Source organism: Euleptes europaea, chromosome 21, assembly GCF_029931775.1.
Source record: "Euleptes europaea isolate rEulEur1 chromosome 21, rEulEur1.hap1, whole genome shotgun sequence".
Taxonomy (NCBI): Eukaryota; Metazoa; Chordata; class Lepidosauria; order Squamata; family Sphaerodactylidae; genus Euleptes; species Euleptes europaea.
In genome coordinates this window covers 9,681,727-9,733,540 of record NC_079332.1, presented here as the reverse complement: position 1 = coordinate 9,733,540, position 51,814 = coordinate 9,681,727, and the positions used below count along the sequence as shown (strand labels likewise).

The following is a 51,814-nucleotide window of genomic DNA, read 5'->3' as shown; positions in this document are numbered from 1 at the left end:
CAATGGCTCTTTTCCAGTAATAGGATCGAACAACCCTCACCTCAAAACTGTGACTTGGTGAATGCAATAAAGCTGAAGAAACTGATCCTCCCATTTCAAGACAGAGCTCTTCCGCCAGGCCTACAATTGAGGACAGCTGCTTATATCACTTATAACATCTTTACTGGCCTCCCCCGCCCCCCTTGAATGGGAATAATATAAACTGAAGGGTTGCCACCTGTATGGTGGCTACAGTTTACTTAGAATTTAGTGTGCCATTATGTTAGGGTTTTACAGTTTGATTGTTTGGTTTTATATATATATATATTGCTGGGGAGGGCAGGTTATAAGTGATAGATAGAGCGGGTTATAAGACAGACAGATTGCTGGGGAGGGCGGGTTATAAAGATAGACAGACAGCTAGATAGATAGGGCGGGAGACAGATGATAGACAGACAGATTGCTGGGGAGGGCGGGTTATATAGACAGACAGGGCGGGAGACGGACAGACAGATGATAGACAGTCAGATTGCTGGAGAGGGTGGGTTATAAAGATAGACAGATAGAGAGGGTGGGAAACAGGCAGACAGACAGACGATAGATTGCTGGGGAGGGTGGGTTATAAAGATAGACAGACAGACAGACAGACAGATAGACAGGGCGACAGACAGACAGATGATAGACAATTGCTGGGGAGGGTGGGTTATAAAGATAGACAGACAGACAGATAGAGAGGGCGGGAAACAGACAGACGATAGACAGATTGCTGGGGAGGGTGGGTTATAAAGATAGACAGAGACAGACAGACAGACAGACAGACAGATAGACAGGGCAACAGAAAGACAGATGATAGACAATTGCTGGGGAGGGTGGGTTATATAGACAGACAGATGATAGACAGACAGATTGCTGGGGAGGGCGGGTTATATAGACAGACAGATAGATAGAGAGGGCGGGAGACAGACAGACAGATTGCTAGGGAGGGTGGGTTATAAAGACAGACAGACAGATAGAGAGGGCAGGAAACAGACAGACAGATGATAGACAGATTGCTGGGGAGGGTGGGTTATATAGACAGACAGGCAGACAGACAGATAGATAGAGAGGGCGAGAGACAGACAGACAGATGATAGACAGACTGATTGCTGGGGAGGGCGGGTTATAAAGACAGACAGACAGAGAGAGCAGGAGACAGACAGACGACAGACAGACAGATTGCTGGAGAGGGCGGGTTATAAGTCTAGCTCACTGGTTCCCAACCGGGGGTCCGTGGACCCCCGGGGGTCCGCGAGAACGAAATTAAGGTCCGCGAAACAAAGTTATAAACCCAGAATAAATTAATATTTTCAATTAAAAGTTCTCTATTATAAAATATATATATTCAAATATTATTCTAAGCTTAATGTTTAACTAACAGTTATGATTCAAGTTTATTTTCAAATTCTCTGCATTTTTGTTTTGAGCCTTGGGGTCCCCGCACCGAACAAAAAAGTCCTAGTGGTCCCTGGTCAAAAAAAGGCTGGGAACCACTGGGCTAGACAGACAGATCTGGAGTTTTAATCTGTTACCAGAATGTCACTTTTACCCAGGATTGTTCTATGGCTTTTCCCCAGCCTCTGTGGCCAAATGCAATCCCCTGACCCCTGAACCGGACCCCTCCCTCCTTTAAGGTCCCATCTGCCAGCTGGGAGAGGGGGAGAGAGAGGGGGAGGAGCCCACTTTCCGGGGAGCCGCCCCCCCCGCAACAGCCTCGCCTCGCCTCCCGAGGAGACCCGTGAGAGACTCCCCGCGCGCACCGGCCTGAGGGAGGGAGGGCCGCGCGCCTCCTCGCTCCTCCCCCCCCTCCCAACCGCCCTTCCACCTGCCACATCCGGCCCAACCGCCACTAGAGGCCGCCCGCCTCGCCTGGGCCCGGAAGTCGAGCGGGGGCTCGGGCGGAGGCGGCTCTTTCTCGGAGGGGAAACCGGGACGGCCGGGGGCCGCCCGACCCTTCCCCACCCCCCCACCCGGGGCAGCATGAGCGACCCGACGCTATCCCGAGGAGGCCCCGACAGCCCCGGAGACGGTAATGGGGGCGTGAGGAGAAAACCCCCCCTGTCTGTCTGTCTATCTATCTACCTACCTACCTACCTAACATACCCGTCTGGCTGACAGTCAGTCCGTCCATTTATCTATCCATCTATCTATCCATCTATCTATCCATCTATCTATCCATCTATATCCATTATCTATCCATCTATCCATCTATATCCATTATCTATCCATCTATCATCTATATCCATATCTATCATCCATCTATCATCTATCATCCATCTATTATCTATCATCCGTCTATCATCTATCATCTGTCTATCTATCATCCGTCTATCATCTGTCTATCATCTATCATCCGTCTATCATCTATCTATCATCCGTCTATCATCTATCATCTGTCTATCATCTATCTATCAATCTCTTTCTGAAATGGGGGGGAGAGATAAAGGCCCATAATTTGTGGGTTGGAGGGAGGTTTTAAAAAGGGGAGGGGGCTCTTTTGCTGGTTTACATCTGCAGTCTCAGAAGTCCTCCTGAAGACCCTTTTTTTTGCACATTTTAATTGGCTCTCCTTAACAAGTTTTATCAGCCTTTTATCTTATGCCAGTATCAGTTAATTTTCACTTTCATTATTTGCTGATCTGTTTGAACCTAGCTGACCTCCCTCGCTATCCAGTATGTATGACTGGTAATTCTGTTGATTTATGATAGGACACGCACCTAGCATTTCTAACATCAGCTCCTCTCCTTTTCCCTTACATTGAAATGTATAAGAAGAAGAAGAGTTGGTTTTTATATGCCGACTTTCTCTACCACTTAAGGTAGAATCAGACTGGCTCACAATCACCTTCCCTTCCCCTCCCCACAACAGACACCCTGGGAGGTAGGTGGGGGCTGAGAGAGCTCTAAGGCAGCTGTGACTAGCCCAAAGTCACCCAGCTGGCTTCATGTGTAGGAGTGGGGAAACCAACCCCGTTCACCAGATTGGCCTCCGCCGCTCATGTGGAGGAGAGGGGAATCAAACCCGGTTCTCCAGGTCAGAGTCCACCACTCCAAACCACGGCTCTTAACCACTACACCATGATGGCTCTCCCAAAATTGACACCAAGCCTGGACTCCCCCACCTGCCCATCAGATTTCCCATTATGATATTTGCATCACATATTTATCTTACAAAATAAGCTGGGATCCAGGGAAGTCCATAATGAAATCAATGTTGTTAGCCTCTAAGGTGATAACTGGCTTTTTGTTTAATTTTAATTTGTAGTGCTTCGGTGACTTTCACAGTGCAATCCTCAACATAGCTACACCTTTCTAAACCCACTGACTTCAATGTAATTGGAAGGGTGCAACTTACCTGAAGAAGTCAGCTGTGACTCACGAAATCTCATACCTTACCAGAAATTTTGTTAGTCTTTAAGGTGCCACTGTACTCTTGCTCTTTTCTACTGCTACAGATAGACTCACATGGTCCGAATGGGTGTATTTTAATTTCTTAATTTCCGTATTCTTTTAATGATTTTGGTGTTGTATGTTTTAACTTGTTATACTGTTTTAGATTGTTACTGCCTATGGCCTTATACAATAAACTTGATCTGACTAACATGGCTGCCCGTTGTGATTTACCTTAGGTTTGCACTGTGATTTTCCCATTAAAATGTGGGCTCCTTTGATTCCCTCTCCTGTCTGTTTTGCAGAAGTATTTGTGCTCGATGCACATAATGGATCTCCAATAGTTACTTTCCTGCAAGAACTGCCTAGTTACCAGTCAATGCTGAGGAGGAGAGCTTCAGCGGGAACGCGCGACTACCACAGCTTAGCTCGGTCAACTTCTGAAGAGTCTAGAAGCCTTATAGAAAGGATCGGAAGTCAAGAGCCTGCAAAGCCGCTGAGAGAATATGCGTTAAGTATTGCAGAGAAAAGGCAGTTGAGGTGAGGGCAAAATTCTTCCTTTTCTATGTTATGAAGCAGTTGTGCTGTTTGTGTCCATTTCTGCTTAAAAGGATCAATGAAACCTTGAGTGGCCCAGAATGCTTTTGGGTTGCTTTATTATTTAGTGCTTCTAGGAACCATAGGTAATTGCTTTTATCCACTCCGGTAATTGTTGCTACTCTGGATATTCTCTGCTTTTTCAAAAAGATATTGTTTTAGAAATGGTGTTTCATAGCTTAGCTTTGGTTGGCCGTCTTGGACTCCTGAAACCTTTTGTGTCAACCCGGGGGCGTGGTGGAGTTGCTGCTTCTGAAAGAAAACCCTGGTTATGGTTGTCCTTTGTTTACATTCTTTTGCAAGAGATATTCAGGAGGCAAACATAAGATACCTATCAGGATGGGACCACTGGAAACAGACAAGCAGGAAATCGTGGAGGAAGTTTTTAGAGGAAACCAAAGAGTTGTCGTCTTACCTGGAGCTCTGGAGACATGACATTCGCAGCATTGAGGGTACCGTTGTTGTTTTTGTGCTCGGTACTTTTGCTTGCTTTTTATTTGGAACCTCTGTTCCTGTGTTTCCCCTTCTGTGTACATATGTGCAGATTGGGAGCACATTTTGAATGGGGGAGTCTCTTCAAAAGCCCCTATTCTTCTTTAGCACTTGATTGTAAAACCAGAAAGCACAGGAAGGCATTCCCCCCCCCCCAAAGCGGGAACAATATGGCATGTGAGAATCATACACTGATACCTATCTAGAAGAAGAAGAGTTGGTTTTTATATGCCGACTTTCTCTACCGCTTAAGGAAGAATCAAACTGGCTTACAATCAGCTTCCCCTCCCCATAACAGACAACATGTGAGGTAGGTGGGGCTGAGAGAGCTCGAAGAGAACTGTGACTAGCCCAAGGTCACCCCGCTGGCTTCATGTGTAGGAGTGGGGAAACCAGCTTGGTTCACCAGATTAGCCTCCGCCACTCACGTGGAGGAGTGGGGAATCGAACCCGGTTCTCCAGATCAGAGTCCGCCACTCCAAACCACCGCTCTTAACCACTACCCCACGCTGGCTGTCTAGTACATCCTCTTTTTTTCCTAGTACATCTCCTCCTTCTTATTGGCTTTAAAGAGACAACCAGCAGAGGTATAAACGAGTTGGTTTGGAGAACTTCAGAATCAAGGGTGTTTGGGGAAGGGGTGGGTGTCCTTAACATGCGGTAGACAAATCCAGGTCTCCTACCCAACCAGTTATAGCCTGGCATCGGTCATCCTTGTAATATGCGCTTTCTGTATTTTGTGTCCGGGAGGGAGAACCAGACATCTCTTTAATCTCTGCCTCGACCATGTCAGTTCTCTGAAGATAAGATAAGCTTGCAGTAAGCTGGGGCATCCAGGGAGCCAATAGGCCACCTATCCTCAGTCTTGCTTAATGCCTGGGCTTCAGTACAGGTGTCAGCTGTATCAGAGCAGTGCTGGAACCATTTGTTTTAGCTTTCTTCAGGTACTTGAAGGGCTGTCTAATAGAGGAAGTTGCTCAGTTGTTTTCTGTTGCCCCAGAAGGTCGGACCAGAACCAACGGGTTGAAATTAAATCAAAAGAGTTTCCGTCTAGACATTAGGAAGAACTTTCTAACAGTTAGAGCGGTTCCTCAGTGGAACGGGCTTCCTCGGGAGGTGGTGAGCTCTCCTTCCCTGGAGGTTTTTAAGCAGAGGCTAGATGGCCATCTGTCAGCAATGCTGATTCTATGACAGGCAGCTCATGGGAGGGAGGGCATCTTGGCCATCCTCTGGGCATGGAGTAGGGGTCACTGGGGGTTTGGGGGGGTAGTTGTGAATTTCATGCATTGTGCAGGGGGTTGGACTAGATGACCCTGGTGGTCCCTTCCAACTCTATGATTCTAGAAGAGCTGCTTACGTGTTTTGCCCCATTTCCTCAAGATCCTGGACAGCGCAGTCCCTCTCTCTCACATTAACCATGCTGAATCCCCAGGTGTGAGAGGGTCTAATGTATCTAGAGCTTGCCATTTTCAGAGTGCCATTAATGTACCATGATCTTTGTTAATGTTGTTGTTTTCCTTGACAATGGTTGATTGTAAAAGTATCTTTTTAAAAAAATCTACGCAGGGAAATTTGGCACTGGAATCCAATCTTATTTCTCCTTTCTGCGGTTCCTGGTGCTGTTGAACTTCGTCATCTTCCTCCTGATGTTCAGCTTTGTCACGCTTCCTAGCACTGTTTCTAAACATGGTGTCTTCAATGGCAGCGACGTTCAACCTCTGAAGAGCACAGGTAAGATGATGAGGGGAGCCCCCCTGGACCAGACTAGTGGTCCGTCTAGTCCAGTGGTTCCCAAAGTGGGCATTACCACCCCCTGTGGGGGCGGTGGGGTTGCCTAGGGGGGCACTAAGAGGCAAAGGGGGGGCGCTAGAGGCGGGCCCCCTTCAACTGTGTTGTTCGCTAATTTACCATAGATCAAGCTATGGCCCCATGCTGGCAAATTTGGTGAAAACTATCGGTTTTAATTTGATTTTGAATAAGATATGCAATTAATTGTTACTGTTATGAATTTTTATTGTCATTATCTTCTTTAGTGCATCGTGCAAACCCCTATTTTGAACAATGCTTTTTATAAAATAGGGGGTGCTGGGGTTGAGTTTGTGGAACCAAGGGGGCGGTGGCCTGAAAAGTTTGGAAACCACTGGTCTAGACCGAGGGCCCTCAGCCTTTTTGAGCCTTTTGAAAGCCATCTGTTTGTGGCCATTGCTATATCCTGTGGCAATGAGTTCTGTGGGTAAGTGATGTGTTGTGTGAAGAGTTACTTCCTTTTGTTTTCTTTGGCCAGTGAGGGATTTAAAAACTTCCCCCAGTGCCCCTCTTTTTGTAGTAGGATAAGGGTTTTTTTTTTCTTTTGTGGAAGAACAAGCTAAGCTTGATGTCATTAATCAGCAAAGAATTAAGTTCTTTATTTCTTCCATTTTAATGATATGTTTTAAAAATTTGTTGTCTACAGAGCAACCATGCACAGAATATACAGTTAGTGGGACCAAAGGACTGATTTATTTCTACACTTACATTATAGATCTTCTTTCTGGCACAGTAAGTAGTTGCTCTTACTTATTAAAAGAACAAGTTAAAAACAAAAGAGGAGGACGTCAGTAAGTGGGAAAACAGCTTTCTGAATTGCTGGTGGGCACTCCAGAAGGGGAATATCCCAGTTGGGTGACACGCCCCACAGGGGGGCAATTTGATTTTTAAGGGGGGCAATTCGAGAATGAGTTAACAGTGAATTTTTTGCATTTCTTATGGTTCTAAGGTCCTCATATACAGTATATAAATATATATTGTGACATACACATTTTAAAAATTATAATCAGAATGTACACGGCGGTCAGCTGGTGACAATGTCACGGGGGGCATCAGGATTTTAGGTTGGGCATGGCCAAAAAAAGGTTGGGAACCACTGGGCTAGTCACAGCTCTCAGCCCCACCTACCTCACAGGATGTCTGTTGTGGGGAGGGAAAGGGAAGGTGATTGTAAGCCAGTTTCATTCTTCCTTAAGCGGTAGAGAAAGTCGGCATATAAAAACCAGCTCTTCTTCGTTTTCTTGTTTGAGCGTGGAGTTGTGCACAGTGATCTTGATCTTCCTTTGTTGCTCTAATTTCTTGCAGGGCTTCCTGGAGATGACGAGCCTCTTTTACGGCTATTACACAGTAGATACTGTATATTTTGGCACTGTGAGATACAGCCTGCCGCTGGCGTATTTGCTGACCACTCTGGCTTACCTTTCTCTGAGCCTCCTCTGGATCGTTAAAAGGTAACCAGTGTTTCTGGGATGCGGTATGTGTGCGCCGACCCGCCTGCTTTCTCACGGCACTGCCAACATTAAAAAGTTGCTCAGAGGATCACGGAGATAAGGGCTACAATAAAGCCTACTAAAAAGGCTTTGCATATTTTGAAAAGCTCAATAGAAATGAATGGGATTATCAATAATAAAACCGCTGTTGACAGTGTGAGTTTTATTACCGGCACTCTTCCAAACAGCTTAAAAACTAATTAGCTGGCCTGATTGCCGCGCTGCGCTCAGAGCTTTTTCTTCCAAAGGAAGAGCAGGCATCTGGCACGGCAGAGATGCATGGGGTTCCTTGCTGTTTGGAGCTTAAGACATCTGCCAGATAATCCCCTAACAGTTTGTTGGGCCTGTTGAGCTGACGCTTCAGGCCCAGGATTCTGCTTTGGGCTCTCAGACTTCCCTTTCGCTGCAGGGAGAAATGAGTTTGAAGCTTGATTTTGAGTGATGTTATCAGCTAAAAAATGCCAAAGCCCCAGGGCAGGGCAGCTTTTCTCCAGAATTATTAAAAGAAAATAAGGACTGGTGGGCACCATTTCTAACTTCGCTGTTCATATATTTTGATGAAACCGGTAGAATCCCCAAGGACTGGAGCACCGCTATAGTGGAACCATTCTTTAAGAAGGGCAATAGGGATGATCCCTCAAATTATAGACCAATCAGCTTAATAAACATCATAAGCAAGGTATACACAAAGCATTTACTGGAGAAATTAGCAGATTGGCTTGATAAAAAAGAATATATTGGCAGCAGACCAAGCGGGATTTAGAGCAGGTGGGTCTACATTAGATCACTGCCTGTTACAGCATCTTATTGAAGAAAACGTCTCAGGGTATGATGTGTTTGCAGAGAGGTTTTTTGTTGTTGAAGGTGCAAATGCAAACTCTGTCCAAAGCTACAGTTTCCCTGTCTGCCATCCAGAGCGATGCAGGGTAGCGACAAATTCCTCATTGAGGTGCTGACTGCATTTTAGCTCTAAGGCTGTGCTTTGTAGAAAGTCCCATTGAGTTCCACAGAACTTAATTCTGAGTAAAAACGCATAGGACACACACACACCGCTTTTGCTGCTGGGATGTATAAATAAATTGAAGGGCGTGGTCATTTTAATTGATGTTTTGCTAATTTACATATTGTATAGATTTTAAGCGTGTCGTAATGTTGTAAACCCACTCTGAACCCCACCTGTCGGGCTAGAGAAACCTAAAAATCTATATTATAATTATCATCATCATCATAATCTCCTGCATGTTCTTATTTAAAAATGGAGAGATCACTAGCCACGAATCTAACTTCTTACCTTAAAAAAAAAAACACATTCCCTCTACTAGGTCTGTCGAAGGGTTTAAGCAAAGCTTGGTCCGTAACGAAGATCAGTTTCAGAGCTACTGCAACAAGATATTTGCTGGCTGGGACTTTTGTATCACCGATGTGAATGCTGCACAGCTGAAGCATAGCAGTTTGCACTACGAACTCAAAGTGAGTGTGTTTGTGGGTATGTGTGCGTCCCTCCCCCACCCCCCTTCATAGCATGCCTTGCTGTGCTCGAGATAGAAATCTGATTAAAAAGGGGTTGGGGCTAATCAGAGCAGTGTCTCCAAGCTGGAGGAAAAACAGAGATGGGTCTGCAGGTGTTGCCTTTTGAAGGGCAACCCCTGCAGTCTTTGGCTGGAGAAACCATTGTGCAAAGTGTTCTATAAAGGAGACCTTTTGCTTCACTGTGGCTTCCTGCAGTCGCTGTTATCAAGTGGCGAGCGTCCCTGCTTTCTTCCCTCGATTGCTCAGAACTTGGCAACTGTTTTCTTATCACTAGACTGCACAGTGGTGTCCATGGTTTCTCTCATGTCTGGGAGAATACTGAAAGATGCTGATATTGTGCCCATAATGAGGAATGCAGTGCCCTCTCTGTCTCTCTCACTGTGTCTTCAGCAGCTGCAGAAAAAAGACACTTTACTTACGTGCGCTAGTGTAGAGCCAGCATGGTGTAGTGGTTAAGAGTGGTGGACTCTAATCTGGAGAACCAGGTTTGATTCCCCACTCCTACACACGAAGCCTGCTGGGTGACCTTGGGCTAGTCACAGCTCTCTCAGCCTCACCTACCTCACAGGGTGTCTGTTGTGGGGAGGGGAAGGGAAGGCAATTGTAAGCCACTTTGAGACTCCTTAAAGTTAGATAAAAGCGGGCTATAAAAACCAACTCCTTCTCCTTCCGTGCCCGTGCCAATAAGGACTCTGAATCCTCATTGGCCTGCAAAAGTTTATCCTCGCTCCCTGCGAACTTCATGGTGTAAACTGGAATCCAGCACCGGGAAGGTGCTCCCCCTCCATCCCTGAATGAATCGGGGAAGGGCCGTGGGTCAGTGGTAGAGCCTCTGCTTGGCATACAGAAGCGTCCCAGGTTCAATCCCTGGCATCTCCAGTTAAAGGGACTAGGCAAGCAGGTGATGTGAAAGACCCCTGCCTGAGACCCTGGAGAGCCGCTGCCCATCTGAGTAGACAATACTGATTTTGATGGACCGAGGGTCTGATTCAGTATAAGGCAGCTTCACGTGTTCATGTGAATTTTTCATCCTGACGCTTCAAACCTTGGTTTAAGATGGGAGTGCCCATCTTTGACTGTGGTTTGAATCTAACTCAAGGGGCAGATCTATGAACATGATCTGGGGCTGCTCCTTTCACTTACTGCTTTTTTCCCCTGTTTTACAGACTGACTTGGAGGAAGAGAGGTTAAGGCAGAGAGTGGCGGAAAGAACCACCCGAGAGAAGATCCGCATCTATTGTCTGAGGATATTCTTAAATCTCATAGTTCTTGTTGTCTTGTCAGCCTGCTTTTATTCTATCTATCGAGCAACTGTCTACTCACAAGAAAATATTTCCCACGTAAGTGGCAGGCAAATTTTACAAACCACTCCAAGTAGACAACTGGGCAAGCAGTTTGAAAGGACCAGGCAAGTAGGTGATGTGAAAGACCTCTGCCTGAGTCCCTGGAGAGCCGCTGCCAGTCAGTGTAGACAGTGCTGACCTTGATGGACCGGGGGCCTCATTCAGTAGAAGGCAGCTTCATGTGTTCATGTATGTGTTCAAGCAACAGTTGCCAAATCCGGCCTACTGGTGAGACAACTAATAGGATACCCCTCTCTGTGCAGGACAAGAAAATCAACTTGGTGGATAATCTCTGGGTGCAGTACTTGCCTTCTGTAGTGATCACCGTGTCCAACTTCGTCGCCCCATTAATTTTTTCTGTTCTCATCAAGCTTGAAGACTATTCTCCGGCTTTTGAAATCCGGTTGACACTGATGAGGTTAGTACCTACATTGTTGCCCTTCTGAGCTGGTATTTTGATTCCTCCACCAAATAGCGTGAAGGAGCCTTTATTGATATGATTCATTTTGGAAACTTGAACACCTTGCCTTCCTGTGAATGCATCTCAACTCTCAAGGTGGCTGATGCTTCAAAAACAGTGGGGTTGCTTGGCCCGCTCTCCTCGTGAGAGAGCCAGGGTAGTGTAGTAGTTAAGAGCGGTGGTTTGGAGCAGTGGACTCTGATCGGGAGAACCAGATTCGATTCCCCACTCTTCCATGTGAGCGGCGGAGGCTAATCTGGTGAACTGGGTTGGTTTCCCCACTCCTACACATGAACCAGCTGGGTGACCTTGGGCTAGTCACAGCTCTCTCAGCCCCACCTACCTCCCAAGGTGTCTGTTGTGGGGAAGGGAAGGTGATTGTAAGCTGGTTTGATTCTACCTTAAGTGGTAGAGAAAGTCAGCATATAAAAACCAACTCTTCTTCTTCTTTGTGTGATCAGGTGTTGCAAACAGTATTAAAACAAGGAATATTCACTGGTGTGCTGTCTGTGTCTCCCTCCCTCCTCAATCTGGAAGGTGTGTCTTTGTGCGGTTGGCCAACATTGGCGTTCTCTTGTTCTCCCTGTGGACTCGGATCACTTCCTGTGCTGACCAAAAGTGCGAAACCTGCGGCTACAACTACGAGCTCTACCCCGTAAGTAGATCTTGTGTGTGGACTTAAATCGCTACGAGGCCTGTGGGGGGAAAATTCTCCCTTTCAGTCGTTTGTCCTTGAATGTCTCTCCAGGAGCAGAGGAGGGCAGAAAGACGAGCTGCCTTGTGAGATAAGCACCTGCATTGTTGCCCTTCTGAGCTGATATTTTGATTCCTCCACCGAATAGCGTAAAGGAGTCTTTATTGATACGTTTCATTTTGGAAACTTGCGCACCTTGCCTTCCTGTGAAGATCTTGCTTGTGTTCTTATCAAAATTGTGGGCTTCCGTTCTGTCTCACAGAGACTCAAGTGGCTCACGGTAGCAGTAAAGAAACATAATTGCTGCAATTCATACAATACAGCCCCAGATTTTAAAGCGAGTGTCCATAGTGTAAACCAAACAAGGAAAACGACAGCACAGTTTTTGTAAAGATCTCAGAACCTAAGCAGGCTAGCCCCCGGTTAGTACTCCCTGGGCAGGGGAGAAGCTCTGCTGTTTTTGTGGACCTCTTTGCTTCTTTCGGCTGCTGGATTGATTCTGCCGTCTTGCATTTCAGTGCTGGGAATCTCAGGTCGGGCAGGAGATGTATAAGCTAATGATCTTCGACTTCATAATCATTTTTGCCGTTACAGTCTTTGTCGACTTCCCGAGAAAGTGAGTATGCAAGTTGGACGAAAAAACACCTCCGGTCTTTAGAGCTGAAACAGAATTCTAGATCGTTTGTAGAGATTTTAATGCAATAGCATCATCCATGCATGCTCGGGCAATGCTTTCAGTTCAGTGTGGTTTTGATTTAGTGGTAGTGTGTGTGTGTGTGTGTGTGTGTGTGTGTGTGGCGGGGAAGAATAATAGAATCACCGAGTTGGAAGGGGCCAGACGGGCCATCTAATCCAACCCCCCTGCTCAATGCAGGATCAGCCTAGAGCATCCCTGACAAGTGTCCGTCCAGCCGCTCCTTGAAGACTGCCAGCACCTCCCTGGGCAACCGATTCCAAAAAGATAAAAAAGCAAATTGACAGGGGCGAGCTGTAAATGCATTTCTAACACAATTCCATTTCCATAACCGTGTGTTTTGGGATGGGAAAGACTCCCATTATCTTTTTGTTGCTGGATTTTCCAATCACGGGCCTTGTTTTCCCCTTGTTCTTAGGTTGATAGTCACACACTGTTCCTTGAAGGCCTGCCGGTGGTGCGGCCTGCAAGAGTTTGACATTCCTGACAGCGTCTTGGAAATCGTCTACGGGCAGACCCTCTGCTGGATCGGGACTTTCTATTGTCCGCTTCTCCCTGCGATTGCGACCGTGAAATATTTCATCATCTTTTACATCAAAAAGGTATCCATGCAGTTAAGAACTGGCTGCACTGTTTGACAGTGGGAAATCAAAATCTTTTCATCCTGATCTGAATACTTATGGACAGCTTAAAAAAACAGTCACACAATTGCAGTGTTTTTCTTTTCTCCTCTCCCCCTCATCTGGGTGAAACCTACATGAAAGTCTGTTTTGGGATTTCTTCTGTAGCCAGACTGCTGTGTCAGTTTGGGAGAACAGGCTTCAGATCATTGATTGGAAAAGCAAGTTTTTAAATGGTCAAAGCCCTGACCTGGATAGGTCAGGCTAGCCTGATCTCGTCAGATCTTAGAATCTGAGCAGGGTCGGCCCTGGCAAATATTTGGATGGGAGACCTCCAAGGAATACCAAGGAAGTATTTATTCACACAACGCATAGTTAAATTGTGGAAGTTGGTGATGGCTGCCAACTTGGAAGGCTTTAAGAGGGGAGTGGACATGTTCATGGAGGAGAGGGCTATCCATGGCCACTAGTCAAAATGGATACTAGTCATGATGCATACCTGTTCTCTCCAGGATCAGAGGAGCGTGCCCGTTATATTAGGTGCTGTGGAACACAGGCAGGACAATGCTGCTGCACTCGTCTTGTTTGGGGGCTTCCTAGAGGCACCTGGTTGGCCACTGTATAAACAGACTGCTGGACTTGATGGGCCTTGGTCTGATCCAGCAGGACCTTTCTTATGTTCTTATGAGACATTAGTTACACCGGGGGGAGGGCTTGGGCCTTCCTTCCAGTTGCAAGTGGCAAGTAAAGCTTTGGGGCTCACTGGCAGGATACTGCAGTAGATGGGGGGGATTTTTTTTTCCTTTTCCCATTTTTTGAAGGAAATTGAGTTTTTCTTAAGAATGATCCTGAGTCTGATTAAGGACTAAACAAAGTGAGTTTATTCAGAAATCACAAACTTGGTAAACGACTGAGAGACAGGCTTATTTCTAACTAGGGTCCATAACTAACAGGGTAACATGTAGCCTGTTACTCCTCTCTTTCACTGTAAGTAGAAGGAAGAGTAGGGGTGCATTATGGGAACAAACAAGAACACAGGAAGAGAAGGAAGAAGGATCACAACCTTTCTATCTATCTAACTCTCACACTTTCTTCCCCCTGCTGATCTTCCTTTCTTTAATCAATCTTTGTGCATTAGACATGGTATTTCCAACATTTTTCAAGAAGCTCCTATGCAGGCTAGTTACTGATCAAGGGATGGGATGGAGGAAAAAGAATCCATTGTTTGTCTTGGGCCCCCGGATCAACACAGTGGCACGCAGGCAGAGAGATGTTTCTTTTCCCTCTCCTCCAGATCAGTCTGATGCACACCTGTAAGCCTTCTGCACGACCTTTCAGAGCATCAAGCTCCAACTTTTTTTTCCTGGTGGTGCTCTTGATTGGCTTAATCCTGGCTTACATTCCGTTGGGACTCAGCATGACGCAGTAAGTAGCCGTGTTGTGTGCTTATGTCAGTTCACTTGTCCAAGCGTGCGCCTTTCTATTACTTTGGGAAATAATTGACGGTTCACCGCTCTTCCTTTCACTGACCAAATCAATATCTGCTTGGGTGTCAAAAGCGCAGTCTCCTTAGGTTTGTGTTGGTGTGTAAAGCCAGTAACGTTTATTTTATGGGCTACTTCCCTCTCCCTTCCCCCACAAACCAGCATCCGCTCTTCGAAAGCTTGTGGGCCTTTTATGTATTTTACTCGTTCGTGGGACATCTTCGCTCACACCATCGATGGATTCCCGGACGTGTTGAGGAAGGTCCTGAGCAGCATTGCCTCCGAAGCATTTGCAGTCCCTTTCTTCATGGTCCTCTGGTGAGTCCTAGCAAAGGTGGTCCCTTCCAGCATTTTTCATTGGTTTCACGGTCAGTACTCTGTTCTTCTGCAGGCTCCAGCTCTGGAGAAATTGGTAGGGCAAACACCGTAGCAGCCTTTAGGAGGGCCCTAACTCGGGACAGCTCTAGAAAGGACATAGCCTGTACTTGCTTAATCCTGCCCTTATCACAATTACACGTTTTGCTCAAACGTTCATGTTTTCTCGGGTACGGGGGAGAGACTGCGAGATTGGGGGGAGGATTGCAGGCAGCATGCAAACCTCAAGAGCCTTCCTTGCAACAAGGGAATCTTGTGTGTTTCCCGTGTCTCAGTAGGACTACTTTAAGTTTCCACTAGGGGAGGGGCTGTGGCTCAGTGGTAGAGCTTCTGCTTGGCATGCAGAAGGTCCCAGGTTCAGTCCCCAGCGTCTCCAGTTAAAGGGACTAGGCAAGTAGGTGATGGGAAAGACCTCCGCCTGAAACCCTGGAGAGCTGCTGCCTGTCGGAGTACACAATACTGACTTTGATGGACCAAGGGTCATAAAAATTTTATTGAGGTCTTTGACCAGTATATGACCAAGGGTCTGATTCAGTATAAGGCAGATTCATGTGTTCACTTAGTAATTGCTGAAGGACTCTGCTAAGCCAGAGATTGGACATGGGGCTTTCTGCACACCACACGCCTTCTCTACCAGTAAGCCATGGCCCAAGCAGCTTCCCTTTAGGATTACTTCTTGTTGCTTTCCAAGTAGCGTTTTCCAAACTTGAGTGTGCATTCGTGTTAAGGTGTCCTGTTCTCCCCCCCCCCCCTTTTTCATTGTTTACAGCCTCATCATGTTCTATTTCATAGCCTTGGCTGGAGCTCACAAACAAGTTGTTAATCAGCTCAGGGAACAATTAGTTATGGTAAGTTCATATCACATCCTTGTCCCCTGCGGTCTAGTAGATGTAACTGTCAAATCCATCCAAACACATGACATGGTGCATGCCCCGCTTTTGCCCATTCAGCGTTTGTTACGAGCACAAATGGGATATCAGCGTTGCTGATAAAGCTATGATAGATGTCAAATGAATACTTGTGGGGTGGGGGGAGAGCGACCTCCAACTTGGATTGTGATCCAGTGCAATGAACTGGTTTGGAACAGCTGGTATTTTTTGAGATCTCCTGCTCTGAGTAACATTCAGTATAACTATTCAAGATCCTAACAACCGTACAGTAGGAAAATGTAATAATGTGGCCGTTATTCCCGGTTCCCCACAGTCTTTAAAATGTGGCATTATGGGGGGGGGGGGGCTAAAGTCTTCTCTTTAACCTGGGTGGCTGGAAATAAACTGAGAATTTGGGCTGTGGAGGTTCTCCCAGTGACTAATGGCAAGAGAGGAAGTGGAAGGAGACTGGTTGCTCCTGATCACATGACTGCCTCACTGGGAGGGTGTTGCCTAGTGGCTGTTATTTTATTTAGAGCCTTTCTGTGCTCCCTTTCCACCCAAATAAGGTCCCCAGGTGGAATATGGCACAGTGTCAGAATCTCCAGATTGAGGAAATGCAAATATTAGCGGTTGGTCAACATTGTGTGTGTGTGTGTTAAGTGCCGTCAAGTCGCTTCCGACTCATGGCGACCCTATGAATCAATGCCCTCCAAAATGTCCTAGCGTTGAGAGCCTTACTCAGATCTTGCTCAACATTAGTAGATGGTAAAGCAACTGCTGCACTGTTTGCTCTGCTTTTCCAGAAGGGATAATCTCTGGATGGGCATTGCAAGAGAAGCTTTGTATCTTCCCCGGCTGCTCATTAATTGTGTTTTTATTCCACTGGCCACCTTAGGAGAGCCGGGACAAACTCTTCCTCATCAGGAAGCTGACTGAAGCCCAGAGGCTTAGCTGAGGGGCCTGCGGATGCCGGTTATACCCTGAATGACATCCAGGAGGACTCGGGTAGCGACCCCACAATAGCAGGGACCTGCAGTGCCTCAAGCCAGGAGTTTGGGACCTCGTTGCAGGCTGGGGATGCAGCAGCTGAACCTCTGGCCGGCATGAGTCTTTTTCAACTTTGGTGCACGTTCCTGCAAAAGCATGTGTGTTCCCCACTGCTTACAGCCCCCTCGTGTCCTCGGCCGGAACGAGTCGTTGACCGACTAGGGAAATGATTTGTGGCGTCCGGCTGTCAGGCAAGCGTCCCCTTGTTTCCTCTTTTTTGTCGGAGTTCTCTTTGTACAGAACGCATCACCTCTAACCTGCACAAACTCTCGACGATGGTAGGGCTGTTTGTGCTGTTGTTCGTTCACTTTCACGGGTCACATTTAAGCCTCTGTTTTCCGGGGACTTTTATGAAAAGCATGCTTTTTGCAGGCAATTTTGTTCACAGACTGCCTTTGATGCTTACCTTCTCCATCGCGGCTGTGCTTCCAATCCAGACTGACTCGGATGCTGCTGGACAGGCCAGGAAGCAGTTTGCAGTGTGCAGCCGTTTCATCGACAGCCAGCTGGGCCTGCCGGTGCATGCCGCTCTCCCAAGCCCCGTGCCTTGCTGCTACAGAGGCTTCGAGCTATCACTGGAAGCACCTGAGCATGGGAAGGAACCGTGTTGCACCCTCCTCACAAAAGTGCCTCACAGAATAAGCCAAAGGAGGGGTGGGCAGCTACCTCCCCCCCAATCCTCCTTGAGCTTTGCCGGCTGCAGACTGTACATGTTTGCCCTCTGCATAAACTCTGAAGAAACGACTGATTGCTCTTGCATTTGCTTGGACTTTGCACGGTGGGTAGTTTACACTCCCCTGTAATAACTGATGATCCCCCTCCCCAAATATACATAACTGTGTTTCAGATTATGGCCTTAGGAGAGCTGTGACAAACTCTCCTTCGCTGTGACAAGCTCTCCTTCCTCAGAAGGCTGCCCGGAGCTCAGCTGAGAAGGCTTTTCCCTCCGGCTCAGCGTCACGGGCCTAACCGCCTCTCAGTATCTCTTTCACTGGATTATACGCCTAAGCCACACGAAACGGGAAACCACTGCCGGAGGACTGCTTCAGCCTGAAAGCTGGCAGAAGCTTTTATGTCACTGGATTTGAAACAAAGGATTTAGGGACAGCGGGGCAGGGAAGAGGAGTTGGAATCGTCGGGGCTGGCTTTCCTGAATAATTTCAATACATACTAAGCTTCTAAAGTCCAACTGTTACTTGTGCGTCTTCCAATATTGTTCGCCATCCTCAGGACAAGCTGGCTTTGCAAAAACTCAAGTGAATGAGGGTCTAGCTCCCAGGGCCGGATTTTTTGTGAAGTCAGCCGAGCTTGATTTGGGCCCTTCTCAGGAATCCGCTTTACCTCAGTCCGCTTCCATTCAGGGGTTTGACACTGGGGTGCCCTTGCTGCTTTAGGGGCATACTTGGAAATGTTTCTGTACAAATGCTAACTTTAGATTACTTTGCATAAACTTTGTTCAAGCACTACATCTGTCCTGCATAACTGGAATTCTGTAGAGAAGAACTTGAAATGGTGTGCCGTGTTTTTTTTTTTTTTTTTTAACCCTTGCACAATGTCTGGTACATGGTTATCTTCAAAGTTTCAGATCTGAAATTGTTTTCAGTATTTTTTAAATGTTTATTTTTAAAAAGTCAAGGGGTTAAATATGTATTGATGCTAATAATAAAGACAATGTGAATATTTTATGGAAACAAATATTTTTATTTACCTATGGCGACATTCTTCACCTCTACCAAATACCACACAAGAATCAAGATCATGCTTTTGAAACACAGGAGATAATCAGGAATAAGGTACAATGCAATTAAAGTTCAGCATGTTTGAGAAACACTGATTTTAAAGCCAGGATGCTGTGTATGTGTACTGGAAGGGAGTCAATCTGGTCCTTCGCTGAGCCTCATTCAAGTGGTCAAACTCGTCAAATGTTGAAACTTTTCTATAGGCCTCCAAAGACTACAACTTTTAAAAAACCAAAACTGAGCTCTGGCATTTCAACAAGAACCTGTAGGCTTAACTGGCAAATGGGACAGGAGTGTGGCTCGGTGGTAGAGCATCTGCTTGGCATGCAGAAGGTCCCACGTTCCGTCCCTGGCACCTCCAGATTTAAAAGAATCCGGGTCAGGTAGTAGGTGACGAGGAAGACGCTGCCCGAGAGACCCTGAAGAGCCTCTGCCGGTCTGAGTAGACAGTTCTGACATTGACGGACCCCTTGGTCGGATTCAGTACAAGGCAGCTTCATGCGGTTATGCCTAATACTGGCCACGCCTTTTTTGGCATCTGCTGAAACGTGCTGCGCTCCGTAGAAGTTTGCTAGAGTAAAAATGTCACAAGAGTCCTGTTTGCACTGGGTAGATTTCCTTGGAATGTGTAATAAACAGAAGAGAAGGCATATTCGAAGTTCTGGAGGCTGCTATTTTGACTTCCCATGAACGTGACGAAACAAATAACACTGGCCAATTTTGAATGTTTTCTCAGCCCTCTATGAGGACTAAGCTCAACCTTAGGATTTGGTGGGCCTCAGAGGCACCTACCTGATCCTGGCCGTGGCCGTAACCTTTTCGGCATCAGATTAAGTCTAATGCCAGCTGAGTGTAGAATAAGATGGTAGCTGCGATGAGGGTCTCAATGGAAAGAGGCGAGCTGCCGTGTATGCGGCTGGAAGTGAAGCCCTTGAATGATCCCCGCGTCGGGAATGTGGACTACAATGACATAGGGAGATAAGAAAAATAAACCACTCGAGCGGCGCTCGTACATTCAGGCCCACGATCCTTCTTGGTTCTCTTCTCTTCGGGGGAAGAACTGTAAGGAAACCAGCAACAGACACAGTTTATGGATTGTGTTTGGCGGGGGGAGAGAGAGGAGGGTCTGAGAGCCAGCGGGGTGTAGTGGTTAAGAGCAGTGGTTTGGAGCGGTGGACTGTGATCTGGAGAACCGGGTTCAATCCCCCACTCCTCCACATGAGCGGCGGAGGCTAATCTGGTAAACCGGGTTGGTTTCCTCACTCCTTCGCATGAAGCCAGCTGGGTGACCTTGGGCTAGTCACACTTAGCCTCACCTACTTCACAGGGTGTCTGTTGTGAGGAGGGGAAGGGAAGGTGAATGTAAGCCGGTTTGATTCTGCCTTAAGTGGTAGAGAAAGTCGGCATATAAAAGCCAACTCAGGAGAAGACTGAGAGGGGATATGATAACCATCTTCAAGTACTTGAAGGGCTGTCACATAGAGGATGGCGCAGAGTTGTTTTCTGTTGCCCCAGAAGGTCAGACCAGAACCAACGGGTTGGAATTAAATCAAGAGTTTCCGTCTAGACATTAGGAAGAGTTTTCTAACAGAGTGGTTCCTCAGTGGAACAGGCTTCCTCGGGAGGTGGTGGAAACCCTTCCCTGGAGGTTTTTAAGCAGAGGCTAGATGGCCATCTGTCAGCAATGCTGATTCTGTGACCTTAGGCAGATGATAAGAGGGAAGGCCATCTTCTGGGCATGGAGTAGGGGTCACTGGGTGTGTGTGGGAGGTAGTTGTGAATTTCCTGCATTGTGCAGGGGGTTGGACTTGATGACTGTGGTGGTCCCTTCCAACTCTATGATTTGCACAGGGATCAAAACAGAAGCCTCCATCTTTGCGGGGGGGGGGGAGAGAAAAGAATGAGTCTGTGTGTTTTCTGCACAAACAAGGAAGTAATGCTAGACAATAACTCTGGCATACTAGGTGACAAGGAAGTGAAACGCACATGAGATTTTTATCTCCGGCAGCTAGGCAGCCGTAACCGAAGCTACTGGTACACATAACAAGGAAGGCTTTTTTAAAAAAAAACACCTTTATGCCTCTTACTTCCCTCTGCGTCATCTCCGCCTGTACAGATCACCATCTATGCTACCTTACTTAAGCTGGGGCTTTAGTGTACAGAAGGTCCCAGGTTCCATCCCCGGCATCTCTACTCAAAAGGATCAGGTGAGAGGTGGTTTGCCATTGCCTGCCTCTGCGTCACAACCCCGGTATTCCTGGAGCTCTCCCATCCAAATACTTGCCAGGGTCGAGGCTGAGAGTGTGTGACCGGCCCAAGGTCAACCAGCAAGCTTCCATGGCAAAGGGGATTCGAACCTGGGTTTCTCAGATCCTAGTCCGACACCTTAAGCACTACACCACGCTGGCTCTTGACACTCAAGATGGGTTGCCACAATTTAGAAGAAGAAGAAGAAGCGTTGGCTTTTATATGCTGACTTTCTCTACCACTTAAGAAAGACTCAAACCGGCTTACAATCACCTTCCCTTCCCCTCCCTACAACAGACACCCTGTGATGTAGGTGAGGCTGAGAGATCATGACTTGCCCAAGGTCACCCAGCTGGCTTCGTGTGTAGGAGTGGGGAAACAAATCCAGTTCACCAGATCAGCCTCCGCCGCTCATGTGGAGGAGCGGGGAATCAAACCCGGTTCTCCAGATCAGAGTCCACCGCTCCAAACCACCGCTCTTAACCACTACACCACGCTGGCTTTTTTGTCGAAGGGGGGAATGAGCTATGGCAACCTAAAGGTGATGGGGAGGAGGGATTTGGGAGCAAAACCACAACCAAACCACAGCGTGGTGTCACGTCTGAACTGTGCCATTATTTCCCAGTAAAATTTAACCTCTTGTTTTTTTACCTTAGCCTTTCACTGTGTTCATCGGACATCCCTCGTTGAACGGCGCTTTCCTCCATCATGTCTGGAACCCGAATTTCAGCACCGGAGCTAGCGTTTTCTTCCCCCTCCTTTAGCTCGGCGTTTGTATTTCTGCTCTAGGGGGGAAAGGGCATGGAGGTAACGCTTTTTGAAATCTGTTTCTGCTGGAAATGTTAAATTAGACCTACTTGAGAGATCCTAGTAGTTTCTCTAGAATACATCCATTAGCCGTCGACTTCAGCTCTTCTTCGAGAAAGCTCTTATAAGGAAGAGCGCTGCACCCGACGCTGTCTATCGATCAGGATAAATAACGCCTAAATGGGAACGTTCTTCTATTGATTGGTGAATTGGTCGCTGAAAGCTTCCAAGCTTTTTGGAGTACGATTAACTTTAAATGGCAGCCAATCTTAACGTTCTTTCCTGGCAAACGGCAATATTATTCTACTGATGTAGAGTCAACCAAGAGAAGGTAGCTGCGTTACCTGTTTTACTGGTTCCCAAGAATTAGCCAACCAAGCTGAACCCATCTAGCTGCAGCTGAAAACATGGAAAAGAGGAGGTTGAGGGGGGAACCCGATTGCCCTCCTTTAAGTATCTGAAGGGCTGTCACTTAAAGGAGGCCAGGGAGCTGTTCCTGTTGGCAGCAGAGGGGAGGACTCGCAATAATAGGTTTAAACTGCAGGCGGAAAGTTACCGGCTGGATATTAAAGAAAAGGTTTTTTTACAGTGAGAGTAGTTCAGCGGTGGAATCAGCTGCCTAGGGAGGTGGTGAGCTCCCCCTCACTGGCAGTCTTCAAGCAGCGGCTGGACGAACAACTTATCAGGGATGCTTTAGACCGATCCTGCATTGAGCAGGGGGTTGGACTAGATGGCTTCTGTGGCCCCTTTCCAACTCTATGATTCTATGATCCTCCCTCGGACAACAGCCTCCTTGGTGCAGCTCAAAAAGCTAAGGAGACCGGAAGAGAAGGAGCTGATAATGGCACCTGATGGGGTGCCATTAAGCCAATAAATCATACTGGGTTTCCCAGTTTAAATGATGGGGTTTTTGCTAATGAGGCAGTTTCCAACCAAAAAGGAACAGAAGCATTGGCTGTTGCCTCAGATCCAGAAATCGAGGACAGCTGCGCTTCATTAGAAGCACACCCTCAAGCTCTTACCTCTCTGCTGGCAAATGATTTCTCACTCAAGCTGCTGGAGGCCGAAGAAATGGTGAACTCCTCCTCAGATGCTTCGTTTTCCAGCCTTCCTGGAACAGATGTGCTCATGCCCGGAGATGCTGAAGAACCGTCTTCCTCTTCAGAGGTTTCGCCTACCCCCGGAAGCACAGGTGGGATATAGACCACTTGCTGATCCCTCAGGTCTCCTAAAATAAGGTCATTCATCTCCATCTGACTGGTAGGATCGTCAATGGCCTTGGCATCTCCTTCATGCAAAGACAGTATCTGATTTAAAAGCTTTCCTGAATGGCCTTCGATTTCCTGATTTCCCACATTGCCATCTGTGTTCATAGACTCGTTCATAGTGAAACTGGCTGGTACATTTTGATCTTCTCCCTGGCAAACCTGGTACACCAAAGATGGTCCTTGTGCAACCCTAACAATATGGTCTTTGTCCTGATCTTGAAGACAGGCCAGGATCTCACAGGATTCATCTACAGAGGCTACAGGCAGAGTCGCGCTTTCAAGTGGCCCGCAGTTACCCAGGCTACGGCTATCTGAGCAGTGTTTCCGCTCAACGTTTTTAGGATGGTACCGTTGCTGGAGCATTTGGAAATGGACCCGGTGGCCCTCGGGGTTCCTTTCTGATGCCAAATCGAGCCCTCCTTGGGTTTCTTCGGGCCAGTCCCTTTGAGACTTCCCCAAATACTTACTTTTCCAGTTAGCTTGGTCGTGCATTTTCTCACCTCGCCCATTGAGTGCAGCCCAACCAGAAACCGCCTTGGAATTGTACGTCTCCCCAGTCTTTTCACCAGCGGTTGGACTTTGGGCGTGCATCTCTTCAGCCGTGTGTTTCGCAGAATACATGTCCGTGTTATTTCCAATTACCTCTGGAGCATTCCTGGAGGTCAAGGTTGGCTGTCCGGCCAAAGGTTTGCTCGATCTAGAACTCCTTGTTCTTGAAGCCGCCCCGATGGGAATGCAAGAGGGCTTTTTCTTTTTGATTTCCACCAGCCTGTAGGAGTGTCCAGCAAGGGGATGTAGATAGCCCTTCCAGTGAGAGTTGCGCTCTATGTTTTGGTATTCAGATTTCTCTGTAGAGGTACTGGAGAAAGGTGTTTTGTTCTTAAGAATACCTTTCGTGAACACTTTGTTTTTCCCAGGTGGTGAATATGGACTTGGGAAACTTATATTCCCTGGGCATGAACCCTTTGATTTCGGGAGCATTGTAGAGAGGAGCACCCTATTAGGTTTATAAAAGTTATGGGAAACATTAGAAGAGGACATTTCAATTGGTCTCTCTATGCATTTCACATTCTTTCTTTTCTTAGTAGTCTTTGGTTCTGGAATGACACAACATTGAAAGCATTTAAAAATCCTGTTAGCCTTGGGATTTAGAGTAAACATGTAGTAATCAAAGGTTCCATCTTTTTTTTTTTAAGGCTGAAGACCAAAGTACAGAACTACAAGTCATCAATAGAAAGGAGAAGAGATATTACTCAACATTACCTCTCAAAAAGCAGTGTCTTAAAATTTCTTGAAAAGGGGTATTGCTGGTTTCTTACTAAAGAAAAAGTCTAATTAGGATCGAGGACTACATTTAGATCATAAAACTTACTTTTCCCGCCCTTCTTTTCTGAAGCCCTCTGATTACGCTCTGGTCTGAATTCTTCATTACACTCCTGCATGCTGTTGAACACCATAAAATGAGTAAGACAGACAGCAGAACAAAATCCTTAGTTTATTATTACTGCCAGGAATTAATGAGGCCTGTCGATCAATGTTTTGAGAGCCCCGTATGCAGTTTTATTTACCACTAAATCAAAACCTCATTGAACTGAAAGCATTGCCTTAGCACGCTTGGATGCTGCTTATTAAGTTTCTAAACGAGCTGTCATATTACTATCATGAGCCTCTGGGGAAAATGCTTTATAAAATATCGATTTCCATCCGTCCCCTCTTGGGTAATCAGATAAAAATTTACCAAAAGTTTGACAGTGATTTAAAGTTACCCAGGCAAAGTTGTTTTCCAGCACAGTACAATCGCGTAAATTTTGTTGGCAACCTGACTGTGGGGCTGTGGCTCAGTGGTACTGTCTCTGCTTGGCATGCAGAAAGTCCCGGGTTCAATCCCCGGCATCTCCCGTTAAAGGGGCTAGGCAAGTAGGTGATGTGAAGGACCTCAGCCTGAGACCCTGGAGAGCTGCTGCCGGTGTGAGTAGACAATACTGAATATTGTCGAAGGCTTTCGCGGTCAGAGTATTGGTTCTTGTAGGTTATCCAGGCTGTGTAACCGTGGTCTTGGTATTTTCTTTCCTGACGTTTCGCCCGCAGCTGTGGCAGGCATCTTCAGAGGAGTAACACTGAAGGACAGTGACACTGAAGTACAAAGACACTGTCCTTCAGTGTTACTCCTCTGAAGATGCCTGCCACAGCTGCTGGCGAAACGTCAGGAAAGAAAATACCAAGACCACGGTTACACAGCCCGGATAAGACAATACTGACTTTGATGGACCAAGGGTCTGATTCAGTAGAAGGCAGCTTCATGTGACTGGAAGGGCACAGAAGCTACCTTTCTCTAGCCCAGTTCCGTGCCTGAAATCCCAATCGTGGAACTCCCCATCCAAGCATAATTTGGGCCCTTCAACTCTTCAACTGATCCAGTGGCTTGCCTTGTGGCGCAGCGGTAACCTTCGTGTGTGACTTTGCCAGAGTTTTAGTGGCCTGCTTCGGCATCTCTAGAGGACCGCTGGTGGATACAACCCAGACCAGAGACCCTTCCAAACAATGCCAGATCCCTCAGCCCCAGCCTTATGGACCAGTACCATGGGTGGCTCCAGCCACTCTGCCGCACTCCTCAGCCTGAAGCCTCCCCACAAAATCCTGTTTTTATAGTCAAAACTAGGGTGGGGGGTTATGATGCTCTGGAGAAAATGGTTGCTTCAGCAGTTGCCCCCTTCAGCTTTGCATTTAGTGTAACAGAAAAAAGGGTGCCCTAGGAGTGAAGGTGGAGCAACGTCCTTGGAAAGCTAAAAGAGAACAAATAGGATCTCCAGAGGGCAGGAAGGATCGTAGGAACTGTGGCAAGGCTGGATCCCCTATGAAGTTTTTTTTTTAATTGCCAGTGGGTGGTCTGGAGGTCAAGCTTCCATACCTGTCTCCCTCTTCTTTGGGTGACCATGTCGAAGAAGCAGGCCGTTCGCAGGCACGATCCAAACTTGGAATGGTTCTAGTCGCTCTTCTCTTTGGAGCTGAAACAACTTCTTGAGTTGTTCCTAATACTTTCGGAGAGACTTCAGAAGTCTGGAGAGAGAAAAAGCTCATTGAGTTCTTTAGATAAGAACCCTTTACCATTCGAGTTCACTAGCAAACAGCGCTCAGCTGCTTGGCTGAGATTTCTCCAAACCCACTTTTAACCGCAACGTTTATAAGGACCATGGTGGAATTTGGGGTTGGAATGCAAAATGCTGCTAGTCCAATGGTCAAAGAAGTGTCATATAGTGGTTAGAATTACTAGGATCTGGGAGACCTGGGTTCAAATCCTTCCTCTGTCACAGGAGCTGGCTGGGTGACCTTGGGCCAGTCACCCACTTTGAAGCCTAACCTACTTTACAGGGTTGTTGTGAGGCTAAAATGACAAAGGGGAGAACATTGTAAGCCGCTTTTGTCCCCGTCGGGGGAAAAACAGGGTCTAAGTGAAGTCTCATGGGGTAGAGTGGTAAGCTGCAGTACTGCAGTCCAAGCTCTGCTGACGAGCTGAGTTCGATCCCAACGGAAGTCGGTTCCAGGTCGCCTGCTCAAGGTTGACTCCGCCTTCCATCCTTCCGAGGTTGGTCAAATGAGGACCCAGCTTGCTGGGGGTAAAGGGAAGATGACTGGGGAAGGCACTGGCAAACCACCCCATAAACAAAGTCTGCCTAGGAAACGTCAGGATATGATGTCACCCCATGGGTCAGGAATGACCTGGTGCTTGGACAAGGGACCTTTACCTTTAAGTGAAGTCAGTACAATTTAAGAAGCAGTGATACAATTTTAAAGGGAACGTTCAGCCATCTTTTGTTATCGATACCTACAGCCGCCACAACGAACTTTGAAGCCGAAGAAACGATTCTCCGCACTTCTTCTGCTGACATGCTTGGAGTAGCAGTTCTGTGTAGACTGGAAGGGGTGCGCTGCCAGTAACTTTGCCTAACGGAAAAGTGGCATCTGTTTAATTAATTCCCAGTTAAACCTCAGTGGAGCAAGCAAGCAAAGGTTGCAGAAGCAAACTACCGAAGGAAGAGAGGGGGATTTGGCAACACAGCTTGTACAAGACAACCTCCACAGTCTACCTGTGATCACGCCAAAACGAAAAGACCACGACAACTCTGTGCTCCACTGCACAGGTGAGTGTAGAATAAAGTCTTGTTTCATGCTTTTAAAAATACCCATCTCCATGGCAACACGTCTCCACAGAAATATAGAGCCAAAACTGTCTCGTACTAACAAAGGTTAGTTCTGAATTGGCCTAAGACTTTATCAAACTATCTGGAGCCGTGGTTTGGTGGTACAGCCTCTGCTTGGCATGCAGAAGGCCCCAGGTTCAATGCCCGGCATCTCCAGTTAAAGGGACTAGGCAAGTAGGTGATGTGAAGGCCCTCTGCCTGAGACCCTGGAGAGCCGCTGCCGGTGTGAGAAGGCAATACTGACTTTGATGGACCAAGGGTCTGATTCAGTAGAAGGCAGTTTCATGTGTTCACAGCAGCTACAAAGGACAAATGAAAAGGTGTATGGCACAACGTGCTGATCCCCAGACTCTGGGCGCTCCCTAATCCATCCTATCTGCTGCTCTCCTGGGGGGGGGGGCGATAATGTACCACAGAAATGACACCTCCGGTGGAAGGGGGCCGTGACTTGTTCCATCAGGTCTGACCGGCAGGCTCCTCCCTCTGCGAGAGCACAGCACGTCCCGCCCCCACCTCGATCCATTTCAGGAAACAGGCCCTCAGCCTAACGGTACGGGCTTCTGAATGAGAAAAGGCTGAGCTCGCTTGGTTTTGAACCCATGAGAATGCAGACTACATGAGTCACGTGCAGCCAGCAGTGACGGGTCTTCTAGTACAGCTTGTGAAAGCCGTTGGCTTTCAGGTTAGAATAATAGAATCATAGAATAGAATCATAGAGTTGGAAGGGACCACCAGGGTCATCTAGTCCAACCCCCTGCACAATGCAGGAAATTCACAACTATCTCCCCCCCACCCCCAAGTGACCCATACTTCATGCCCAGAAGATGGCTAAGGTGCCCTCCCTCTCATGGCCTAAGGTCACAGAATCAGCATTGCTGACAGATGGCCATCTAGCCTCTTCTTAAAAACCTCCTTGGGCTTGGATCGGGAATCCCCGCTCAGCCGGCAAGTTCAGTTGTGACTCTGAGCCAAGGCCTGTTTCTTAGCCTAACCTAACTTCGAGGTTTGCCGAGGATAACAACGGAGGAATAATATGTGCTGCCCTACATTCCCCGGAGGACGGGCAAACTGTCATCGAGCAGCATCCGCAGAATATCTCGGTCGCGGTTAAGTGGCAGCTGCGATTGTGGGAACCTCCAGTCTAACTTCCAGCAGCTCCGCGGGGGGAACATTAAATTACTTCCTTCCTGAACTTTTGCGGCCGATGTGTTAATGCCACCTGCTCTCCTTAATATGCTCAAGCCCTGCGTCGTCTGCAATGAAATTATTTTGTTGTTGCTGCTGCGTAGCATTCTAGCGAATTAACAGGGAACCCAAAGCCTGAACTGTACCAGCTCAGCGCGTTACCTCTGAGTCCTCTTCGCTCTGCCATAATTCGTTAGGTCAGGTACGTAATCCTGCTGATAAAGACCAAGAAACAACAGGTTTGCTCTAAGCACAGTGTAAGCCCACTCATTCATCAGCCTGCGGTATGGGAAAGTATTAGCAACGAAAATAGCAACCAGAATTTTCCCAATCTTGTATTAGATGGATGTCCAGGACAGGGCTTGGGTGGATCTGAACAGAGTCGGGCAAGTTGGGAAATGCCGTTACTTCACGCCCTGCCCATACTGTGTGGCGCACACACGTTGCAGTTCCTCCCAGGTTCACCGCCAAGCTGCAGAGCCCGGTAAAAGCGATCAATGATGTAAGTCAGTGAAGAATGACTTATGAGCGGGGCTTGTGCTAAATCGGCCGCATTATCGTTTTCAAGGCATGCGAAACTCTGCACGGATCCTCTAAGCCCAAAGTATCATTATATTAGTTTGGTTGCACCATCTTGCCTGAGCGTGACACAATATTTCATTTTATCAGCGAATTAGATGACACTTGGGTGTGGGGGGGAGCCCTGCTTTCCAAGCCTTTCCCAGATAAATCATCAACAGGAAGAGACTGCTCTGCCATTCCCCATCGTCTGGAGAAACGAGGGAGGAATCTTTTCGACTGGGGATGAGTCCCTGAAAGTACTTTAAAGAACTGCCCTGTTGCTTTTCCTTTGACCTCTCAGAGTTTCAGTTATTATTATTATTTATTACATTCCTACCCCGCTCTCCCCAACCTGAAGTTCTCCTCTTCTCAAGATTACAAGTGGCAAAGAGGGAGAAAGGAAAGAGGTCATCATTTCCCCCTTTCCACCTTGAAGTAACATCCTCCACCCTAAAGACGCCAAAAGGTGAAGCGTGGAGGCAGCCATTTCGAGAGCGGCCCTGCTGCTTGCTGCAGCTGCTCGCTCTGTAATGGCGCTTACCACCTTTTCTTCACATGAAAAAAGAAAATGCCCACAGGCTTGAAAAAAGTAGTGGGTCCCTTTTTAAGGAGGGATCTGGGAGATTCACAGGTTCAAATCTCTGTCCCACGGAAGCTTGCTGGGGTGGGGGGTCAATCATTCCCAGCCGAAACTACCTCAGAGGTCTATTTTAAAAAATATATTTTATTGAAATTTTATATATTAAATAAAATCAAATTACACAAATACTAACTCGTACATACAGCATGTTCAAACTTCCAAGGGCATCGGTGTATATGTTGCCTTCTAATACAATTTATTTATGTTTTACAAAAGATTATTTAATTGATGATCTATTACTTCTGCTATAGACTGACAGAACCAAAGTTATATTTAATCATTTCCTCAACTTACAAAAGATAATTGCTATATTATTGTTTGAACTTATCTTTAAGATAACCTATACTTTAGCTGATAGGAAGAAAATAGATTCCTTTGAAATATGGTGTTGGAGGAGAGTGTTACGGATTCCGTGGACAGCCAAAAAAACAAATCAGTGGGTTATAGATTAAATCAAGCCTGAACTGACCCTAGAAGCTAAAATGACTAAACTGAGGCTATCGTATTTTGGACACGTCATGAGATGAAAAGAGTCACTGGAAAAGACAGTCATGCTAGGAAAAGTGGAGGGCAGCAGGAAAAGAGGAAGACCCAACAAGAGATGGATTGACTCAATAAAGGAAGCCACAGCCTTCAATTTGCAAGATCTGAGCAAGGCTGTCAAAGATAGGACATTTTGGAGGACTTTCATTCATAGGGTCACCATGAGTTGGAAGCGACTTGACGGCACTTAACACACACACACATACTTTATCCTGTATCTCCTCTAACATTTCAAAACTGATCTGTTTATTACAACCATTTAAACTATTACTTATATCCTCAGAGGGTTATTGTGAGGATAAAGCAGAGGGGAAGAGAACAGGGTTGCAAGCTGCTTTGAGTCTTTGTAGGTTGCTTTGGATGGGAGGGAAGGAGGCATGGTGTATTTCGATCTCGGAAGCTAAGCAGGGTCAATACTTGGAAGGGAGACCACCAAGGAAGCCTCTGAAGAGGAAGGCAATGGCAAACCACCTCTGCTTAATCACTTGCCTTGAGAACACTAATGGGTTTCTATAAGTCAGCTGCAACCTGACGGCACTTTACACAGACACACAAGCTGCTTTGGGGAGAAAAGTGGGATATAAGTATGTAAACAAATACACCTAATAAACAAGGAGATAAGTATACAATCGTGGCTTTTGAGCGTTACCTGTGCCATCTCTTTTATGAATTTTTCCAAATCCTTTTGCTTTTTTGGACTCTCCTGCACTTTTTGGTGACACTCTTCAGCGCTGCCCACATACACGCGCAGGGAGGCCTCCAGTTTAATCTTGGCAAAATCATGTTCCAGCGACTGGCCGTGCTCCCACTCAATCAGATGCATGGGGTGCTGCAACCAAAATGATAAATTCTGACTCAGCTAGAGGCAATTAGCAGGCACTCACAAGCCGGCGCCACTGCAAATCAACACTGCTGTTGCGCCATTGCAAATGAGCAGAGGAAGCAGAGTTCAGATCATGAATTTAATTACTCAGGTGGCAGTAGTGATGGCTAGATGGACATGTAGACCAGCCCACGCTTTCTTTAAAACCCTCTCTGAACAACCGGACTGTCTTTCTTGCTCGCCAGATAATTTCTCACTGCAGACATGCATTTAACACGCTAGGAAATCCACTGTGCAAAATCTTGTGTTTCCCTATGGCCCATTTGCGAGTTGGAAACCCGCTCCAAATCCTCCAAATGCTTACCGTACACCAGCTGGCGCTTCCCATCCCATCTCTGATTAATCCAGATGAATCGAAGGAGTTTTCTTTCCTCTGCACGTCGATGTAATATTTTCTACGGGGAAAAAGAAAGCCACGTATCTGATCCATAATAATTTTTTGACGACCTTGTCCCCTTCCGTCCCTCGCGATCGCCGTACGTGCAGCGCCATCGCAAAGAGACGACGGTGTACATGTAATTTTATGTAAATTTAATTGACATCAAGTTTAATTGACATCAAGTTTAATTTGATTTACATAAAGTTTAATTTGAATTCCTATTCATAGAATCATGGGGCTGGAAGGGACCCCCCAGGGTCATCTAGTCCAACCCCCTGCACAAGGCAGGACATTCACAACTATCTCCCCCCCACACACACACCCCCAGTGACCCCTACCCCATGCCCAGAAGAGGGCCAAGAGGCCCTCCCTCATGAACTGCCTACGGTCAACCTCTCCCCACCGCCCCAGCTAGCCTCCCTCCTCCGCCTTACAGCCTGTGGGCCACCGAGCGCGCCAAGGCCCGAGCCGACACCGAGCCCCCGCCCGCCGCCATCGGCCCCCTTCTCTGCGCCCCGCCGGCCCTCAGCTTGGCGCTGCCAGTGGCGTCGCGGTCTCCACGGCAACGGCCGGGAGAAAGTGACGCGCGCCCCCGCCAATGAGGGCAGGGCCCTCCCGAGGGAGGCGTGTCCGAGGCAGCCAATGGCGAGGAGGGGCCGGGGAGGAGCTGCGGCAGAACGCGCGCAAGAGCCTGAGCAAATGTGCACCGGCAGGCACCAGATCAAATTCCGGTTGAAAGTCGGAAGTACCAGTGCCCAAAAGTCACCCAAAAGGGAGAGAAGCTGTGGCTCAGTGGTAGAGCCTCTGCTTGGCATGCAGAAGGTCCCAGGTTCAATCCCCGGCATCTCCAGTTAAAGGGACTAGGCAAGTAGGAGATGTGAAAGACCCCTACCTGAGAGCCCTTGCTAAGGGGAGGGGCCGTGGCTCAGTGGTAGAGCCTCTGCTCGGCACGCAGAAGGTGCCAGGTTCAATCCCTGGCATCTCTAGTTAAAGGGACCAGGCAAGCAGGTGATGTGAAAGACCCCTGCCTGAGACCCCGGACAGCAACTGCCGGTCTGAGTAGACAATACCGACCTTGATGGACCCAGGGTCTGGTTCAGTATCAGGCAGCTACATCTGTGAGTCTAAGGCAGCTTCATGTGACCACTCGGCGAGTCTCTATGGCAGAGTGGGAACTCGAACCCAGGTCTCACACGCATAACTAGCTTTTCTGGAGCCTCCTTTAGAGACGGGGCGAGGTGAGGCGCTTCCCGTGAGGACATCCCGCTCTACGCCAGTGAACCGAGTCTCTTCCCTCTGTCATTTTCCCCCTAGATCTAGTAGAAAAGGGCAAGAGTCCAGTAGCACCTTATATTTTCTGGTAGGGTATGAGCTTTCGTGAGCCACAGCTCACTTCTTCATATACAGCTCGAATGTGAATCCATCTGTCTTTAAGAAGAGGAAAACAGATGGATTCACATTCGAGCTGTATCTGAAGAAGTGAGCTGTGGCTCACGAAAGCTCATACCCTACCAGAAAATATTTTTGTTAGTCTTTAAGGTGCTACTGGACTCTGGCCCTTTTCTACTATAGAAAATATTTTGTGAGTCTTTAAGGTGCTACTAGACTCTTGCCCTTTTCTACTATAGAAAATATTTTTGTGAGTCTTTAAGGTGCTACTGGACTCTTGCCCTTTTCTACTATAGAAAATATTTTTGTTAGTCTTTAAGGTGCTACTGGATTCTTGCCCTTTTCTACTATAGAAAGTATTTTTGTTAGTCTTTAAGGTGCTACTGGATTCTTGCCCTTTTCTACTATAGAAAATATTTTTGTTAGTCTTTAAGGTGCTACTGGACTCTGGCCCTTTTCTACTATAGAAAATATTTTTGTTAGTCTTTAAGGTGCTACTGGACTCTTGCCCTTTTCTACTATAGAAAATATTTTTGTGAGTCTTTAAGGTGCTACTGGACACTTGCCCTTTTCTACTACTGCAGACAGACTAACTCGGCTACCCACTGTGGATTTCCCTAGATCTGTTTTTTTTCCCCTCCTCCTTCCTCCGCTCAGTGTCCAAAGGAAGCCGGAAGTGTCCATTGAGACTGTAAGGGGGACGCACGTGGGTTTTTTCCCCCATGCGTGGCGGCTGACTCTGACGTCATCGCGGCGCGACGCGCGAGCGGCAAATAAACGGCCGGGATGGCAGAGGCGGCGGCGCTGGCTGGCAAGGGGCTGCGCGCGCATTGCCGGCGCTTCTGTTGCGGGGAAGGTACGGGGGGGGGGAGCGCGCGCTGGCCACCCCGCCTGAGTACCCGGATGTTGCCCTTCTGGGTCACCTTGGCGCCTCTGGCCTGCCGCGCGCGCCCACCCCTGCAGTGTAGGACGGGAGGAATTCTGGGCCTTGAAGCTGGAATGAAATCTCGCCTCTCAATGAGAGCCAGGGTTAGGGTTGCCAACCTGCAGGTGCTAGCTCCCCCCCTGGAGAAAAAAATGGCCGCCTTGGCAATTGGACTCTATGGCACTGAAGTCCCTCCCCACACCCTGCCCTCCACAGGCTCCACCCCCAAAACCTCCAGGCATTTCCCAACCTGGAGCTGGCAACCCTAGCAATGGGTGGCCGTGGGCCAGTCACACACCCTCTGCCTCGCTTACCTCACAGGGTTGTGGGGATGAAATAGAACAATGCGAGCTGCTTCGGGGGGCCCGTTTGGGGGAGAAAGACAGGAAACCAAATGTGGCTGTAAAGCGGGGTCAAGTCGCAGCCGACTTCTGGCGACCCCAGCAAGGGGCTTTCAAGGCAAGTGAGAGGCAGAGGTGGTTTTCCAGTGCCTTCCTCTGCAGAGCCTTCCCTGGTGGGCCCCCACCCAAGGACCGACCCTGCTTAGCTTACGAGGTCGGGCCATACCATGCCACCTTCCTTCCTGTGATGTCAGAATATGGCCCAATAATACTAGTTATAATAATTGTGTGCCATCAAGTCACAAATGACTCACGGTGACCCCAGCAAGGGCCTTTCTAGGCAAGGGAGAAGCAGAGGTGGTTGGCCATTGCCTTCCTCTGCAGAGCCTTCCTTGGTGGTCTCCCTTCCAAGTGTGTTGGGATGAGGCACCCCTGAGCCCACTGATTTCATGATACTGACCTGCATGTCAATCATACTGTCATAAAGGCAGACAGATTCTAAAGCGGTTCATGAGCTCAGGGCTACTCTCAAAATGAGCAGACTAGCGATCTACATCTGTTTATGATTGCAGATTACTCTTTAAAATCAGCCTCAGTCACAACAAACTATGATAGAAATCTCATTGTTTCTCTTAATTTTTTCTCTATGCCAGGTTCAAGAAGAGGATGGGGTTTGCAACCGGTACACTCCTTTTACAGGTTTCGTAGCACTAGAGTGGCCTTTGAAAGCATCAACAAACCTGTTATCGACCGCATCATCAGAGTGGATCACGCAGGAGAATATGGGGCGAACCGCATATATGCCGGCCAGATGGCAGTGTTAGGTCGGACTTCAGTTGGTCCAGTGATCCGGGTTCGTATCTCTGGCCTGTACGTTCTCAACGTGTTAAAGTCGGCGAAGCTTGAGAGAACTGACTTTCCATGTTGCTTTATCATAATACAAAACCGTGGTTCAACTAACCGTAGTTAAGTGTCATTGTCCGAATACTTGCTGCTCTGCTAACTGGTCAGTTAACATTTTTCAAACTAGGTTCTGAAACCAAGGCTTGATGTTGGTTTACTAAGGTCTTAAATGTGGTTTAATGTGATTTATCAATGTAAGCATTCTGGTTTGTTCACTGGAGCCGCCCTAGTGGCATTTTCACTGGAGCCTGGCCACAGAGATTTTTTCGGCTGGATTAAAGGCCATAGAATCAGCATTTGTCCAGGCAAACCAGGATTTAAATGATCGTAAGGAAGTGGAATCCTGGTTTCAAAAATGTAAAATAAGCCGTGGTTCCATGTTACAATTGAGCTAAGCCTCTTCATTTTTAATTGGGAATTTTATAAGGACTTGTGCTTCAGAGACGTTGGGCTTAGTCAATCAGAACAAAGGGACGTCGGCATCCATGTGGGAATTTAATGCTCCGAGTGGCCCTCTGCAGATTATATTGTGTGTGTGTGTGTGTAAAGTGCAGTCAAGTTGCAGCCGACTTATGGCGACCCCTTATGGGGTTTTCATGGCAAGAGATTAACAGAGGTGGTTTGCCAGTGCCTTCCTCTGCATAGCAACCCTGGTATTCCTTGGTGGTCTCCTATCCAAATATTAACCAGGGCTGACCCTGCTTAGCTTCCGAGATCTGATAAGATTGGGCTATACCATGCTGCCTTCCCTCCTCGCAGATCGTATTAGGTTCCTCAAAAAAACACTCCTTCCAAGAGTTGATATTTTTCAGCATAATCTGCATAAATACTTCACGGTGCTCTCTTTTCCTTGACTAAAAATAAAGAAGGGGAAGATATGCAAAGAAACCCAGAAAGAGTACAGAGAGCAAATTCAATAAGGTGTGTAATATTAATTCAGCAGATCTATAAATAATATTGGAATGCTTCAGTAAGGAAGGCGGCACAGGTGCAAGAGGCATTTAATTGAATCTTCCCAATGTGTTTTGCAGACAAAATGGGGAAGGGAGAAATGTGTCCTCTGCCTTGAGCTCATCGGGGTGAAGGATGGAACCAAAATGTATTTGACCGTGAGCTCTCCAGGGGAATTTTAGTGGTTGCTTGAGCACACGAATCAAGAGCTCGCATTAAAAGCCACAATACTGTTTTGTCACTGATGTGAGCATGTGTTGCTGGCCTTTTCCCAATCTCTCGGCTGTCTTACTCCCTCTGTGATTATTCTTTTTCAACAGCACATGTGGGATCAGGAAAAAGAGCACTTGAAAAAGTTCAACGAGTTACTGATCGCGTATCGAGTCCGGCCCACTGTTCTGCTGCCTTTCTGGAATGTGGCGGGGTTTGTGCTAGGTGAGGCTGGAGATTTTTTTAAATTTTCCTTTTAAAAATTCAAACATGTGGATGGATTAGATAGGGATACCCATCCTGATTTAAATACCTTTAAAACAGGCGCAGGGACCGCCTTGCTCGGCAAAAAAGGCGCCATGGCATGCACCGTGGCTGTGGAGGAGAGCATATCCCATCACTACAACAACCAGATCCGGACACTGATGGAAGAAGATCTGGAAAAGTACAGAGAATTACTAGAGGTGCCTTTTAATAGTTTTTTGGAAGTTACTTGGGAGTGGACAGCTCAGGGAAGGCTGCCTTTGCTGGAAAAAAAACCAGCACCCACCTGTGAAGATGTTGGTGTGCCTGCAGATAACGGGGGGGGGGGGGGGAGAGATTGTCTTTGGCCAGGCATGGGCCGAGCTATCCATGCTGCATTAGTGCCGCTTGCATCTCATGGATTCCCCTTGGCCTCAGCCAGTGGCTGATCAGGCCCGGGAGGGGAAGACCAGGCGTAAGCTGTGCCAGCTGCCTTTTCCCATACTGTGGATCCAATGGTGCTGCCAGCGCTTTGGTGGCTTGGGCAGAAAGATTGGGCCCCACGGTGCCAAGCGAAATGGTCTGTCATGTGCTGGGGGCATTGCCCGCCTGTCCAGTAAGATTGGTTTTTGACTGACGGGTGTTACTTGGGGGCAAATGACAACCCTGCTCCAACCAAATCCACATTAAAAGGTGAAAAATGGAGGTCAAACGGCAGAGGAGTCGGTGGCCGAAAGGAGGCAGCCGTCGGCAAGGGAAAAGAAGAAGAGGGGAGCGGCCGTGTACAAAAATGTGTCTTTGGGCATCTTGGAACTAGCCTAGTGAAGGGAAGACACAGACACTGTGCCTTGATTTGCTAGAGATCGGATCCACCTCATCACGAGCGATCTCCCAGTTTTATTAAGCAGCAAAGACAATGGGTAGCAGAATCAATAAGTAACAAGACAATGGGACATTCCATCCTTACACAGAGTTTCGAGTAAACATTCTGCCTGGTAAACAGGAGAACTAGCTTGGCAAGCAGTAATCATTCACAGCATTAGTGAGTTACGTAATCAGTATTCAGGAGAGGGGACTTTGAACAGTCCAAAGACTGAGACCCAGAGTTTGTTGTGAAACAATGCTTCGGTGGCCTGGGTATGCCCATCTGCCACGCATTGCCTACAAGAACCTCTTCAGCCTAGCCAGGTGCTCATCTTCCATTTTTGTTCCTTATCCCAGATAATCAAGAAGTTCCGGGATGAGGAGCTGGAGCATCATGACATTGGGCTCGAGCACGATGCGGAGCTGGTAAGCATCCCTGGAAACATGGGATGGCATATCTGCCTTGCCACTGGCCACAGGGTGTTCAAATGGAGCATGTGACTCCACGTGTGGATGAAGGCTGCCGCTCAATAGATTACCACATTCCGAGTCCCAAGGATCTCCGGGGAGAAGGGTCTTGGGGAACGGCACCAGGAAATCCCAGCTCTCTCGAAACAAGATTGCCATTCAGTGTAGACAGAACGGAGTGTAGGCGCTACCAGAACTTCCCGTATGATGGCAACGATACAATGGCTGCACTGGCCAGCTGTTTGCCTCCAAATCTCATTCAGGGTGGGTTTCTTTGGGGGGGGGTTACACTCTAGAATCCTAGAGTTGGAATGGACCACCAGGGTCATCTAGTCCAACCCCCTGCACAGTGCAGAAAACTCACAACTACCTCCCCCACGCACCCCCTGTGCCCAGAAGATGGCCAAGATGCCCCCCCTCCCATGAGCTGCCCAAGTTCATAGAATCAGCATTGCTGACAGATGGCCATCTAGCCTCAGCTTCAAAACCTCCAGGGAAGGAGAGCTCACCACCTCCTGAGGAAGCCTGTTCCACTGAGGAACCGCTCTAACGGTTAGAAAATTCTTCCTAATGTCTAGATGGAAATTCTTCTGATTTAATTTTAACCCGTTAGTTCTGGTCCGACCTTCTGGGGCAACAGAAAACAACTCGGCACCTTCCTCTATATGACAGCCAGATGGTTCTCATATACCCTCTCAGTCTTCTCCTTTTCAGACTAAACATACCCAGCTCCTTCAACCTTTCCTCATAGGACTTGGTCTCCAGACCCCTCACCATCTTTGTTTCCCTCCTCTGGACACGTTCCAGCTTGTCTACATCTTTCTTAAATTGTGGTGCCCAAAACTGAACACAATACCCTAGGTCCCTCATACCTGAAGGACTGCCTCTCTACATATGAGTCCAGACGGATCTTAATTTTATTTATTTGAACTCATGAAGCTGCCTTATACTGAATCAGACCCTTGGTCCATCAAAGTCAGTCTCCAGGGTCTTTCACATCACCTACTTGCCTAGTCTCTTTAACTGGAAATGCTTGGGATTGAACCTGGGACCTTCTGCATGCCAAATAGATGCTCTACCACTAAGCCACAGCCCCTCCCCATTTAATTTAATTAATTCATTTTTATCCTGCCCCAGCCAAAGACGGGCTCAAGGCGGCTAACAACATAATATCAAATGAAGACAATAAAATCTCAGTATAAATAAAGCCAATTTAACAATCCCATACAACATCGTTAAGATAAGCCACAGGTGATGCTCAATTATTGACACTTAGAGGCGTTTGTAGGGTTGTTGCTGCTTTGACAAGCCTTTTCCTGGCTTGGTTGTCGCAGTCATTTCATCGGGTTAATGCTTTAATATGTCAGGTTTCCAGCTGACTTTTGGTTTGCTTGTTTTATTGTTGACCTCTTTGAGCAATGAGGAAAAGCGGGATAGAAATGTAGTAAGTCAACCTAGGGATGGATCGGCAGTCTAGCCTAAAACAAGGCACAATTTAAGAAAAATGTAGAAGACTGAGAGGGGATATGATAACCATCTTCAAGGATTTGAAGGGCTGTCATATAGAGGATGGTGTTGTTTTCTGTTGCCCCAGAAGGTCGGACCAGAACCAACGGGTTGAAATTAAATCAAAAGAGTTTCTCTCTAGACATTAGGAAGAATTTTCTAACAGAGCGGTTCCTCAGCGGAACAGGCTTCCTCGGGAGGTGGTAAGCTCTCCTTCCCTGGAGGTTTTGAAGCAGAGGCTAGATGGCCATCTGTCAGCAATGCTGATTCTATGAACTTGGGTAGTTCATGGGAGGGGGGGGCATCTTGGCCATCTTCTGGGCACTGGGTGTATGTGTGGGAGGCAGTTGTGAGTTTCCTGTATTGTGCAGGGGGTTGGACTAGATGACCCTGGTGGTTCCTTCCAACTCTATGATTCTAAGACAGCTTTCCTGTGTTTTGCAGGTGTGATTCTCGGGGTTCCAAACTTTATTGTGCTGTGTGGTTCTTTGGGGTTATTGTATGTAAGCTGCAAGCATACTAAATATTTATTTGTTTTGTGTAGGCTCCGGCGTATTTTGTTTTGAAGAATGCGATACAGATCGGATGCAAAGCCGCCATATATTTATCAGAAAGAATATAGTGGGATTTTTCCGAGCAGTGATATGATACTGATATTTCAAATAACGCAAAGGTAAAAAAAAGTATTGACCGTTTATTTGCTCTCTGGCTTCTTTTCCCATGCACACAGTTTTAGTTCTGTGTTTCATTATTTGTGGGGTAGCACCCCAAAATAAATTGTGGCTGAGGGGATGGTCTCTTTAAAAAAGAATAATTTATTAACTGCGCCCACTCTAATTGTGATTTTTAATTGGGCAAGGATTTTTAATTGGGCAAGAGAATGTTCACAATGTGGAGTGGCCAATATAGCATGCACATCTAATGCCGTTATGCCAATACTTTGGGAGAAAATGTCACACCTAAAAGCATTACAAGTAGTTTAGCATCCTTGCTCATGTTAGATGGACGTAAACCTCATTGTAAACAATGGGACTTTGGAGGAATCAAGTTTAAACTGGTCAGATTTTGTTCCAGTTGAACAGCAGAGGTGTCGGGTAAGAACTTTGGGCCAGAGACCATCACAAAACAATGTTCACCACAAGGATATGCAAAAAAATTCAGTGGGAAAGAGCCAACACGCACATGTCCTAAACGAGCTATTTTCATGCATTAGATTTACCAAGGAGAATTGACAGACCCTAAAAATATACATCTCAATCTTGCTATGGTGAATTTAAATCGAGCAATCACTCATGCAAGGAACAGCAATAGGCTTTGCATACACAGTCCAGATTCTCCTATATGCCAAATGCTCTTATGCATTTTTTATACAGGAGGTAACACAATTTTTTTCTTGAATCCAGGCACCCAATATAGGCCTATTAGAAATCTTCCCCTCAATTTGAGGTTGCAACTTATTCCTAAATTTAGAATCAGGGTGCCCTCTTCTGCTAGTAGCAGTTTGAGAGCCAGTGTGGCATTGTGCTTAAGAGTGCTGGGAGTAGTATCTGGGAGACCCAGGTTCGAATCCCCACTCGTGCCATGGGAGCTCGCTGGGTGATCTTGGGCCAGTCACACTCTCAGCCCGACCTACCTCACAGGGTTGTTGTGAGGATACAATGGAGGAGTGGCGAACAACGTCAGCCACTTTGGATCCCCGTCTGGGGAGAAAGGCAGGATACAAATGAATAAAATAAAATAGTAGTAAAGTTGGTGGGGCTAAAATCTGTGAGAGTTGGAGCTGTGCAGCGGCGCAGAGAACAAACTACATCCGAGGAGTGTGTGTAAAGTGCCGTCAAGTCACAGCTGACTTATTGCAACCACTTATGGAGTTTTCATGGCAAGAGACTAACAGAGCTGGTTTGCCAGTGCCTTCCTCTGTATAGCAACCCTGGGCTTCCTTGGTCTCCCATCCAAATACTAACCAGAGCTGATCCTGCTTAGCTTCTGAGATCTGACGAGATCAGGCTAGCCTGGGCCATCCAGGTCAGGGCACATCCAAGGAGTACCCAGGCTGAAATTGCTCCTCTGCCATGACCTCCTTAGGCAAACCAAATGCTTTTCACCCTTGGCTTCCCCTCCCAGCATGGTGTAGTGGATAAGAGCAGTGGTTTGGAGTGGGGGAGTCAGATCTGGTGAACTGGATGTGTTTCCCCACTTCTCCACATGAGTGGCGGAGGCTAATCTGGTGAACTGGGTTGGTTTCCCCACTCCTACACACGAAGTCACACTCTCTCAGTCCCACCTACCACACAGGGTGTCTGTTGTGGGGAGGCGAAGGGAAGGCGATTGTAAGCTGGTTTGATTCTCCCTTAAGTGGCAGAGAAAGTCAGCATATAAAAACCAAGTCTTCTTCCATCTGCAATATGATGAGAATAATAGAATCACAGAGTTAGAAGGGGCCAGACAGGCCTCCTAGTCTAACCCCCTGCACAATGCAGGATCAGCCTAAAGCATCCCTGACAAGGGTTTCGTCCACACCGGCCTACCTTACAGAGATGTCAAGATCACTGTGGTAACTTAGGGGGTTACTGCACTTTGTATTCCCAGCGACGTATTAAGAGTTTGAAAACGTTATAAAAAACATCGCTTTAAAACGGTTTTTGGATACCATGGCTTATAAATGTTTGGAAGACGTCTTCACAGTTAAAGGTGCCAAACAAAGTGCGAACAGTATTTTTTATAACGTTATAAAACTCTTAATACATCGCTGGGAATACATAGAAATTGCGAACAGTATTTTTTATAACATTTTCAAACTCTTAATACATTGCTGGGAATACAAGTGCAGTAACCCCTACACTGAACAACAGTGCAGGTGAGGAAGAAGTTAACAATTTAAGCACCAGGTGTTTACATGCATTTATTGAAGCGAAAACACTGCAAGTTAAGCGTGAAGCACTGCCAGAAGAATTCAGAGCGGCTTTACAATGAGAATGCAGAGTAGACAACCAATAAGAATACAAGAAAGACCCCAAAACGAAGATTAGCGTGTCAGACCGGCAGGCTAGGACGGACAACTGCCATGAAATGTGATGCCGGGCACCTCGCTAGGCCTTTGTCGTTGTACAATCAACACAGTTCTTTGTGTGTTAAGTGTCGTCAAGTCGCTTCTGACTTATGATGACCCTATGAATCACTGTCCTCCTAAACGTTGGGTCTAGCAAGTTGAGGGCCTCGGCTTCCTTGATTGTCAGTCCATCTCACGTTGGGTCTTCCGCTTTTCCTAGCATTATTTTCCAGTGATTCTTGACTTCTCATAATGTGACCAAAGTATGATAGCCCCCTTGGTCGTTTTAGCTTCTAGGGGCAGTTCAGGCTCGATTTGATCTGGAACCCACTGATTTGCCTTTTTGGCAGTCCACAGTATCCATAAAACTCTCCTCCAGCGCCACATCTCAAAGGGATCAGCTTTCTTCCTGTCAGTTTTCTTTACTTTCCAGCTTTCACACCCATACATAGTCATGGGGAATACTATGGCATGAATTGACTTGATCTTGGTATGAACCGGGGCATCATCCCTGGCAGTGCTTCCATAGAGAACAAAGCGCGTGGGTCATTTAGAGCTTACGCCCCTCTCCCAGAGACTGAGAAAAGGTAGCAAATGCAATTTATTACAACCAGCGCAAAGCACAACAAAGCACACATGTACCGTTTTTTTGTTTCTTTGCTTTGTCAACCTAAAAAAGAATTCAAGGCAATCCGCAGGGAAAGAATTGTTTGTCGCGCATGGGATGTTCCTAAGGGTGTCCTGAGCTTCACAACGCTCCTAAGGAGTATTAAAAATACGTCGTGTAAATGGAATATCAATCCTATTGAAGTTGTGACGGCAGATCTACGTATTGGATGGAAAATGTCTGCATTACTCTCCCAGTAAGTTGCGTGCTTGGTTCATTCCAAATGCACACTCCACATAGAAATGGGGCTAGCAGAGGATGGTTTTCTTTCCCCAACGACAGTCAAAGTGACCCCCCCCATCCAGAACTGACGGCATCACCTACCAAGAGCATGAGTTCATTTTGCTCCCATTGGGCAATGTGCGAGTCTCCGAGGTTGACCTGTCGTCCGTCTGCGAAGGCTGTAAAAATGCCATTGGAGTGGCCGGAAAAAGAAGAATTCTGAAGGTTTGGGTTGGATTCCTAGGACGGCATAACTCTGAGGCCATCGCTAAAGGCGGACGAGCTTTTTGTGTGAGGGGAGACGTTCAGAGCGCTGACGTTTTAGGGCACATGTTTTGGAGTATAGAAGACCGCCAAAGGGGTTGTGAAGGACGAGTGACTTATATTTTACCTCCACATATTAATCGCTATCACTGTGTCGAATAATAGACTGGCAAACTGCCCCCCACAAATCACAAAAGCCACACAATGAGGCCACAGCAAGGGAGGGGTCTATATATTTGGGGACCTGCCCAGGTAAGATAGAAACATAGATCTGGAAGGCGCCTCAAGTAGGGTTTCCAGGTCCCTCTTCACCACCGGCGGGAGGTTTTTGGGGCGGAGCCTGAAGAGGGTGGGATTTGGGGAGGGGAGGGACTTCAAGGCCATAGAGTCCAATTGCCAAAGCGGCCAGTTTCTCCAGGTGAACTGATCTCTATCAGCTGGAGATCAGTTGTACTAGCAGGAGATCTGCTAGTACCTGGAGGTTTGCAACCCTAGCCTCAAGGGTCATCTAGTCCAACCCTTTGCACAATGCAAAAAAATTCACACCTACCTATCCCCGCTTCCCCAGTGACCCCTGCTCTATGCCCAGAGTGGGGGAGGACTCCAGGATCCCTAGCCAATCTGGCCTAGAGGAAAATTCCTTTGTGACCTCAAAGTGGCAATTGGCAATACCCTGGGCATGTCAGAAATGGCCATGAGGGCCGAGCACTGACTCATCCCTTCCTGCCCTCCCTCTCATGATCTGCCTAAACTCATAGAATCAGCATTGCTGACAGATGGCCATCTAGCCTCTGCTTAAAAACCTCCAAAGAAGGAGAGCCTACCACCTCCCGAGGAAGCCTACTCCACTGAGGAACTGCTCCAACAGTCAAGGAGTTCTTCCTAAAGTTTAGCCGAAAACTTTCTTTGCTTTAATTTCATCCCCTTGGTTCTGGTCCGACCTTCTGAAAAATACGGCTTTGCAAACCAAAGGAAAAGCTAATTTTTTTTTTAATGACCTACTGAGGACTGAGTATGCTCTATGAAGCATGGAGAAATAATAGCGGCCTACCTTACAGAGCTGTTGTGAAGACTGCAACAGGATGCGTGCAATACATGTTGCACACTGAAAGCCGTTACAAAAGTTTATTATTACTACTAGTACATCCTGCTTGAGGTTCGCCTCCTGTCTGAAAAATTTGCAAGAACCGCCCGTGAAATCCTGAGAAAAGTCAGCTGAGCCCGTTGAAACCAATATGCCTGGACCCGAATGACTCCGCATAGAATTGCTGCTGAGTGTTTGCATCAAGAGATTTGTCTTCTCCGTGAAGCCGGCAATGTCTTTTTGACGGATGGCATTTCGTTGGCGAAGGAAAGGGAGAGGGTGTCGGGGCTCGTAAGTCCCTTTAGGGATTCATGAGTCACTCGAGTGCTATTTGGAAAATATGCCAGCTTGTTTTCAAATAGGCGGGCTTTTCTCCCCCCCCCCCCCGGGTTCCTCTCCTCTTTGGTAAGTGATGCTCTTCTCCTTGGTCCTCTCCCATCCTCACGGTAAGAGCTGTTTTCTTTGCTTCCACTTCCGTTTTATCCTCACAACAGCCCTGCGAGGTCAAAAAGGATTTTATAAAGGTAGCTTTGCTTAATATAATGTGTGTGTGCGTAAAGTGCCGTCAAGTCGCAGCCGACTTATGGCGACCCCTTTTTTGGGGTTTTCATGGCAAGAGACTAATAGGTGGTTTTTCCAATGCCTTCCTCTGCACAGTATTCCTGGTATTCCTTGGTGGCTCCCATCCAAATACTAACCAGGGCTGACCCTGCTTAGCTTCTGAAATCTGATGAGATCAGGATAGCCTAGGCCATCCAGGTCAGGGCAGGGGCAGGTTTAGGGGTACCTAAATCTTGAGACCCTCAGATTTCTATACCACTTCAAAGCTCACCACCTCCCAAGGAAGCCTGTTCTGCTGAGGAACCGCTCTAATGGTTAGAAAGTTCTTCCTGATGTCTAGATAAAAACTCTTTTGATTTAATTTTAACCCGTTGGTTCTGGTCCGACCTTCTTAAGCAACAGAAAACAACTCATGAATTCTGTAATCTGGAGAACCGGGTTCGCTTCCCCATTCCTGCACAGGAAGCCAGCTGGGTGACCTTGGGGCAGTCGCGGTTCTCTCCGAACTCTCTCAGCCCCACCTACCTCACAAGGCATCTGTCTTGGGGAGAGGAAGGGAAGGAGATTGTAAGCTGGTTTGATTCTCCTTAAAAAGGTAGACAAAATCGGCATATAAAAACTAACTCTTCTTCCTTTCTTAGCACGGTGTCTCCAGTCTATGTGCATCTATTTCCCCCGCATCTATTTTTTGGGAGTGTGTGTCAAATACTGCACTTGGGGTTCCAATCACATAACTCCTACGTAGTTTGGTTATTAATGTGGGATCTGGTGGCCGTCAGAAAACCAATATTTTTCCAGCCTCGGCCCACTCCTATCTGCGGTAAAGTGAATGCTCCTTGGCTCTTTCATTGGTAAACATGAATGCTCGTTGGCCATTGTAGTATAGTGGTTAAGAGTGGTGGTTTGCAGCGGTGGACTCTGATCTGGAGAACCGGGATTCTTCCTTAAGTGGTAGAGAAAGTCAGCATATAAAAACCAACACTTCTTCTTCCAAACAGGTGTACACACGTGCATGCAGGTCGTATGCACGTTCGCGGCAATGTGAGCAGGGCTCACAGCCACGCACGATTTTGAATGAACGCCAGGAGCTCAGTCCGTGGCACGCCCGGTGTCACGTGTAGAACAGCTTTAGGGAATCCTTTGTGGGTGCTCTGACTTTTCAAGCCCTCCCTTTGCCAGTGGACAAGAGGCATGAAAAAAAAAGAGAGACGCAGAGCAGACAGTGTGTTCTTGGGGTTTTTGCCATCTTTGGGGCAATCCAGTCAGAGGGGCAGTGCACAATTTTAAAACATTCTTGGAGGAAAGGGAGGCAAAGATGATAAGGGGGGGCTGTGGTTATCTTTTTTTTTCTCGGCTAAGGGATTGGTCTGTACAGCGCTGTTTCTCCGGGGCAAACAGTTAACGTCTTGCACAAGAAGCGAAATTGCTAAGCAGCAGACGGAGTGGAATGACGCTCCTCAAAAGCGAGGAGTGCCACCACTTAATCAGTGTTTGTGCACGGAGGATAATTACCGACTGCCTATTTTTGTACGTCTCGGATGAAGAGGGAAACCGGCATGTAGTTGGATGCTCTTTGTAAACCGCCTCTTCTGTTCCACAGGTCATCTTGTTAGCCTCGACGTAGTTGAACACAAGAAGCTGCCTCCTACTGAATCAGACCCTCGGTCCATCAAAGTTAGTATTGTCTACTCAGACTGGCAGTGGCTCTCCAGGGTCTCAGGCCAAGGTCTTTCACATCACCTACTTGCCTGGTCCCTTTAACTGGAGATGCCGGGGATTGAACATGGGACCTTCTGCATGCCAAGCAGATGCTCTGCTACTGAGTCACAGCCCCTCCCCTAGGGGAAGCTTAAAGTGGTCCTACTGAGAAACGGGAAACACACAAGATTCCCTCATTGCAAGAAAGGCTTTTGAGGTTAACTCACAAAGACAATTTTTTCTGCATCCCTGGGGAGTCTCCCAACTATGTAGAACCCATCGCCCCTCCCCAGAACATAAGTAAAACCATGAACACCCGAAGCTGCCTTATACAGAAGCAGACCCTTGATCTATCAAAGTCAGTATTGTCTACTCAGACCGGCAACGGCTCTCCAGGGTCTCAGGCAGGGGTCTTTCACATCACCTACTTGCCTGGTCCCTTTAACTGGAGAGGCCGGGGATTGAACCTGGGCCCCTTCTGCATGCCAAGCAGATGCTCTACCACTGAGCCACAGCTGCTCCCCATTGGCGGCCTGCTGACATCGAGGCTTGACTACTGCTGTGTGTTGACTTCTGGGGGCACCCTGAAAGGCAATTTAGAAAGAGCACCCCAGACCTTCTTTGATGGATCTAGTTAGATTCGAGTCCAGTAGCATCTTAGAGACGAACAAGATTTTCAGCACATGAGCTTTCGAGAGTCAACGCTCTCTGTGATGGCTATATCTCAGTGGTGTGAAAAGATCTTCACGATTGTCCTGCTTCTGGGCAGGCACAAAAAATCCCAAATGGCTTAGCACCACCGCTGCTCCCATCCCATTTCAGCGTCCATGACTTTTTGGGTGTCGCCCGAGAAAAGGTGGGCTCTACCTGAATTACCTGTTTTCCTCCTAATTTTATTGGCATAAAACTGCAGAAATGCAGGCCCGGGCAAGTGTGCGCGAGCGACAACGGGTGTGTAAGTCCTTTCCCACAGCAGTTTGAGGAAGAGGCAGAAGGGACGTGAAAGCGGGAGACGTTTTCACTTGTCAACCGAGGAAACGCAAATAACGGCCGAGGCCCGAGGTGATAATTAAAGCGATTTCCAAGACGTGTGTGAAAATGTCCTTATGTTCTGAGGGCTGAGATGGTTAGTTTTAGAGCTTTCCACTGGTATGTTTTTTTTGGGGGGGGGGGTAGCCTTCAGGATAAAAAATGTCGTTATTTATAACATGTGCAGCCCTGGCTGGAAGGCAGAGGATATGTCCATGCAGAACCTGACATTAAGCTGCCTGATAGCAAGGTGAATCTTTGCTAGAGAGCCAACGTAGTGTAGAGGTTAAGGTGAACACAAGAAGCTGCCTTCTACTGAATCAGACCCTCGGTCCATCAAAGTCAGTATTGTCTACTCAGACCGGCAGCTGCTCTCCAGGGTCTCAGGCTGAGGTCTTTCCCATCACCTACTTGCTAGTCCTTTTAACTGGAGATGCCGGGGATTGAACCTGGGGCCCTTCTGCATGCAAAGCAGATGCTCTACAAACTGAGCCACAGCCCAGGGGACCAGGACCTGGGAAACCCGGGTTCGAATCCCCACCTGCGCCGTGGAAGCTTGCTGGGTGACCTCGGGCCAGCCACACGCTCTCAGCCTCAACCCTGGCTCGTATTTGGATGGGAGACCTCCGAGGAACGCGCTGGGAACCCCTGCTCGGTTACATATTTGGACTGGGATTGGCGAGGGACCTGATTCAGTGCTGGCTTTTATGTTCTCAGCAGGAGACTGGCAGCTGTTTGCTTCTTTTCCCAGGCAGGTTTTGGTGTATCTTTGCAATCTGTTTTGCACTCAACACCAGCTCATTACGTCCACACCGCCTTCACCAGCAGGTTTCAGGCGTTCCTCTTCAGGTTTTTGTTCACTGTATATCCAGCCTGCAAAAAAAAAGAAGAAGAAGAAAAAAGAAAAGAAAAAAGTTATGGGGAATCTGAAAACTTGTTTAACACTTTATGACATTCTGGCCCGTTCTAATAATAAAAAGTGCCATTCTGCTGCTACTTCTGCATTTACTGTTAACTATTTATTTATTCGTTTAGATTTACATCCCTCTCTCTATCCCGGCCGAAGCCGGCCTCAGAGCAGGCAACAACCGTTAAAACGTAATACATAATACAACAGGCATAATACAATATATAATAATTCCATTGCAGTTTAAAACCAAATATTCCAGACAATAAAATCAATCAAATCAAATAGACGCCCCATTATTTGACGCACAGGTCCATGGCAGGCCCAGGGGGTGGGGGGGAAACTTACATATTATCAGGGACTGGTTATGATAAACTCAGCCGTGCAGGAAAGGAACTTTGCACATGCTCAGAGGCACGCTGATTCCCAGAGGCACAGGAGTGCTACTGGGCTGGGAAGCGAAAGCGGTCTTGGAGCAAGGTAGTGCAAATGAGGGGCATCAGCTGACCTGTCGCTTCCTCCCCAAACCTGGCAGCCAAGGGGGGAAAGTCAATCGGTGTCTTGTCACCCACGGCAGGTCTGAGGCAAGTGGGCTCTGGCAAAGTTGGCTCTAGCTTGGTGACGCCGGTTTGTGCCCTCTAGGGCAGCGGCCCGCCGGGAAATTTCCCTGGGAGTTAAATGGCCGATCCAACCCTGGTTGGCGAAGCGAATCCCAAGCCAAACAAAGCCTGAATCAACGGTTTAAGCGTGTGTGTTTTAAACAGGAAGGATGTTGGTTCTTTATGGGGGGGAAAGAACTAATAAGTATCTGAAATCTGTTGCGCCCTGACCTGGATGGCCCGGACTAGCCTGATCTTGTCAGATCTCAGAAATTAAGCAGGGTCAGCCCTGGCGAGTACTTGGATAGGAGACCACCAAGGAATACCAGGGTGGCTATGCAGAGGAAGGCAATGGCAGAAACCACCTCTGTTAGGCTCTTGCCTTGAAAACCCTACTTCGTTGCCATAAGTTGGTTGCAAATTGAGGGCACTTTACACACCCACAAAATCCATCACAACTTTTCCATTTAAATGCAGAGGCACGCTTTCTTTAGGGCTGGCGAGGAGGGGAGGGCAGCTAAAACCAAGCGCATTTCCTTTTCCTGATTATTTGCGTTTCCTTTTCAGGGGAGGGGCCGTGGCTCAATGGTAGAGCCTCTGCTTGGCATGCAGAAGGGTCCCAGGTTCAATCCCTGGCATCTCCAGCTAAAGGGACTAGGCAGGTAGGTGATGTGAAAGACCCCTGCCTGAGACCCTGGAGAGCTGCTGCCGGTCTGAGTAGACAATACTGACTTGGATGGACCATGGGTCTGATTCAGTAGAAGGCATTCTCTGTTTGTGTGCTGACTCTCCTTCCTGGCTCTAAAGCGGAGAGGGGCTTTGGCTCAGTGGTAGAGCCTCTGCTTGGCAAGCAGAAGGTCCCAGGTTCAATCCCCCGGCATCTCCAGCTAGGGACTAGGCAGGTAGGTGATGTAAAAGACCCCTGCCTGAGACCCTGGAGAGCCGCTGCCAGTTTGAGTAGACAATACTGACTTTGATGGACCAAGGGTCTGATTCAGTATAAGTCAGCTTCCTGTGTTCATGTGCTGACTCTCCTTCCTGGCTCTAAAGTGGGGAGGGGCCGTGGCTCAGTGGTAGAGCCTCTCCTTGGCAGGCAGAAGGTCCCAGGTTCAATCCCCCGGCATCTCCAGTTAAAGGGACCGGGCAAGTAGGTGATGTGAAAGACCCCTGTCTGAGACCCTGGAGAGCCGCTGCCTGTCAGAGTAGCCAATACTGACGTTGAAGGACCCAGGGTCTGATTCAGTAGAAGGCAGCTTCATGTGATGGCCAAAGAACGAAATAAATGGAGCACCCCTTGATGTCTGCTTTCTGAACCCAGTAAACATTCCTAAAAAGGTAAAGGTGGTCCCCTGTGCAAGCACCTTTTAAATATTCCTGTGTGTGTAAAGTGCCGTCAAGTCGCAGCCGACTTATGGCGACCCCTTTTTGGGGGGTTTTCATGGCAAGAGACTAGCAGAGGTGGTTTGCCATTGGCTTCCTCTGCACAGCAACCCTGGTCTTCCTTGGTGGTCTCCCATCCAAATACTAACCAGGGCCGACTCTGCTTAGCTTCTGAGATCTGATGAGATCAGGCTAGCCTGGGCCATCCAGGTCAGGGCAAACTTAAAATCCCCCCGCCCCTTCAAACAACGTCTTTACTATCAGTGTGAACCTCTGGGTAGAGTGTAAATTGTTAAAGGCAAATTGTGAAGAGCTGTGCGGGGTCTGTGACTGCGTTTAATAAAGATTTTTCACAGCAGGTAGCCGCGCTGGTCTGTCTGCAGTAGTAGAAAAGGGCCAGAGTCCAGCAGCACCTTAAAGACTAACAGGAATATTTCCTGGTAGGGTGTGAGCTTTCGGAAGCCACAGCTCACTTCTTCAGGTACTGTATCTGAAGTATTCAGGTACTGTATCAGATACTGTATCAGAAGTATTCAGATACTTCGTTAACTATACTTTTAAAATCCGTTTTTGCCAATTTATCCCAATATGCCGCGGCCGTTGACCACGTAGATTTAAATTCCTCCATATCTTTGCCATTATAGTATAATGTGATTTTTAATTAAAGATATAATAAGTGAATTTTTATGAATTGTCACACCATTCCATCGGAAGTCCAACGGTGAAGGGCACTGTGGTGGGGGTTGGGATTTGGATTCAGGGCAACATGGGGTTTTTATAGCAATGTATTAGTAGTCAAAAAGTGCTCTGTATATGTATTTTTTTCTCGTCTTCTTTGATTTTGTATATTTGATGTTTGTTTTTCATCTTTTTTTAACTTCTTTGATTTTGTGTATTTTTCTTTTTTTTCTTTGTATGTTTCGTTATAAAAATGCAATAAAAATATTTTAAAAAAGAAGAAGTATTCAGATACTGTATCAGATACAGCATCTGAAGAAGTGAGCTGTGGCTCCCGAAAGCGGACACCCTGCCAGAAAATATTCTTGTTAGTCTTTTAAGGTGCTGCTGGACCCTTTTTAATAAAGATTTGATTGCTTGAAAATCCCCCCCCCTTTCCCTCTCCCCGCCCCCCAGCCCAGCGCAGGCTTTGGCGTTTCCTCCGAGCCCACGGGGCCCGGGAGGCGGGCCGCTTCC

General features: G+C 47.4%; 2 protein-coding genes across 2 annotated transcripts; both read left to right on the top strand.

The window, feature by feature from the left end:
• Nucleotides 1–1,995: 1,995 nt before the first annotated feature.
• On the top strand, nt 1,996–16,846 carry TMC7 (transmembrane channel like 7). The gene is made up of 16 exons (XM_056866296.1): nt 1,996–2,044; nt 3,711–3,945; nt 4,306–4,454; nt 6,061–6,225; nt 6,947–7,032; nt 7,606–7,751; nt 9,113–9,260; nt 10,487–10,660; nt 10,927–11,081; nt 11,661–11,778; nt 12,336–12,433; nt 12,930–13,113; nt 14,426–14,556; nt 14,778–14,933; nt 15,760–15,838; nt 16,758–16,846. The coding sequence occupies exons 1-16, from the start codon at nt 1,996–1,998 to the stop codon at nt 16,815–16,817; spliced, it is 2,133 nt and encodes a 710-aa protein (XP_056722274.1). The 3' UTR covers nt 16,818–16,846.
• Nucleotides 16,847–33,535: 16,689 nt separating this feature from the next.
• Nucleotides 33,536–39,625, top strand: COQ7 (coenzyme Q7, hydroxylase). Its single transcript, XM_056866601.1, has 6 exons — nt 33,536–33,605; nt 34,669–34,868; nt 36,190–36,304; nt 36,404–36,543; nt 37,544–37,612; nt 39,605–39,625. The coding sequence occupies exons 1-6, from the start codon at nt 33,536–33,538 to the stop codon at nt 39,608–39,610; spliced, it is 600 nt and encodes a 199-aa protein (XP_056722579.1). The 3' UTR covers nt 39,611–39,625.
• Nucleotides 39,626–51,814: the final 12,189 nt, after the last annotated feature.

Coding starts and splice junctions, on each gene's coding strand:
- TMC7 (XM_056866296.1), top strand. CDS start 1,996: ATGAGCGACCCGACGCTATCCCGAGGAGGCCCCGACAGCCCCGGAGAC. Junction 11,082..11,660: donor ATCCGGTTGACACTGATGAG/GTTAGTACCTAC, acceptor TCAATCTGGAAG/GTGTGTCTTTGTGCGGTTGG. Junction 12,434..12,929: donor TTTGTCGACTTCCCGAGAAA/GTGAGTATGCAA, acceptor CCTTGTTCTTAG/GTTGATAGTCACACACTGTT.
- COQ7 (XM_056866601.1), top strand. CDS start 33,536: ATGGCAGAGGCGGCGGCGCTGGCTGGCAAGGGGCTGCGCGCGCATTGC. Junction 36,305..36,403: donor TGTGGCGGGGTTTGTGCTAG/GTGAGGCTGGAG, acceptor CCTTTAAAACAG/GCGCAGGGACCGCCTTGCTC. Junction 36,544..37,543: donor AGTACAGAGAATTACTAGAG/GTGCCTTTTAAT, acceptor TCCTTATCCCAG/ATAATCAAGAAGTTCCGGGA.